Source organism: Dioscorea cayenensis, chromosome 19 (genome assembly GCF_009730915.1).
Source record: "Dioscorea cayenensis subsp. rotundata cultivar TDr96_F1 chromosome 19, TDr96_F1_v2_PseudoChromosome.rev07_lg8_w22 25.fasta, whole genome shotgun sequence".
Lineage (NCBI taxonomy): Eukaryota > Viridiplantae > Streptophyta > Magnoliopsida > Dioscoreales > Dioscoreaceae > Dioscorea > Dioscorea cayenensis.
This window is the reverse complement of record NC_052489.1, coordinates 6,411,708-6,480,942: the sequence shown is the minus strand read 5'-3', so window position 1 is coordinate 6,480,942 and position 69,235 is coordinate 6,411,708. Positions and strand designations below refer to the sequence as shown.

The 69,235-nt window shown below is 37.2% G+C and overlaps 1 non-coding gene and 1 pseudogene across 1 annotated transcript; one reads left to right on the top strand and one right to left on the bottom strand.

Moving 5' to 3' along the window:
* The first annotated feature begins 29,003 nt into the window (after positions 1-29,003).
* Positions 29,004-33,774, top strand: LOC120283498 (annotated as a pseudogene).
* Positions 33,775-68,843: 35,069 nt separating this feature from the next.
* Positions 68,844-68,950, bottom strand: LOC120250912. The gene has a single exon (XR_005533242.1). It is a non-coding gene; the product is annotated as a small nucleolar RNA R71 (small nucleolar RNA).
* Between the last annotated feature and the right edge of the window lie 285 nt (positions 68,951-69,235).

Sequence of the window (69,235 nt, the reverse complement as noted above, 5' to 3'; positions counted from 1 at the left end):
CAACCACATGATCAAACCACGAGGTGTCTTTCCCCGATGCTGAGTGGGAGACGCGACATGTGGAGGGCAGAGGCAGAGAGGGTGGGGCACATGGAGGCTTCAGGTCACGTGGTTGTAGTCGTGGTGGCTTGTCTCGTCATGCTTCTGACCGTTCGATTACCCCTGTTGCTTCCAATGTTCCGCCAGCTGCTTTTGATACTAACGAGGCACCTTTTCTGCAGGAGTGCGAGGAGGTCTCTCCATTGGAATCTCTTTATATCCCTGGCACTTCAAAGTAAGACAATAAAGGCAAAAAAGTATTATTACAAGCCTCGGGTTCGGTTGCAGGTCATATACTCTCCACTGTTCAGTCTTCGAAAAAAAAGAGTGCACGGGGCTCGGTGCTCCACTCAATTGTTCCCGAGTCATCTCCTATTCTTCTCCTTGCATTGAGGAGCAGTTGGATGAGACTGCGGGCGAATGTGACAAACACCGAAGGGCAGTGGAGATTCTAGAAGCTATTTTATTAGACAATGAGGAAATTTCTGAGGATTCTGGTGATTCAATGGCAGATTCGGAAGATTTTGATGAGGATATTGAAATGAATGATGAAATTGAGGATTCCACTACTCTTGGGCAGTTTCAAAAGGGTTTAAGGAAGGAAAACTTCGTTAAAAAAGCAAGTTCTTCGCAGACAATTTCTCCTAAGAAAGGAAGACACGGGGACAGCAATGATGGATACCCTATTCAGATCTCTCGCAATGTTTCCCCTACTTCTTAATCACTGTTCTTAGCTTCTGTGGTTTTTCTTGTTCCCCTTTTCTTGATTATAGTTTGAGTTTTTCTTTTGAAATCTTTTGTTTCTAATAACTGGGAAACTTAATATTATGGGTTGGAATTGTAGAGGCTCTACGGGTAAAGACAAGATCAACAGGATTCGAAGGATCATGAAAGAGATTCATGCGGATATTTTTGCACTTGTGGAAACAAGGGATAATGAAAATCTTATCTACCACCTTTATAACCAGTTTGTTAAACTTTGGAATTGGGTTGCAATTCTAGCTTTCAGTTACTCTGGCGGGATTATTATCTTCTGGCGGAAACCCCTTGGCAGGATGGATCTCTCCTGTAGCTCATTCTCATCGTGCTCTTCATTTAATCTATTCTTCTTCTGCAAATCATCCTTGGATTATCTCGGTGGTGTATAATGCTCAGCAAGCTGTGATCTAGCAAAAACTTTGGAAGGAACTTTTGATGATCTCGAAACTTGATCTCCCTTGGATTGTTCTTGGAGATTTCAATGCTATTTCCTCACCGTCTGAGCATAAGGGGAGTAACTTTAATTACTATGCTAGAAAGGTTTTTTTCTTCTCTAAATTTATCTCTGATAATGCCCTTCTTGATGTTAGCTTCTCGGGTGCTTCTTTTTCTTGGTGTAATGGGCAACAAGGTCTTGTGAGGCGGTGGGCTCGTCTTGACAGATGCTTGGTTAATGATCTTTGGTTAGCTTGTTCTAACTCTATCCATGTTAAATATCTGCCAAAGATTTTTTCTAATCACTCGCCTATGCTCATTGCTATTTCAAATGCTATTCATATTCCTTGTGGTATTTTTCATTTCGAGAACTATTAGTTGGAGCATGCTAATTATATTTTTGAAATCCGTAAAGCTTTATCCAACAATGCCCATTCGAACCCAATGCATGCTTTTTATCATATCTTGGCCCAGGTTAGACGTAGTGTCTGTGCGATTAGGCATTTAGGTTTGGGTGCTCTTGATATGAAGATTAAGAATATTGAGGGTCAACTCCAAGCTCTAGAGGCTGATGATAGGTTAAGCTCCAATTTTGACCCGATTTCATTCAAGGGTTTACAGAACAGATACAGAGCTTTGTTGAGATAGTATCACAGCAGATGGGCTCAAAAATCTAGGTTAAATTGGGTTATGAGTGGGGATATGAACTCGTCTTTCTTCCACAGAAATTTTAGGGTTCGTAGACACCATAATGCAATTTTAACTATTTCTGATATCAATGGCAAGTACCTTAATGATTCTCATCAAATTGAAACTGCGTTTATGGATCATTTTTCCAATCTTTGGAACTCTTCTGATTCCAGGTCTATTGATTTGGTTTTGGAAGCAATTCCTCCAAATTTGCCTACTCTCTCTAATGATTAGATGATATCTTTAACTAGGACTGTTTCTAAAGATGAAATTTATACTACCCTCCTTTCACTTCCTGATGGTAAATCCCCTGGTCCTGATGGCATGAATGTTGAATTTTATAAATTTTTCTGGACAGATATTGAGAAGCATCTGGTTCCTGCCATTGATTATTTTTTTTCAGAAAGCTGTGATGCCTAGAGCTTGGGGTAGGACCTACATTACATTAATCCCTAAGAAAGAGCTAAATTTACTTTTGATTATCGCCTGATCTCATTGTGCAATGTTGCTTATAAGATTGTTACTAATATTCTTGCCAATCGTATTAAAACTGTTATTGCATGCCTGGTTGGTAAAGAGCAATGTGGTTTTGTGCCTGGTCGTTCTCCTGTTGAAAACATTATTGCGGTTTAGGAAATAATTCATTTTATTAACCAGGAGAGAAGCTTCTCCCCTAGGATGATTATCAAGGTGGACATCGAAAAGGCCTATGATACCTTAAATTGGAATATCATTCTGGCTACTTTAATTAAAATGAATTTTCCTAGCATCTGGGTTTCTTATATTAGGACTTGTCTTGAAGCTACTTCCTATTCTATTCTTGTGAATGGGAAACCTTCATTTTGGTTGCTCAAAACCTTACGCCTATTTTGAATCATGCCCAATCTCTTGGTCTCATCCCCGGATACTCCAATCTTTTGACTCACAATTTCAACCATTTTATATATGCTGATGATCTTCTTTTGGTCACAACTAGCTCTAGAAAGACTGCTAGAAACATTGTTTTTTGTTTAAGTCTTTACGCCCAACTTTCTGGCCAGGTTCCTAATTAGAATAAATCTGAGGTTTTTCTTCCTTACTAGCTTAATAAATGGGTGTCGAACCGTATCTGTAGTATCCTCAATATTAAATCAGGTAAACACCTTTCACTTATTTGGGTGTGCTCATTTCCCCTAAACACCTTGCTACTGCTCACTTTGATTTCATGGTTAACAGACTTAATGCTGCTATGGCCAACTGGGGTAAGACCAAACTTTCTAAGGCTGGTAAGTCAGTTTTGATTAACAGCATTCTTATGGCTATCCCTATTTATTATCTTGCGGTCTATCTCATTCCTAACACGGTCCTTACTAAGTTATTTAAGATTGCTAGGAGATTCCTATGGGCTAATTATGATCATGGTCATGGTATGCCCATGGTGAATTGGGATACTATTACTTTGAGTAAATCTGAGGGGGATTAGGTATTCGCAATCTACTCAAGGTTAAACACTCTCTTATGGCTAAGAATCTTCTTAACTTTCTCAATAAGAATGATGCTCTCTGGGTTGAAATCTTATATTTAAAATATGGGGATCATAATTTTTGGACCATGAAACCTCCTCCAAACTGTTCGGCTTTCTTCAGAGGCCTTTGCTGTAATGCTAGTGTTATTAAACCTTTCATTTGGATTAACTGTCTCAATCCAACTGTTACTTCTCTTTTATACCATCCTTGGATTTTTCACATACCTATTGCCTTCAAACCTGTGTTCTTTAATATGGATATTAATGTTGAGGATTTTAGAATCTGTGACTTGTTAAATAACTGTAATTGTAATGTGGCAGCTCTTGATCTTGTTTTTGGCTTTAACTGGAACTCTCTAATCATTCCGCATGGTAAAGTTAGTTTTGATGATGACAATCACTGGGCATGGTTTCCAGAATCGCAAGGTATTAAGCTCTCCTATAACATTTATAAGTTTCTTAGCAAGAATTCATTAACTGATCAGCAATGGTTTGGTTGGTCTAATACCTGGAAACTTAAAGTTGCTCTTAAAACCAAAACTTTCATCTGGATGCTGTTGCATGATAAAATTAAAACTTATGAATATATGTATCATTTAAATCTTGGTCCCCTTGACCCATGTGTGTTTTGTTGTTTGGTTTTGGAAAACTCGGATCATCTTTTTAAATCTTGCTATGTCAGTATCCGGGTTTGGAAGACAGTGGAAATCCTTACTGATATTAAAGTCAACCTTCTTAATTTGGTTACTAGTGGTGATTGGCTTGACTTCAGTTCTAATGTTAACTCTTTATTTGTGGCCTCTATTATTCCTGCTACTTTATGGCAAATATGGAAATGCAGATGTAACAGAATTTTCAAGCATGACAACTCGGATATTTCTAAAATTGCTAATCTGGTAATACTGCATTTTAAGGATTTTTCTATCAGCTCTACCAACCACTTGATGAGGTATTATTTTATGAACAACAGACCTCGCCCTGGTTTTTTAGGTGTTTTCTCTGCTGCGGCTTGGAATATTGCTACAGGTAAGGGTGGTTTGGGTTTTATGATAATAAATTCTAATGCTATTGTGTGTTGTGCAGGTCTCTGCTCAATTAGTTTGGCTGGCAATCTAGAAATGAATATGAAGGCACTTTGTTGGGCTCTTGGTTACCTCATTGATTCAAAGGAGTGCTGCTCCAACATTTATATTAGCTCAGAGGAACTTTGGAGGAAGATTAACTGTGGCGAGGACTTGGTTTCTTGGCGTCAGTGTGCTTCAATGGATTGCCTGGTTCGGTTCTTACAACGCTTGAATCAACCTCAGATCGAATTCATACCTCGTCACTGGAATCGGGTTGCTGCTGCTTTGGCTGGCCATGGGATGCATGCCTCCCAACTCTCTCTTTCATATGGGCATGGAGAAGCCAAAGTGGTTGATGAAGTTGATTTATCAATCTGGTTTCTCAACTTGATTTCTTTTTTAAGTCCGGGTTTTTGTTTTTTTGTTTTTGTTTTCTTGAGTTTCTTTGTATGTTGGTGGTCTGTTCTTGTCTGTTTGTTTGAACCTTTTAGCTTATCAATAAATTAGCTACTCTCGTAGCTCTTTCCCCCAAAAAAAAATTCCAATTTGTTACATTTCACCCTAATCATCACTAATCCTGCTAGTGAATAGTCAATATAACCAAATACCCAACCTTGAAAGAAATGACTAGGCTGATGGCATAACAGCCTCAGCCTTGGTAGGTGCTTGGAGAGCCATGCATGATCTCTAAATACCCTCTTGCCTCAACTGTCACATTGGAGCCTGGACATTTCTATGCCACCAAAAAGAAGCACTTATACAAGCACAAAGAAGGCTAATTTATATTAGATATAAACCAAACATATTATTTGAAAATTCCCTAGGACAAGACTATTAATAAATAATAACTCTGATACGCACCTTGATGCATGCTACTCTATTTTAACAAGCGACATTTCAAACAAACCAAAAAAAAGAACAAATTTAACCTAGCACTATTGCCACATTAGATTCAAACCACGCATATTATCTAGTGTCCAATTCAACCCAAAAGCTTAACCTGATAAGATGAAAGATCTGGGGGATATATATTCATAATTACCGTTATCGGATTCTAGACTATTAGTTACTCTAATAATTTGATCCCATATCTTCCTCTGCAATTAGGTAGCCAGAGAAAGCCTCAATGTCATGACATCATCAATAGACACAGAAGCCTCCTTGGTCCTAGATGTTGGTATCTTTATAACACCATCAATATTGTTCAAGTCATGCTACAAATTTCTAAATCACCTTCTTAGAGTTTATTTTTCACTTTAGTTGTTTAGATGTCATTCTTTCTATCCATTGATTTGTTACGTATCCGTTTAGATTTTGTTTTTGTTCACTTATTGATGTAGCTATCTACCCCTTTGACAATTGTACAAAAATGGTGAAGAAATCTACTGATTTGATCAATGAGTATTTCTATTTGGCTCTTGATGTAATGATTTTTGCAATCGAAACTCCTTAAGCAAATACCTTTCATGCACTTCATTCAGTTCCCTCTGATTTTCCCGAGGTGGGAATTGCTTGATGAACTAACGTGTTCAACGAACAGACAAACACTTTCAGAATTAGTAAGTAACTATGTAAAATATGCCTCCTTGATCCTTGCCTTGTGTAGACATAGAAATGGGATTATCTTCATAGTAGCAAAGGTAAGAAATCCAGATTCATAGAACATTATGTTGAAGAAGCATTTGATCTTAATAGGATTAGGTAAAGAAAAGTCATAGACACCATTCAATTTACAAAAACGTCTTCCAGACACCTTGATGGATAACTTGTTACAGCAAAAAAAATCTAAAATCACATGGAGAGTATATGGGGGCTCATGAAGTTCATGCATAAATAATGAAGGAGATCCTAAACACAGTTGTCAGGATAAAAGATCAGTGCATCAGTTAATGGATGAAAATAGGGTATGCATATATTTGTTCTTGCATTGAACTTAGGGTTCTCTAAGGTCACTAAAGTAGTGAAGAGCACGGGATCTTGGCCATCATTTGCACATCGTACACTACACTGAGCACAGATTCAGTAGGGCCAACATGGTTGAGACATTTATGAAGCACTTACATGAAAAGATACAAGTTTAGACAATTGTATGTCATCTTTTGCGAATATTCTGAACTACGTTGCTTGCATGCATTTCTTGTTAATATGTATTTTTCCCTGTTATACTAGCTAGTTTTTTATTTCTGTTAATTGATGTTTATTCCCTTCTCTAGTGGTTCATTTTACCCCAGTAATTGATTATGTTCTTCTTTGTCTGTTTATTTTCAAGGGCAACCCCAATTAAGTGTTGAATTGTGTATATGTCTTATCAAGTGTTTCTTTAACAATAGTTCAAACACCTCGTACCTAAAACATCAATGGAATAGGCTCTCGTCATGATCTTGTCATTCGATTAACTAATCAGCTCGTCATCTACTTATCCTTATGTTGTTTAAGTTACCAGGAATGGATTTTCTATGATAGACAATAATACCTCAAACAAGGCCATGGTCATAAAGCACTAAAAAGGGTGTGTGCCTATGAATTCTACCACAATACTACTGAATCAAGATCAGAAAAAATGAATACATACTTAGATATATTCAATTTGGTTTGAGATGTCATTATATAGTCACAGTAAAATTTAAAAATCATTCAAAAAAATGTCTCCATTGGTATAGCAAAATCCCTCATTTCAGTGTTCAAATCCCACAAGCAAGGTTTTTATTTTCTATATACCGTTGTACTCCACACTGTACCCATAAAATCATTTGATCAGATCAAAGTGAACCAAAATAATAAAAATATTCTTTATGAACTATAATTACGTTTAATTGATCAATTTTTTATAAATCTCAAACCAACCAAAACCAAACATATGTTCAGTTTATTCATAATTTACGAAACCTGAACTGAAACTTAAGAAAGATGAACCTAAGAGAATCCATCAATTAGGTTTGCACTATGGTTTGAGTGAACACCCGTTGCCCACTCAACCAAATAAATTTAAGAAGGCCTCTCATGGCTAATGTTATCATTAAACCTTCATAGTAAATTAAAATAATTTGTTTTCGCAATATAGTTCTAAAGTTGCCACTTGCCATATGTGGAAATTTTACATAACGTATGTAACTAAACAAGTCCCCACAAAATGCACCAACCATTAAGTATGATCTAATCTAGCTGATTCAAGATGCTTGACTATAAACCATGACAACTTTTAGATCTCTATGAATTTCAGACTTAGTTTGCATTTTAGACATCAATAAGAATTAATTGAATTATTTTTCCTGTTAATTTTTTTACATTTTTATATTTGGGGGAAATGGCACCCTGAAGGAAAACAACAAGGAGCTTAATATAGGAAAATAGGTTAAAAATAAAAAATAAAAAATAATAACTGTATCAGTACGAGAAAATAGTTCATGCCTTTTGGTTGAGAACTAACCTTACGAAGTAGATATAATACATATGTAGAAACAAAAGATAGGCAAACAAAGTGAACCCAAAGCTTGCAGAATTAAGTAAATAAATCAAGACTACATGTCAATAAAAATTGAAAGGTAAGTAGTGCCTTGATAACCGTAAACACTTGAACTTATGAACAAAAAGGTTTGAGCAACTTTGGAGTAGATGGCATTAATTGTTTGTAGTGATATAGATTGGACTGCCAGGATACCGACCAAATTGAAGTTCCAAGTTAGGATTGAAAGCAGGTAGGACCAAGCTCATTTCATGCCAGGTTCAGCCTGAGACTGGTCAAACAAATAATTCTATTGAAGGTTTAAAAGTTTAAACAGACAACGACAGGCTAAAAATAGCCTCAAGCTAAGACTGGCTCATAGTTAACGCATAGACTCATCCTAAGCCTGAATTTATTAATTAAAATTTTCTGATCAAATTCAGAATTCAAGTGAGGGAAGGCAACTTTCTTTTTTTTTCCCCTTGAACAACCAATGGCCTATCAGGCCAATAGTTGATAAAATTGAAAGGTGAAGTCGTGAAGGCCTGGTGTTTTCAGAGCAGGCTTGAGCCAACCAGCCTATTGACAACCCTTATTATCTTTCCATTAGTTGTAGCACTACCAGCTCAGTAGTAAGAATTGTTGGGGTTGTTAGGGTTTTGCCGGCTATGCAACAGTGAAAAAACATGTGGAAGCACTATAGCAATGGTACTGTTCACTAAATTGTAGGACTGTTATTATTTATGTGTGGTCCGTCTGCGGGCTCACACTTGCCCTCATACCCTTCTGTCAACCTTGTGCAGCTTGTATACGGCCCGCACGCTCTTCAGCCAACAAAGATCCTACAGCAAATTCACTGTTCAAGGTACTATTCACCACATTGTAGCAAATCACTGTTCATGTGCTGCCTTATACGGCCTAGAATTACCCGCACATGTCACTACCAACCCTGTGTGGCCCATATGCGCCCCGTATGTGACTCGCACACCTCACAGCCAAGCTTGTAGAGGTTCCTTGAGGCTTCTATTGTCTTCCCAAGCATTTTACAACCCTTCAAAGCTTCAAAAAAAAGCTTAGAACACTACAAAACCCCTCAATTCTTGTTAGAATGAGATGATCAAACATACAACAATACAAGATAATGATTTTAGCATGGAAAACCCTTCGAATCGAGGGAAAAATCATGGGACTTCTTAGAGCCTCTTACAAAGCTTCCACTATGTCAATTAGTGGAGATACAAGGGGTTCTCTCTAGCTAACTAGAGGTTTACAAGAGGAATGAGAGCAAAACTAGTTAAGAGCTCACTCTCAACAACACGTACATCATCACTAGGATGGATCTACACATTAAAGACATCAAGAAGAGATTAAGGAAAGATCAAACCCGGTAGGTTAGGAGAGCCACCCGCAAGGATTCTCTACCCTAGATTTGGGCAACATCCGGCACCGATTTACCGTCCGATCGTCTTGCTTGCTCAAGCCTTAACCCCCTTTTTTCTTCCTCTTCTTCTTGGCTTCTTACCTCTCTCTTTCTTTCATCCTCTCCCCTTTCTCTATGTCTTCAATGAATGAAAGAATTCATCAAATAGGGTTTCATGTGAAAACCCAACTTTGCCCTTGCCCCTTCCATCAATTGACATAGCTTCATTTTTTATCTTTTTTCAATTTTATATTGGGCCAAAGGCTAACTTATTTTTCTAGCGCAAATGGGATGAAACCCAACAAGAATAAATTACTCACCTTGATGATCCGCTTCTAACATTGGAAACTGAAAAGGAATCCATGGAATGTGACACATCACTGGTAGAATCTTGCTTGCCAGTATAATTCACAAGTGCAAGAATCAACAATCCCATAACAGAGCAAACTGTGAAAATTTTGATCCTATAAAATAATTAGAATAGCATGAGATGAATACCTTTGTACTCAAAGAAACTATGCATTTTAGAGGGAGAGTGAAAAGAGCATTGTGACAAAGGTGAAAGGTAAAATGATACAATTACAGGCGTGATATGAAGGAACAAATATATCTAAAAATTCAGCCAACTAAAAATGATTTCCAATGTTTGTCCCAATTTTCTATGGGTAATAAGACAATTAAATTACCATTTTCTTTTGAATTTTCATTCATTCTTCTTAAATATCAAGATATAAATGGATAATAAACCAAAATGCTAAAGCTACCTTTGTTATATTCATAAATCTCTTAATATTCATAATTCTCCTAAAATTCGTGCTATATAGCACAAAAAAGGTTCTTTATTTTTATGATACACAATGACCTTAAAAAGTGAAATACTACCCTCAATGACTTAGACGATGAAATTGCATGATTTGACAAAAAAAAAAGAAAGGGTTCTTCACAAACACATCAATAAATACTGAAAATGGAAATAATACTCTCAACAATGGCTTAGATAATGAAATTCCTCACGCATTCCAAAGAAGATTTGAGCTCATGTATCGTCAGCCATCAAATGTTCATATACCATAAGAGCTTGTTCCATGAAATACTATTAGCGAATATTGGGTTGAGTCATATAATCAGGAATTGATGTATCCTTAATTATAGGACTTAGTTGTTGAGCTACAGCTGTATATCCTTTTATGTTGTATACTATAAATGGTCAAGAGTTGTAAATATAAGCTGAGGGAGAAAGGAATAAAGATTGTGAGGTATTCTTCCATTTTTCTCTTTTCTTAGAAACTTTGATGGTATCAGAGCTTGAAAGTTTCTAGGTTACCCTCATTTCTTCCGTTGATAATTCAAGGCCGGTATTCATGGAGCTGCTTTCTCTGACATTGAGTCCGATTATTTCTAGCCGAACCCTACTGGCCTTTCATCACCTTCTCCGATCGATTCTTCCTCTATCAATCTGTCCATTCCTTCTTTCAAACTCACCGGTCATAACTTTATACTTTGGTCCCAATCCGTTCATATGTTGATTCGGGGGAAGGGAAAAATTAGTTATCTTGATGATTTGCTGCCTAAACCTCCGAACAATGATCCCTCATTCAGTTCGTGGGATATGAATAACTCGTTGGTCATGCCTTAGTTGATCCATTCGATGGATACTCGAATTGGTGAATTATACCTTCTTTATCCCACCGCATAAAGCGATTTGGGATGCCGTTACCTTAGCTTACTTCGACCTTGAAGATTTATCTCAGATGTTCTTCCTTCGTACCCAGATTCGGAATCTCCGCCAAGATTTGAGTTCAGTGACTACTTACTTTCACCAATTAACTCGGCTTTGGCAGGAGCTGGATTTATTTCAGCACCAACAGTGGAAGGATCCCCTCGATGCCGATCTCTATCATCGCATGTTTGATAAGGAGAGGATTTATGATTTCTTGGTAGGTTTGAACGCTACACTTGACGAGGTTCGGGGTCGTATTCTCGGCTCTAAACCTCTCCCTTCTCTTGTCGAGATTTTTGCCGAGGTTCGTCGATAGGAGCATCGAAAGAGCATTATGTTAGGCCAGCCCTCGTCGCCTTCGTCTCCCGTGGTTGAGGCCTTTGCCTTGGTTGCCCGCCATGATGATGGTAGAATGAAGAAACCGACCTCCTGGTGTGACTATTGTAACAAACCATACCATACTTATGCTAAGTGTTGGAAACTCCATGGGAAACCAGCAGATTGGTAGCCGAAATCCTCTCGTGGTGCAAATAGTAGTGCTGCTGCTGCTGCCCAAGACGTCGGATATACCTCTGCTGCTGCCCCATTCAACAAAGCTCAACTCTAACATCTCTCAAAACTAATATCAACGCCGTCTCTTTCATCATCTTCCTCCCATATGGAAAAATCAGGTTCTTCTTTAGTGATTGATCTTCCCGGTGAGCCCTGGATTGTTGATTTCGGAGTGTCCGACCATATGACTGGTAGTGTTCATTTACTCTCTAATTTTTTGCCTTGCCCTCGCACTCGTATGGTTCAGATTGCGAATGGTACTATCCTTTGGGTCCTTCTTTAACATTGACCAAAGTCCTTTATATTCCCCACTTCACATGCAATCTGATTTCTATTAGCAAACTCGCAACTGCTCAACACCTCACTACCGTTTTTGGCTCTCATGTTTATGTGTTGCAGGACCAGATTTCGGGCCGTCAGATTGGGAATGCTAAGCTGTCTTCTAGGCCTCTATTATTTTTACCGTGAACCGTTCTCTTTGAATAAGCATCATGCGGCTGTTGGAGTTACTACTACTCCCTCGCGTCGTAAGAAAATTTTTCTTCTTCATCGTCGTCTTGGCCATCCAAATTTTTTGTATTTGCGTAATTTATTTTCTGATTTATTCCGCAATAATGAGAATTTTCATTGTACAATTTGTCAAATTATCAAACATCAAAGAATCCCTTTTATTCCTTACCCTTATCGCCCATCTCATCCTTTTGCATTAGTCCACAGTGATGTCTGGGGTCCATCTCGTACCCCGACTCTTACTCATAAATGCTGGTTTGTTACATTACTGATGATCATACTCGTGTGTATTGGGTTTACCTTTTAAAAGATAAATCTGATGTACCAAATATTTTTGAACAATTCTTTCATTTGGTTAAAACTCAATTTAATCAATCAATTCAGGTTATTCGAACCGATAATGGTACCGAATTTTTTAACTCAACCTTTAACTCTTTTGTTTCAAAACACGGGATCGTTCATTAAAGTACTTGTGTTGGTTCCCCTCAACAAAATGGTGTTCCCGAGCAAAAAAATCGTCACTTGTTAGAGGTAGCCCATTTCTTAATGTTTCAAGCCAATGTTCCGAGAGTTTTTTGAGGTGATGCAATTTTAATGGCCTGTTTTTTAATCAATCTCCAGCCTTCTATAGTCCTTGCCTATAAAACACCTCTCTCTTTCCTTCAATCTCATTTTGATGATTCTCGGATTTTTTTGGACTTCTCAGTACGTGTTTTTGGGTGCAAAGTTTTTGTCCATAACCTCATGCCTTTCTGTACCAAATTAGGGCCTCGCTAATTTGAGAGTGTCTTTCTTGGTTATTCTTCTACTCAGAAGGGATATAGGTGTTATTGTCTTTCGAAGAAAAAATATTTTGTTTCCCACGATGTAACATTCTTTGAACACCAAATTTTTTAATCCCAAAATTCGTTCCAGGGGGGAATAATTTGACTGATCCGAATTTTGACTTAAATTGTGGGTCCCATCATTCAAATTTAAATTTAGCAAAACCAATTAATCCTGTACAGCTTGATATTATTACACACAATTCTTTAGAAGAAGGAAATTGCACCCATACCTGATTTTTATCCCCAAAATATCTTTTCTGTTGATTCTCCTAAATTAAATACCAATAACCCCACAAATTCTCCTCCACTGAACCCCTTGAATATCTCCCCAAATTCCTCAAAACAAACAAAAAATCTATTTCCAATAAATCAGCCACATTCAATTCTATCAACCGAGTCAACGCCACATGTTTCAAATCAGCATTGTACAAATCCTAGTCCTAAGCCAAACTCCACGTCATCTTCAAAATCTGGTCAAGTTTTTTTCCCACCAGTAAGCAATTCCATTCAGCAATTTACGCACACTTATTCAAGGAGGAATGCTTCAAAAAATGTAGTACAGACAGAAACGCTTTACGACCATGAGGACGAGCCTGAGTCTAGAACTAAGCCAGCCCATTTAGATCTTCCTATTGCTGTAATGAAGGGCATGAGGTCGTGTACAAGGTACTCCATCTCAGACTTTCTGGGTTATGCTCACCTTTCTCCATCTATGAAAGCCTTGTTGACACAAATCACCAAGGAAAAAATACCAGAAAATTTTTAGCAAGCATGGCATGATACCAATTGGAAGAAAGCAGTTTTAGAAGAGATGAACGCTTTAGAAAAGACCGGAACTTGGGATATTATTGATCGACCGAAAGGTAAGAAAACAGTGGGGTGTAAGTGGGTATTCACATTGAAGTATAAGTCGGATGGTTCAATAGAGCGCTACAAAGCAAGACTAGTAGCAAGGGGATACTCATAGACATATGGAGTAGACTATCAAGAAACCTTCGCACTCGTGGCCAAAATGAATTCTATTCGAGTTCTTCTCTCATTGGCAGCTAATCTTGATTGGCCTCTCTTTCAATTGGACGTGAAAAATGCATTTCTAAACAGCGAGTTAGAAGAGGAGGTGTACATGGATTTGCCACCAGGATTCAAGATTACTGAGGGAAGCAACAAAGTTTGTCTCTTGAAGAGAGCACTTTACCGCTTGAAGCAGTCACCTAGAGCTTGGTTTGGCCGATTTACCAAAGCGGTTCTTCACTTTGGGTACACACAGGCGTACTCAGATCATACTTTGTTCTACAAAAGGATATCAATCGGTATTTCTATGTTAATAGTCTATGTTGATGATATTGTCCTCACCGGGGATGACAAGGCAGAAATTCAATCAATTAAGGAGAAGTTGGCTACCGAATTTGAGCTTAAGGATTTGGGAGTTCTTAGGAATTTCTTGGGCATGGAAATAGCAAGAAATCCAACGGGTATTTCAGTTTCTCAACGAAAATACATTTTAGATCTCTTAAAGGAAACCGGATTGATGGGCTGCAAACAGGTAGATACTCCTATGGATCCTAACGTAAAGCTTCAAGTTAAAGAAGGAGACCCTCCAGTTGATAAAGGAATGTATCAAAGACTCATGGGAAAACTTATTTATTTGTCACATACTAGACCAGATATCGCCTTTCTAGTGAGTTGTGTCAGTCAATTTACGCAATCTCCAGTCGAGTCCCACTTACAAGCAATCTTCCGAATTATCAAGTACTTGAAAGGTACTCCTGGCTTAGGATTATTCTTTAAGAAAAGCTCAAAGAGGGATGTGGAACTCTATACAGATGCAAATTGGGCAGGTTCTGCTCAAGATCGGAGATCTACATCCGGATATTGTTCGTTTATCTGGGGTAATTTGGTTATGTGGCATAGTAAAAAGCAAAATGTAGTAGCTCATAGTAGTGCGGAGGCAGAATTGCGATCTTTGGTTTTGGGTATATGCGAAGGGCTTTGGTTGAGGAAGCTTCTTGAAGAACTTGGAGTGGAAATCAAGGGTCCGGTTAATACTTATTGTGACAACAAAGCCACCATCTCTATCTCACACAACCCAGTTCATCATGATAGGGTGAAACATGTTGAAGTTGACAGACATTTCATAAAATAAAAAGTGGATGGCGGCATTCTCAAGATCAAATAGCAGATGTTCTTACTAAGGCGCTTTTCAGACGAGGGTTCAAGAAGTTCATCAATAAGTTAGGAATGTTCAATCTGTATTATACTAATTGAGGGGGGAGGGGTGTTAGTGAATATTGGGCTGAGTCGTATAATCAGGAACTGATTTATCCTTGATTATAGGACTTAGTTGTTGAGCTACAACTATATATCCTTTTATGTTGTATACTATAAATGGTCAAGAGTTATAAATATAAACTGAGGGAGAAAGGAATAAAGATTGTGAGGTATTCTTCCATTTTTCTCTTTTCTTAGAAACTTTGAAATACCCATAATGTGTCAACTTTATGCACTCATCTTGAATCTCTATTGCAAAGCTCACTGATCGACTAGATCTGACTGAAGCAAATACATCTTTGATAATGGTGAATAATTCATTGATTGCATCATTGTGATCATTTGCTTTACGCTGGCTTTTCTCTTTCTTTCTCTATAACTGGTTTATAGTTAACATGAGATCAAAAATATTGCCCTAACTAAATGGAAAGGCATTACTGTACTCATCTGCCTCCCCAAAAGACATATCATCAAAATGCTGGACTTGAGGGAATGCTTCTAGTTCAATGTTGTAATCCATTTGTGTTCTAATACAACTTTCAGATGAGATGGCATGGTGACCACTAGCTTGATCATTACCATATATAGTCTCAATAGGCTTATTCATAGAAGGCTCATCTAGCATGTGGATTTGCATTTCAACTAATAAATTTTAAAATGATTTGTTAAAAACACAATGTCACTACTCTAAAAACGGTTTTTGAGACGGTTTTCAAAGTCTATAGAGGCGGTTATAACCGCCTTTAGAAGTGGTTTTTTTTCACCCGTCTCTAAATCGCCTCATATAAAACTGGCTCTAGAGTTTAGAGCAGGTTTAAAGCAACCGTTAGGGTAAGCTTTAACTATGGAAGTGGTTTTCTATTTATTAATTTGGAGGCGGTTATAACTGCCTCTATATTAGTATTGTTTAAATAGCAATAATAATTTTAGAGGCGGTTTTAACCATCTCTACATTAGTAATGTTTAAATAACAATAATACTTTTAGAGGCGGTTATAATCATCTCTAAAATGAGAATATAAGTGGTATTTAAACATTACTAGAGCCGGTTATAACTGCCACTACATTAGTATTATTTAAATAGTAATAATACTTTTGGAGGCAGTTTTAACCACCTCTACATTAACCTTCTCAAAAAACTATCAATTAAATAGATTTAATTTAATATATTCCTTTTGAGCTGCAATATACAATTATATTTTATTTTTGACCTACAAATGTACAAGAAAAATCTTACAAAATAATAATAACTATTCTAACTTTGTTTTTAAAGATTTTCATTGAGTATAGCAAAAAAAGAACTTAACACATCTTAAAAAAAAAAAAAAAACCTTAGCATCATCTTATCTATATCTATTATAATTATTTATATACACAATGTTGTCATACAATGTTTTCATTAAGCACGTGTTATATCAAGGTACATTCACCAAAAAAATATTTTCGGAGTAATAGTTCTTTAGATTGTCTCCAGAAAAAGAAGCATTGGGTTTTATGCAAACAATAACCTTGGCAGCTATGAAAGTATTAAGACTTAGAAAAAACAATAGCTTTAGTGTGTGTATATATACTCAAGTTGACAACTGAAATATCATTGCAGCCTTGGCAATTGTTGGAAGAAGACATAGGTCTCCAGCTTCTCGACAACAAATTAGGAAGCTCATTGTGTGCTTATGAAGTGATGAGATGCATTCAAATTGGATTGTTGTGCGTTCAAGAAAATTCTACAAATAGCCTAGCAATGTCTGCAATTATTTCAATGTTGACCAATGATAACATTACACTTCTTTCACCCAAACAACCTGCATTTGCAGTTGAGAGGCATCCAGATCTAGAAAGTGTGAATTCAGCTTCAATTGCATAAGTAGAATCTGTAAATGAGTTAAGTTTGAGTGTCGTTGATGCGTGGTGATTTTTATAGTTTTAATTTGTTGGAATTCTACAAAAACATGAATTTCAATGTGATTCCTTAGATGTTAATATGTGATTATGAAGCCCTGGAATATAAATGCAGTTAAGAATATGTAATTAGGTTGAACCAGAATATTTTTCCCATACAAACTATATCAATGGACATTTTATACAATGGCACAAACTGATAATTAGGTAGTTAAAAGAACCAGAATCATGATAGGAGGGAAAAAATAACATTCAACTCTCTGCCCAAAATTTATATAGTCTGAAGATAGCACTAGCACCAGTCAGTTTATCAGATCATATCATCCTGCCACATAGATAAAGCACTAATTATTTTGAACATGCACCATAACAACTTTTTCAAACATACCATGGCATACGGCTCTTACAATGCAAGGTCTAAGGAGGGTTCCAAGCATAGGCTAAATCCTGCATACTTCCTATCTTTCAAAACAACCAATGTGCCAAGTTTGATGTTTCAAGTAATTAAAATGTTTAGATACCATTTATCATCAGATCCATAACAATCAGCATACATATGTAAATTAGAAAAATAACATACCGCAGAAAGAAGTTGCCGTGTTTTTGTATCCCAGAAACACAAATAACCATCAAGGCCTATAAAAGACAAAAAGATGTTGAGACTCATGTAAAAATAACCATTTTACCAGTTTTTTCAAGACTTCTTTGCATATGATAGTTTTATCAAAAGGATTAAGAATAGTTCTACACATACAATGCACACGGGAAGTGCCCAACATAAGAAAAATGGAATTCACATACATAAAAAGCAGAAAAATTTAGATAATGATGGTTAATCATTTATAAGAGGAAAAAAAGTTAAATAGTTTAAGTTTGGTTGTATAAATAAGAATTGGAGCCCAGCCCAATTACATCGATGGACTAGGCAAACCCAGTTCTAACATAAATTATGGAAAGGAGATAATTTTACTCTTATCTTAGCCAAGCCAAGCATAGGTTTGCATTCATAAAGATCTCGGTTGAGACTTGAGAGCATTGAGGCAAAAGAATATTTTTATCACATTTCATTTTTTTTTAATGAAAAAATCATTTAGCTGAATGACAAAACAAACCCATATAAAAGAATGGACATGTATCATTGTACAACAGTAACACAATCAAGTTCAAGCTTTCGGCTACAAAAATATCTGAGTAATTACTGAACTACTGATGATCTTGATATTAATGTTGAATCAAACTCTCAAAAACCAAATGCTCACAAAAACGGAAGCACTCTACAATTCACCAACAAAAAAGGCATAAGATAGTAGTGAAGAAATGGCTACTAACCTCTACGGCCATCTTGTACATTCTTCCTATCATTTCCATAAATGATGATTCTTTTGCCTGGTTCTCAAGGATTTAAAACCCAATATGCCCCATGGAGCTGCTCAAAGGACAAAAACAATTCTGAACAAGTCATGTCCATAAGACCGATGCATCAACAAGTTGGATCCTCAAATATTCCTTGAGCTTATAAGAATAAATTTGTAACCACCCAATACACTAATAATGGCAGGGCCAACTGAAGTCATTGTATCAGTGGTAGCTGCAAAAATACAACAAAAGAAAATGCAACAGCACACACAAGTACAGAGATTGAAGGATGAAAAACATCTCCACAGCAATTTTAAATCATGCAGCATAACAACAAACTTTAGAATGAAGAAACAACACAAACAACAACGAAGAAGGGCTTTGGATAACACAACATATACATCACAAAGGAATATACATCAATAATTTAAAACATGGATCAAACCAAACCGAAAAGTACCAGAGCACCAATGAACAAAATCTGAATTTTCAAATCAGACATGTTTCTTGCTGTGTTCATCTTTGAAAAGAATTACTTTCAATGCTCTATCATAGAATGCAAGCAAATCATAAGTTAATTGCTATACCAAAACTCCTAAATGAATTCATCCAGGTTTGTACTAACCTGGATGAAATTTATCTAGGAAGAAATGGCTACTAACTTTTGCAGTCTGGCTTCTTTCAGATTATGGGATTCATTGATCGACTTTGATTTATGGGTAAACTATCTAAATAGTCACTCAACTTTTCGGGTATTCCTATTTAAGTCACCAAACTTTTAAAAATTTCAATCAGATACCCAAACTTTAAAATCACGCCTATTTGAGTCACCGGCGCTCACGTCGTTAACGGCAATCCGACGTGTCATGAAACATCATCACGCCATGTGGCACATCATCACGCGACGTGGTAGAGCATATATATATATATATATTTTTAATCTTCATGGCAATGTACCATTTTCCCCTTCTTTTCCCCCTCGTGAACTCCGAGACCCTTCCACAAACCCTAATCGGCCGAGAACCTATCCATTGTTTCAATTTCCCATCTCTGCCTGCAAGAAACCTAATCTCTCAAAGAATCTTGCTTTTGTGAATGAGTTGCTTCCTTGTCCCAAGCCATGGCAACAAATGAGCAAGATCAGGTTAGTGCCCCTTTTCCTCTCTATCCATTTCCTTTTCCCCTCATGTAGTAGTTACATATTACCATGTTTAAATTTCTAAATTTCTTTCCTTTATTTTGTGGTTGAGCTTGGGTTGTGATTTCGGTTTTGTCTATGGTTTTTGGAAAGGTTGGAATTTAGAAGTGTTTGGGGGTGAGAAAGATGGATTTAGTTATGGTTTACTCTCCCAATGTGTAGCTTTATTTTGTAGTTATCAGGTCTTGATTATGTGAATCTTTTAATTTGGGTATTATTGACAGTGTTGATTTTGATTTTATTTTATTTTATTTTTTGCGTCACTGTTCTTGAGGAATGGTGTAGTGGTCTGGGTTTTTGAATTTTCATGGGTTTTAGTGATTATGAGCGTTAGTGTTATAGTGTGTTGATTAATGAGAGTCATATTCTTAGGGCATTAATCAAGAGAGCCTTATTTTTCTTTATTCTGATAGTGGGTTGGTTTGGCTGATATTTTTGTTCTTGGGTTTTGGCTATATGCTCTGGGGTTTTTGATTTCTCTTGAATTTTAGTCTTCTTTAAGTGTTGTGGTTGTGGTTGTGGTTGTGGTTGTGTTGTGTTGAATTTTAGTCTGATTCTTTGGGCATTGCTTCATAGGGTTCTGTTTTGTCTCAACTCTCATCACTGTGTTCTTGTTTTTTTTTCTTTGTTATGACTTAGGTTCTTGAAGTGGTTTGCTTTTTTAAACTTTTTTGGGTTTTATTCTTCCTGGATGTTGTAGTTCTGTTCTTGAAATTTCATGGATTCATAACTTTGGGGTCTTATTTGCATTGAATGGTTTATAGAAGCATGAAATAATTTGAATGTGTTCATACCTTTTACTACATAAAGGTGTGTAATTCTACAATTAAATAGTAGTTAGACAAGATAAATCATGTTTAAGCCAACAAACTACTGTTGAATTATATCGATTATGAAGTTCTACTTGACTTGGGGAAGGAGCATATTATTCAAATCTTGGCCTGTTATAGACTATGAAATTTTGATAATTTCTGTATCTGTTGTTTCACTCACAAATATAAAATAGGCATTGATATTTTCTTTTGATTATAATTAGTTACTAATTGTTCAACCTAAGTTTGTGTCTGCCTTGTTCTCTGTATTACATTTCAACTCAAGAGAAAATGAGGACTTCTAAAAATTATACTGCAGTAGTTATTTAATTTAGCAAAATATTGTATGTAATATGCAATATACATTGATTTGGTTTTTTTCATGTATATCTTTATTAAACTTTCTGGTTTATTACACAATTTGTTGTTAGTTTGTATAATATTACTCAAGTTCTAAATTCTTGCAGGTTGACTTTAATGCTTTAGACCAACAACTGTCTGTTGATTCAATGTCTAGCATCGAAGTAGATAAGGTGGATATAGGGTTTAATATAGAATCTGATAATAGTTCAGACTCTGATTTTCATGAGAGTGATTATGATATGGAGGATGATGATGACCAAGTATTTCAAATTAGTGTTGATCTAGGAATAGAGAGGGATATGAGTGGTGTGAACCATAATTTAGGTTATGGGTTCAGAACTACAGTACATACTGAAGATGTATATGGTGTGGAAATCAATGAAGAGTCGGACTATGATAATTCAAATTCTTTGCACAGTGTTGATGATTCTGATGATGCATCTAAGAAAAGGTTTTCAGAGTTTAACACCCAAACAGATATGAAAAACCCTAAGTTAGAGAAAGGCATGCTTTTTCCTAGTAGAGAATCACTTAAGGAAGCCGTGAAACAATATGGGAGGAAGAATAGGTATAACTTGAAGTTTGTAAGGAATGACAAAAGAAAAGTTAAAGCTATATGCAAGAAAGAATGTCCATGGGTGTTGTGGGGTCTCCATTTAATCAAAAAGATAAAATGGATAGCACATGGCAGATTAAAACATATATTGGTGAACATACTTTCCTAAAAGAGATGAAGAATAGGAATGTCACTTCTAGGTGGATGGCTTCTCATTACTTGCATAAGTTTTCCAATGACCATCACTATTCCATCACTTCCTTGCAACAAGATGTCAGAACAAATTTTAATTTACTAGTGCCACTCAGCAAGTGTTATAGGGCTAAAACACTAGCTCTAGAAGTGGTTTTCGGGAATGCAAAGGAGCAATATGCACGGATCTATGACTATTTACAAGAGCTTCGGCAAACTAATGAAGGAACTACAACAATCTGTTTATTGGAGGCCAGATTATTCTTGCGCATGTATGTTTGTCTACAAGCATGTAAGAGTGGCTTCAAAGATGGGTGCATGCCTATTATTAGCTTGGATGCATGTTTTTTAAAGGGGTACTATGGAGGTCATCTAATGGTGGCAGTAGGGATTGATGTAAATGATTGCATGTACCCCATTGCCTTTGCCGCGGTTGAGAGTGAAAACTTTGATTCATGGTATTGGTTTATCAATTTGTTGATACATGATTTAAAGATTGTCAATTCATATCATTGGTCTTTTATGTCAGATAAACAGAAGGTAATTGCTTACTTTGGCTTACTGAATTTTATTATTTTTTATCTGCATTGGTTATGACACAGTCATTACTTGGATATTTTCTTCATAGGGACTAGTTGATGCCTTGATGGAGTTGGTGCCAAATGCTGAACACAGGAATTGTGTGAGGCATTTATACACCAACTTTAAATCTCAACCCAACACCAAAGGAAAGGCATTAAAAGATTGTTTGTGGAGAGCTGCGAGGGCAACCTACATGAAGGAGTTTGAGGATGCAATGTCGGAAATGAAATGTTTATCTGAGGCTGCACATAAATGGATGGAAGGTAAGGACCCAAGACATTGGTCTAAGGCTCATTTCTCCACATTAAGTAGGTGTGACATGTTACTCAATAACCTCTGTGAATGCTTCAACAAATACGTTTTGGAGGCAAGAGGGAAGCCTATATTAGCAATGATGGAGATTATAAGGACAAAATTGATGCAGAGAATTGCAATAAAAAATGAAGTAGCCCAGAAATATACAGGACTTTTGTGCCCAAAAATACAAAAGAAACTAGACAAAATAATTGATGAGTCAAATAGATGTTGGGCTAGGCATGCTGGAGGCCCAAAGTACCAAGTTTCATGTGGACCGGCAGACCAACATGTGGTAGACTTGGAGCTGAAGACCTGTTCATGCAGGAAATGGGATTTAATTGGGATCCCGTGTAGCCATGCAGTTGTAGTGATGTTCTCTACAGAAGAAAGGCCTGAGCAATATGTCGATGCTTGTTATCATAAAGATACTCAATTGAAAATTTATTCACATTTCATTCAACCAATCAAAGGAGCAAACCAGTGGAGTAATGTACAATATTTGGAACCTATAATCCCGCCCATGATGAGAAGACCTCCAGGTAGACCACACAAGAGTAGAAGAAGGGAAGCTGATGAACCATCTGCAAGTCATTCTAGGGTTGGGAGAAAAGGAGTACAAATGACTTGTCACAAATGTGCAAAATTAGGGCACAACATTAGAACATGTAGAGGAGAGGTTGGGAGTAACAAGAGGTTGCCCAAATATGCTGTAAGTAATGTAAATTTATTTGTAGGGCAATTTACAGATACTAACAATATTGTTTGCATTTTGCATTTCAGGTTAGAAGAACTATAGGAGTAAACCCAAGGCAAGATTCAGCAACAAGGGTATGAATATATATGGTCTTTTTATTTTTGATTTTCCATATAACCAACATTTCAAATAAAAAAAAATAAACTTCCTAAAATATAAACTTTATGTTCCTAGGTATCCACACAACAGGGGCAAGCTGAAAATGCTGGTGGAGAAGAGAGGGTGGAAATGGGTGCATCCATAGAGGTGAAAAGATTAATACATGATGTGTGCTTTATACAAAATTTTACTTCTAATTTAAATGTTTACATTACAGGTAAGAAGAGCCAGGGGAAGAAGCCATAGGCAGCTTTCAATACCACAGGTGTGCATGAGGTTCAATGTGTTTTTTCCCTTAAAGGCTTGTAATTTACTTGTGATATCCTAAAAAAAATTGCAATGTATGTTTTGTAATTTACTTGTTAGGAATCCACCCAACAAAGACAAAATGAAATTGCAAGTGGAGGACAAAGAGAGGATGCAATTGCATTAGTGAGAATCTTTTTCAAATGTATCTAAGAAAAGTAATTATTATTTTTGTAACTCTTGCAACTAACTTTAGGATGGAACAAAGCTAAGTTCTAATACACTAAATTTTTCTTAAACAGGGACCTAGACCAAATCCAACTGCTTCAAATGAGACAACAACCCATCCACCTAGATTTATTCTTAGGTGGATGCTTGATGTGAGTCAGTTGGCCTTGAACCTATGTTTTCCTCTTAATAAAATGCCTATATGGTTTGTGAATGCTTTCCAGGGTTCCATTCAAGTTATTTACTCACAACAGAGCTCTATCACAAGAGTTGCAAATGCTAACCCACATGAGGTGTCAAGGAGACAACCAAACAGGCAAGTGCAATCAAGGTACATGGGAGGAAGACCCCAAGCTGCAAATGTAGCACAAAAAAAAAAGAAAACTGCCTCAAAATGAAGGTAAAAGGTGCTTGGGGAGAGGATCCAAATGCTATTGGGGAGGTTGCGCAAACTGTAAAAATATTTGGTAGTTGGATGAATTTTTGTTGACATGTAATTTTTGTTCAAAGTGGAGAAGTTGTACCTTCAGTTGTTTTGAATATGGAACTTTTTTGTGCAAGTGTTTAACTTGTCATATAGTTTTAAAACTTTCAGTATTTTCAATCAAATATGTAAGTCTGATAAGTGCAGATGATTTTTTTTTTTTTTTGTTCAGTATGAAGATGTGCTTACAACAGATTTTCTTGTTAAGAACATAGCAAAATTTGTTCTGCAATGTTCATAATTTATAAATGAATCTATTGAATATACAATGGTGCTGGGTTTCACAAATTCTGGAAATTCAATTACTAGCCTTTACAGCAGTTTGAAGATGTGATTTTCTGCAATGTTAATATATTTTTTTTCTCAATATGAAGATGAGATTTGCAACAACCTGCATTCTTAACCAAGATCTTGTCTACTAGGAATGTAACAAATTATACCCGAAAAAAAATCATTGGAATGTAAAATATTATATTTTAATATGAGAAAAAAATCAAACAACAAGCTTGTCCCATTGAAAACAAACTGGGTTAATAAGGGTAATTAAACTTGCTGAAAAAACCAAAAGTCTCCTACAACGAAATTACAAAGTTCAATAGCCTTGAAAACAAGTTTCTTAACTTTCACTTCCAAAAAAGAAAAAAAAACTGAAACCCAATTAACAGCCAAGGAGAGAATCACGGATAAGCCAGACCTATGCTAGGACCTCTTCAGTTTAATGGTATCATCATGAGGATGTCTGTCATCAATTGATTAAAAAACAGGCTTCATCCTCTTTGACGATTAGGGTTCTTGAAAGGGCCTCAGAGTTCACGGGGGTGAAGGAAGAAGGGGAAGAAGGTACTTGGCGCGAAGATTAAAAAAAAAAAAGATGCTCTGCCACGTGGCGTGATGATGTGTCATGACACGTCGGATTGGCGTTATCGACGTGAGCGTCGGTGACTCAAATAGGCGTGATTTTAAAGTTTGGGTATCTGATTGAAATTTTTAAAAGTTTGGTGACTTAAATAGGAATACCCGAAAAGTTGAGTGACTATTTAGATAATTTACCCTTGATTTATTTAGGATCGACCACATAACGTGAACATCCTCATAAGCGCATGCCATCATCTCACAACTGAGCTTCATCCCCTGATGATCATGCCCTGCTTCACATTAACATGCACTTATATATATATAATACATATAATACAATTTGAGTATATGTATACAGCTAACATGAATGAGTGCTAGAAATTGATATATCTATCTGAGAATTCTCTCTTGGTGCGTTGAAGAGATTGCAAGTCTTTCTAAAAGGAGAGGTGATGGTCATTACCCAAGAACTTGATTAAATTCTTGAAAAGATTGATTTGTTGATGTGATGAGACTCGTCTTAAAGATCACTTAATTCATTGTGTGTGAATTTATATGTGCTACTTCATAATTAATATAAGTTGAGTGAGGAGTTACTTTTTTAACCTTTACTGTAATATCAAAGAATAAACTCATAATTCTAAACTCAATCTAAAATTCTAAATCACTTCACAAGGTTGGCAATGAAGACAACCAACAAGGCATTTGCTCTACCAAAATCACAAACTTTTGTTTTCACACGAAACTTTATTTATGCAAAATAAACAACTTTTAGATTTTGATTTTCAATGTGTTTTATATATCATTTGGCACCAACATAGCAAGAAGATATATACAAACTATTCCATGAAGTAATGCAAGTTGCTAATATATCACACAATAACCGTGGCAATTATTTCCTAAACATGGTCCTCATGATCTCACCTTTTAAAGCATGTGGTGATGGAACAAACATATCTCAATCTTTTTAATTAAATTAAATGAAATTCTAAATACATTGGTGAATTGAGTTATAAGCCATACTCTTAGCAGCATCTAGAAACAGGTTGAACTCCATCAAGGGCTCGTAACTCATCCTAAGTAGAACAAAAATAAACAGCAAGTGTTTGTCAATGGAAGGCATACCAACCTGATTATAATAATCAAACAAGGCAGATTATGATGCAAGGTTAAAAGATTTACATGGTCAATGGTTTACAATGATCATACTGTCAATTACTTGTTCTAGTAAGCAAATATGGAACAACACATTACTTTAAAATCAGATTAGCATTAAAACATTTGAGTATGATCATACTGTCAATGAATAAATAAATCCCTACCTCAAGTAAATATCTATAAACCCCCACTAAAACACCAATATTAACACAAATATGCCTATGTGATGAAGGGAAAAATGGAAGTTTTGTTTTAATAATTTTTTAGGAGGACATATATGAATATTATTATTATTTTTATTAAAACATATTTTTTTTTATACAATTATGAGAGTATATGAGCATAGATGAGGAGAAGAACAGTGAACCTTGAAGGTGTTGCTCACCAGCGATGGTGCCCAAAAAGAGAGCATCCTAAATCTCAGAGAAGGCAGAGATGATGGCACGGTGGTGATGGCGAGAGTTGAGAAAGAGAGAGAAGGCAATGCAAGAGCTCTTCATGATTGCAGGGCTCGTACAGCTCCTTCTCCACAATCATCTCCGCCATCGATCACCAGAAATTGGAGCACGGGTCATTGGATCTTTTCACCACTGCGAAGCTCTCCTTGACTGTCAATTTCTCCACCTCCTTCCTAAGATTGATGGCGTCTGATGAGCCGGTGAAGGAGGAAATTACGGTTTCGGTCTCATCATCGTCATTGTCTTCATCATCACAATGGTTAAAGGTGAGAGAGAAGAGGTTTGGTTGAAGAGATCGCTGTAAATCTCTTCATCGCTGGAGAATCAGCTACTATCGCCGGAGGAGGAGCTGGGTCGGGGATTAGGTTTAAAAAACACTTATACTATTTGAGGATTTGAAAAATAAAATATATTTGTATCTAATAGAGCAATTCCTAGAAGCTATGTGATATATTTTTTTATAAAGAAAATCCCCTTGAGAACAAAAGACTTCCAATTAGACCAGACCACGGTTCGGTTCCGGTTCGGATTCGGTTCAAAACTGTTGGTTCCGGTTTTATAAACTATAGAACCGGAACCGAATCGTAGTCATAAGGTTCCGGTTCTCGGTTCGATTCAAATACAATTCCGGTTCCGGTTCGGTTCTAAATAATTTAATTCTAATTAATTAAAAAATAAAAAAAAATTATATTATATATATATATATATATTATTTAAAAAAATAAAAATAGAACCGGAACCGGTGGTTCGGTTCCGGTTCGGTTCAGATTCTGGTTTTCAACTCATAAGAACCTTAAAGTTCCGGTTCAAGGTTCCGGTTTAGAATTGAAACCTTTTTTACGGTTTTGGTTCGGTTCCAATAGTGGCAGTTCCGGTTTGGTTCTACGGTTCGAACCGAACCGCGGTCAGGCCTACTCCCAATGCATTTTTTTTAAAGTTTTTTTTTATCAAACTCCTTCTTTGAACAATAATCATGGGACACATCCCAATGGATATTTTGTTCGTTACCTATTTATTTAATTTGCGTCAACCAAATGCATTCTTTTTCGCACCAACAAACTACTTGGACTCATTGATCGAAGTCGAAACAAAAACCAAATGAGCTTTAATCAAAAAAAAAAAAAAAAAATTGCGGAGAAGTCCCACCTTTCTGTCACCAATTATCAAATCGACACTCTGACTTCCTGACATTAAGGGTGCATTTGGATGCACTCAATCATTACCCTGGGGAAGGAAATCATTGATTCCATATTCCCTTCCCCTTGTTTGGATATTATTTTACGCAGGTAATCATTGAGGGTTGGTGGTATTCATTATTTCCACCAAAGGAGTAAATCATTCTCCCTACATTGGGGGGAATACCCATTACCAATAGTTGAATTTACATTTTTGCCTAAATTAGGTTAATTAACTTAATTAATTAAGTTAATAAAGTAATTAAATGTATTAACTTAATTAATAAAATGATTAATTAACTTAATTAATTCATTTAATAAAATAATTGATTAACTTAATTAATAAATAATTAATAAACTTAATTAGCTCAATTAATTAAGTGAATAAAATAATTAATTATGTTAACTTAACTAATTAACTTAATTAATTCAGTTAATAAAATAATTGATTAAATTAATTAATAAAATAATTATTTAAATTAGTTAAATTAATTAATTATGTTAGTAAAATAATTAATTATGTTAACTTAATTAATTTAATTAAGTTAATAAAATAATTGATTAACTTAATTAATAAGATAATTAATTAATTTAATTAATTAAGTTAATAAAATAATTAATTGTGTTAACTTGATTAATAAAATAATTAATAAAGTTAATTAATTAAGTTAACAAAATAATTGATTAACTTAATTAATTAAGTTAATAAAATAATTATTATTATTAAATATATATATAATTGTTTTATTAAGAAGGGTATAAAGGTAATTGTCTCACATATTCTACACTTATTTTTTACATTCCCAATGCGTAACCCTCCCTAACCAAACAAAGTTTTTATTCTTATACATTTTTCTCATCTTTATTCATATTCATTATTTTCATTCCTATTCCCATTTTTATTCCGTCATCCAAACACATCCTAACTTATTTACGGATCGGCTATCATCGCCAAGAAATGTCTTTTACCGACATTCACCAACGTACCTTGTCTATTTCCTTGTCTATTTCCTTCCTGCCAACGTACCTAGTCTGTTTCCTTCCTGCTTTTACGGTCCCTTTTCAATAGAGACGCACATTGTCTTGCATTATAGACACTTATTACAGATCTGCTTTTATTTTATTTTAATTTATTTTTATTTTAGAGATGGGATTTGTTAGTTCTGTCCTGGGTTTCTTTGGATTTGGTATTGGGGTGTCAGCAGGGATCTTGATTGGCTACTTTTTGTTGATCTACTTTCATCCCTCTGATGTGAAGGTATGCTGTTTTCTTGGTATCTCTATGTTCTCTGTGGATCCATTTGCTACTTTCGATTTGGTTTTGCATTCATTGAAATGATTTTGTAGTTTGCTTTACCTGAAAAGTTGTTTTACTTGGGAGGCATTTGTATGTGTACGTGCTCTTATTCTTTGGAAGATGAGTTGCTCTGACGGAAAAGTTTCTTTGGGGGCCTTTGCATGTGTTGTGGCTGGAGACTAGGTGGTTCTCCTATAGGCAGCCATTCCTAAGTTGACTAATCTCTGCACCACTAGTTTGAAATGTTGTAGTGGTAGAAATAGATGTCTAGCAAAAGAATTTCTTGTTGAAACAGCAATAGGAAATGTTGGAAAAAGATAGAGGTCATTGAAGGAGGATAAGGTCCTTGATTTGGACACAACATTGAAAATTGTAATGTTCTGAAGTGAAGGAAGGGTTCCCAAGTGCAGGTTTATTGAAGAATTTGATCATGTTTCTTGCTACTTAAAACTGTTACTCTTGATGCTGTAGTTAACAACCTGCGCATTATCCAGCAGTAAATGGAAACACAGTGAGGCGGATTATGGTTATTGTTTGGTATATTGCATTCGACTTGAGATATTTATGGGGTGTCAATGATTTTGAGATTTGCAAGGGTTGTGGCATTACTGAACTTGGAAGGATCAAGATATCCCTTAAGGATGTACAAATCCCAATCTCCAATTATTATCATTATGTATGGTAGGGAAGGGATTGAATTTAATGCACAAGCAGATTACTGGTTTGTAACTTGGAGCAGTAATAAAAATATATTTTGTTCGAAAATTGATTGAAAAATGTGTTTTGCATGGATATAAATAAAAAAACAAAAGTAGGATTTTGTAATGCATCATGAAAATGGAAAGAGCCAAAGCTTCAATGAATAATCGATTGAAGGCGAATACTAAGAATCCATCACTATTGATGATAGCCTTTAAAGCATTGTAAAGACTAGAAATAGGCTTTCAGAATCTGGGTGATGGCAGCTGCTGTATGATATAAACTCTTTCACTCCTTTTTGTTTCTCAAATCTATTTAATATCCTATCAATGTCAATATTTTAATGTTTTTTGATTGTTATGAAAGAAATTTCATGTCCATTATGAACAATAATTCCTCATTTTCATGCCATTTTTCTAAATAGGAATGCCATTTGATCTTGGCATTCTATCTATGATCATTATAGTGATGCACTTTTTCTAATTTTCATTTGACTTGACCAGGACCCAACAATTTGACCACTTGTTGAACATGATCCTGCATCATTGGAGAACATGTTTCCTGAGATTTCCCTATGGGTTAAAAATCCAGATTTTGATTGAGTATGTACATAAGGTCGCGAGATAGTTTTGCAAAATGTTCAACTTCTTTTAATGATTCTGCATCATTGGAGAGCTTAATGATTGTTCAACTTCTTTTAATGGTTTTAGTTGTACTTTTCTTGAAGGTTGATTGGCTTAACAAGTTTTTGGAAACCTTGTGGCCTTTTCTTGATAAGGTCAGTATCCTTAGACAAGTTAATGTACTCATAGCTTGTAAAGGTCTCCCTTCATCTCTTAAAATTTTAAATTTTTTATTTTAGGCTGTCTGTAATATTGCAAAGGAAGTCACAAAGCCAATCATTGCAGAGAATACTGCAAAATATAAGATTGATTCAGTTGAATTTGAAACACTGACATTGGGTTCGCTACCACTTACCTTTCAAGGTGAGTTTGTTGTTGTAACTCGGCCAAATCCTTTTTTTATTTAAAATTTTTTCATATTTGAAATCTAATTATATCACATTATACAAGGTTTCTGCGATTTACTTTTTCAAGAATAATTTGTTTTTCCAGTCACGCTCTTTACACTGAGGCACAATCATTTTACTTCATTTTTGTTTGAGTACACAGATTAAATGTGATCATTGTACTTGTTCACTTTCTATGAATTTATATCAGGGGAAAAAAATCTTCTCTATTTATAAAAATATAAGTTGTGGATTAACAAATAAATTTGATTAGTTGAAAGCAAAGACCCTCTTTCTAAGTAGGAGCTTGATGTCAATTACAAGTTAAGTTATCATTATAGATTAGTAAATTTTTCAGGGTATTGAATTGCATATGTCATCCTCAGATTTTTCAGGGTAGTAAATTTTTCACTGTTCTCAACCTCAGATTTTACTGTACCTCACTCGTATGAAAATTTTTCAAGCATATTATTTAGTCCATGTTATGTTTAGCTTTAAATCTCTCCTGATTAACTTGGTTTCAATATTTTTTCTTCAGGAATAAAAGCTTACATTACGGATGAGAAGGAGTTGATTCTGGAACCTTTTCTGAAATGGGGCAGCAATCCTAATGTAACTGTTGCGGTTAAAGCCTACGGATTGAAAGCAACCTTGCAGGTAAAAATTTGTGCCTGTTTCAACTTGTTAGAAATCTTGCTTTGCTGATCAAGAGTTTAATGAAGTGTTTTCTAGAATTTTGTTAATGGTTGAAATTATTTTTGAAATTTAACATTTTCAGGTTGTTGATCTGCAAGTTTTTGCTGCACCGCGCATTACATTGAAGCCATTGGTCCCTAGCTTTCCTTGTTTTGCAAAGATTCTTGTTTCTCTCATGGAGAAGGTGTGTTCTAGCAAACATTATGCTTGGTTTTGAGTTTTTTTCTGGTGAAAGTTTCTTTGCATGCAGTTGAAGAAATTTAAACATATTTTTTGCTGCAGCCTCATGTTGATTTTGGACTAAAACTTCTTGGAGCAGATGTCATGTCAATTCCTGGTCTCTATAGATTTGTGCAAGTAATCCTCCTTTTTATTACACTTCTTATTCATACTGAAACTTCATTGTTTACATAATAATTCCAGTTGATATGTCGAGCAAAAGCCTAACATCCATATTTCAGTTAATTTTGTGTCAACTTCAACTGGCACTGAATTGTAGTTTCATATGCAGGAGACAATTAAGACTCAAGTGGCAAACATGTATCTTTGGCCTAAAGCTCTAGAAATTTCTATAATTGATCCTTCAAGGTAAGTTTCAATTTTCATTGCTACAATTTTAATTACTTTGACTAGCTGTTTTTTTTTTCTTGAATCTTACAGTGCTCTTAAGAAGCCTGTGGGAATTCTACTTGTGAAAGTGATCAGGGCACAAAATCTTATGGGAAAATCAGATCCATATGTGAAGCTAAAATTGACAGAAGATAATTTTCCAGTGAAGCAAACATCAGTAAAACATAGTAATTTAATCCAGAGTGGAATGAGGAATTCAAGTTGGTGGTCAAGGATCCCGAGTCTCAAGCTTTGGAACTCAGTGTTTATGACTGGGAACAGGCATGCCTTGCACTCTCGTTATAAATTATGCTCGTAATCTGTGTTTTAAGGCACTTAAACTTGTTTTACACTTTTTTGGTAGGTTGGTAAACATGATAGAATGGGGATAAATGTTATTCCATTGAACAGCATTACACCTGAAGTGCCAAAAACTTTGATGGTTAATTTACTTAGAAACATGGATCCTAATGATGTTCAAAACGACAAATCAAGGGGACAGGTCATTCTAGAAGTTACCTATAAACCTTTTAAAGGAGTTGATATCGAAAAGGATGTCACTGATAATTCTGGTATGTTGGAAAAGGCTCCCGAGGGAACTCCATCAGGTGGTGGTCTGCCTCTTGTTATTATTCATGAAGCTCAAGATCTTGAAGGTAAACACCACACAAATACGTATGTGCGTCTCTTATTCAAAGCCGAGAAAAGGAAAACCAAGGTACATTCCTTTACATGTTGAAACAGGGGTCAGCCTTATTTAATTAGTTCTTAATATCTTATACTTTCTTAATAATTTTTTCGCCCTAATTGATTAAATGAGTTTCTTTTTGTAAAAATTCAGCGCAAAAAGAAAATCGGTTTTTTTTTTTAGAAGAAGAACCCCAAAGGGGCTAATTTATTAAGAAAGAACAACGAAAAACAAAAACAGCAGCCCGAAAAAAGAAAAAGAAAATGATACAACTAAAATTTGAATACATGTGTGAAGAGCTCAATACATGTGTGAACAGCCACCTACTAATGGCAGAATACATCTCGAAGTCCTAAGCAGGTGTCCAAGCCTTGGCATACATTCTAAGGTAAGTACTAGATGATGAATTTGGGACTAAAGGAATGTTTGAACTTTGAACCGACACTTTCGGAATGTAAATTATCAATATTTGCATCAAGATTGCTTGGCATTACATGGTTTTTACTTGGATATTTTTCAAATTCAGGAAAGTCTGGGTTATATTGATATTAACCTGGCGGATGTTGTCGACAACAAAAGAATCAATGAGAAATTTCATCTCATTGATTCCAAGAATGGTCAAATTCAGATTGAGTTGCAGTGGAGGACTTCTTAGACCAGTCTATCACATAATAATCCAATTACTGACACACTTCGTTAGCAAATGGGATCTCTGTGAATAGATTTGCGATCATCCAAATAAAATCATGTAAATATTCAGCTAATTTGTTTTGCTTTCTGATTCAATTTTGAGGAGAAATTGCATTTTAAAATAAATTACAACTCTTTTATTTTATACTGATGTCTCTGTTTCTCTAATACATTCGTAGGTTAGCCATGTATGGTAATTTGTCTTTACAGTCAATGATACAATCTTGAGGAACGGTTGAAACTAATTTTTTGTTAATTATAATTGGTTATAAGAATTGGTTACATCTCTCTTGCTGGTTTTGTGCAAGTATCTGCTCCTTGTAAGCTCTCTGAACCAATCTGTTTCTTCTTATAGTATTGTATTTTTGCTTTTGTTTTAATGATCATAGTTTATTCATTTTTTTTTAAAGGGTTACTTCAGGTGTCTGCAAATTTGTATGAAGTCGTTATAAAATAATGAATAAAACATATTACACTACTTTCAACATAAATTACCCGAAGTCAAGCTCAAGCTCTAGTTAGGTTTGAGCGTGGGTATTGAGCTCAAGCTCGAGCTAGGTTTGAGCGTGGGAATTGAGCTCAAGCTCTAGTTTAACAATCCGAACTAGGTTCCCTTATACCTCAAGATTTTTGTATACAAGTGTTTGTAATAATTTTATTCCGTAATTATATATTATTTAATATTTGAAAATATTATAATTATAATTACGTTATTATAATTTTTTTTTACACAATCTAGGTTCTTTTTATTACGAATTTATTCTTATTTGAACAAAACTTTATTTTTTATATTTTTTTTTATAATGATCAATATTGTTTTTCAATGGCAACTATCTATGGATCTATTAGCACCAGATCTTTTTGTGTAGGGTGTTCGTTTCGAAGAAAACCTAAAATCGAACCTTAAAGCCCATGCAAAGTGAGGTTATATGTGCTTATTGAACTTGCGATTGAGCTCCACGCTTAGTATGTCCCACACTTCCCTTAAATAAGGTGCACATGTCACCCATTTGTCAATATATATATATATATGTTCTTTTATTATCAACATAACTAGTCTAAGTGATATAGATTTTGGCCTTTGTTTAAACAAGTAGCTTTAAGTTCAAATCTTTGTGATAAACAAAAATTATAAAAAAGAGGTCTACCTCTTATGCTCTTATAAGTCTCTGCAATACCTCATCTTTTAGACAAAACAGTGGATAAAAAAACAAATGTGTATATATGTATATATAAATATATATTTTTTAAATTATACAGGTAGAGCCTATGACTTAGATGTCCTTGAGAGCCGTTGGATCAACATCCAAGGGCCCCTCTTCTCCTAACCTTATACACCGTGCTATTGAATTTCTCTCCCATCCCCAACTGGGCAACCCCACTTGTTCTTTTTTTTTTTTACTTTTTTGTCATTTCTATGGCCGGAGCCTTGGATAAACATCCAAGGCCCCCTCTTCTCCCACCCCACCCAACGTGTTAGAGAATCTCTCTCCAAATCCCAACTCCACCTATCCTCTCTCTTATTTTTTTTTCTGTTTCTACGGCCATCCTACAAACTTCTGCGGATAACGTACTTAATATATATATATATATATATATATCAAATATATTATAATCCATCAATTAAAAGTTCCAAATTTTTTTAAAAAAATATTTGTTTCTTTTAATCTATGAGGTTCACTGTCTAATTCATCTCCCAATCTCATAATTCCAAACTCAATTTTTATTTTCATTTACTTCCATCTTAAATCTCTCCATCTTCGTTTTAAATTCCACCTCATTAGATGTGCATATCCCAAAGAAGCCTCCTACATGGTAACAATTTTTTTATTTTTTATTTTTTATTTTTTATTTTATTTTTTAGTTTTAGAATAATATATTTTTAATGTATAACATGATATTTATGTCGCAAAATGTGTAATTTGTTATCCATATTTTTATAAACTTATATATTTATATTTATGAAAATGTAGACGTTTTCTTAAATATATAGAATTTTTAAAATGGGTTTAAAAAATTTAAAACAAAAGGGAAAAAGAGTTTCTAATTTTAAGAAACATAATACCAAAATGGAAAACATTACCAAATGCCCTGTGTTAAAAAAAAAATTATCCATTTATAAAATAAATTTTGACAAACACTTTTATTAAAACAATTTTTTAATTTTTTTTGGTGCATTTTTTTTTACAATTTCATTAATGATGGTGGGTTGCATTGCAATCAATCGCATATCAGTGATTGCCCATGTAAAACCACTTTGTTTAATTGGTTAGCTTGGGATGATAAAATTCTTACACTAGAAATTTTGACCAAAAAACGATGTAACAACCTTCAAAATGCTACATGTGTGCTTTGCCACATAGTGATAGAATTAGTAGACCACTTATAGATTTTATACCGTTTTGTTGAGTGTATCTGGAATCACTTTCACCACTTGCTTAGGTAAATACCAAGCCCAAGTTTCCTTAATGATCTTTGGGGACCGTGGAGATCCAACATTAATCCACCACTTAGGTTAATTTGGGATCTACATGCTAGAGCAATAATGTGGAATACGTGGTTGAGAGAAATGTGGGTATTTTTTAATTTAAAATTTTTTGCCCAATTTTGATTATTTTTAAAATTGGTCACTTGCTTTTTTTGTGGTTAATTACATCTCCAAATTAAAAAAAAAAACAAAGTTGAAAGATGTTGTTGGAACGGTTAGACGTAGCCTAGAGTTCTTGAATTCTGGAGCAGAAGAGATGGCCCCAGGAGAGCAAGCAATTTTTCTAGGCACTAGCTAATCACTGAATTTCTTCCTATAGCTTCATCGTAGGGAGAGCCTCCTTCCTTCCCTCTAGGGAGCCATCTTTGCATCTTTTGTTGTCAGTGTCCATGTTTTCCTTTCTTTTTCGGTGTGGGCAGTTCATGGGTCTGTTTTAGTTGCTAATTTTATTTAAGGACTTGGCCCTTGTAAGCTTGCTGCGCTAGTTTGTTTCTTCTCTGTGTGGTACCATTTTTTTTTAATGATTATGCTTTATTCACTTTTTTAAATATACATATATATATATATATATTATATATATATATATACTAAAAAAATAATTTAGCCTTATTAAATAAGCTCAAGTATCTCTAAGCTCATTCACTATTTTGTTGAGCTTGAAATCTTGAGTCAAACATGAGTCATGCCATTTACAACCAAACGAGCTTAAGTGAGGCAAACTTGTGTCAAACAAGAATCACTCAGGTTTTAGAAAGCTTCTTTTATGATTAATGCTTGCCAAAGGAATTCTTGCACATGCAAGCTGCAATTCTTGGTTGCCTCTAAATGCTTCATCATCTTGTCCTTCAGCTGATCCCAGCCAATAATTTCACTCTAAAATAAAATCTTCATAAGCAATTCTTGTCATGCAACAAAGTCGAGGTTTAGATCTCTCTGCGGTACACTAGATAATCAGAAGTAAAGAAATCTGGTACAAGAAAGTAATCAAAGTTGGAAAAAAAAACAAAAAAAATATCTAAATTGTTAGATTTTCAATAACAACCAATAAGTATTTAATGTAGCGGATATAAAGGTCCTAAATAAAATAAATATATAAATAAAAAATGCTATAAAAGCAAAAAATCTTTGATATCCCAAAACTGCTAGTAAATGTGATATAAACCATGCATAAATTTAAATGGCTAACTCAATCTGCATCACCAATGATGAAAAACTAAGCCATTGATTAATGAAATAACATCTATAGTATATGAAGTATATTGTTAATTAATAGAGATGAAAGATGTTACCTCTCAAAGCTAGTGGAATTTGGATGCCAACAATGAGAGATCATGTCTTTGTCATTGAGATGTCAAGCTCAGAAAAAGAAATGAGGCTGCACTTATTCGAATCCTTTCTCTCCAACTATCTTACATACAATTCTTAAAACACATTAGAAGACATATATCAATAAGTAGGTGAGGCTCAAGCCCAATGGACTAAGTTGATTAAGTTTAGAGAGCGGATCCAGAGGCCTAAGCATGGTTAATATGAAAAAATATCCATCTCATAGGTGGCCCAAAATGTCACATGCATACAATTAGAATGCTAATTGTCTTTAGATTACGTTAGTCCACAAAATGATTTAACATTCTCTCTTTTAGAATATCATAATCAAGCTATAAATGTTTTCTCAGCAATATACATAACCAAACACATAGTATCAAGATGCATAGATCATACATAATCAAGTATTACTATTCTGAAATCATGACATAAAACATAGATAAGGATTCAACACAATTAATATCATCATTACGTCATAATCCAAACAATCCTCACAAAATATAAAAAAGAACAATAAATTTTTAGTAAAACAAAGAAATTAAGCTCCTAACAATCCTATGCAGGAAATATGTTCCTGAACATACAAATAGGTAAGCTTGTAGTTAGTGGATTTGTTAACATGTTGCTTGTAAGCATGTGCTCAATATTAATGAGAGATTCTACTACTTTCTCTTTGACAAAATAGAACTTGATATAAATATATTTGGAGTAAAAAGTGCTCCTAGTGTTCAGAAAGAAAGATACAATTGATGAGTTATCATAATTCAATTTTAGGGCCTTAAAATGGAATCCATAATTTCCAATATTGAAATGAAATTCTGCAACTATATTGCATGACATGTTGCCTCATAACACACCATATTCTAAGAAACAACTTCTTCCTCTATGATAAATATATTCATCTAGATGTGAATTTCTTATCATCCACATAGATGGCATAATCAAAGTCACAAAAATCAATACTTAGGGCCCTCCTATTGACTTGAGGGTGTCCACAATGATTGGGAAGGACCCTCCAACGACTCATATCTCACTAGTCCCCTATAGGAGCCCCATGCAGCGAGCTAATCTAGTAACATATGGACCAACAAAAATAATGCCTATCTTGAACATCACCTGATGATGTAAAAACTGGGTGATTGAGTATCCCAGGTGGAGTAGGAACTTGGCTATACTGAGCAAATAAAGGAAGGGCATTCGATCTCCATGGGTTGTAGATGTTGGGACGTAGTGGCTCAGGTCCATAGTCCGACATCGCTTGTGAGACCAATTCTTTCTAGCTTCATATACACTCACCAAACCTTCCCCATAACTTAAGTTATAGAGAAGTTAGGATGGTGGGTCCCTATGTAACAAGGTATCAGAGCTACTGTTCCGATCGGCCGTGACTAGGATCTTGTTGGGTCCCACATCTGCTATGGGCCCAATGGGGTGTTGGGACATAGTGGCTCAGGTCCATAGTCCCACATTGCCTGTGAGACCAATTCTTTCTAGCTTCATATACCTTCACCAAACCTTCCCTGTAACTCGAGTTATGGAGAAGTTAGGGTGGTGAGTCCCTATGTAACATGGTATCAGAGCTAGGTCCCACATCGATACCGGGTTGTGCCTTGGATGAGCTAGAATCTTGGGTCCCACATCCACTCTAGGCCCAGGGGGTGTTGGGACGTAGTGGCTCAGGTCCATAGTCCCACATCGCCTGTGAGACCAATTCTCTCTAGCTTCATATACTCTCACTAAACTTTCCCCATAACTCGAGTTATAGAGAAGTTAGGGTGGTGGTCCCTATGTAATAGTAGACAAGGTTGGTGCTTATCCCGCTCTAATATATATATCCCGGGGAGTGCCGCATAGCCAAGGTAAATCCAAGTTTGCATAGTCTTGGGTCTTGGTGAAGTCCTTATCATATAGGCTTAGGTGTAATGCAAACTCAGTGTAGCTCAAGTAGTAGTGCAAGCTATGTAGGTAGAACTGTATCTGATTGGTTTTGCTCCAAATCAAAGCTCTCCTCGCCAATGTAAAAGTGAATAAGAACTTGAGGGTGAGCTCCTTGTAGATGATCCTGTCTATCAAAAAGAGACGGTGCCAATGCTTCCACACTAAGTAGCCAATATACTACCTCGGTGAGACCCATCTCCTTAAGTGTATCCCAGTTGATCGTACGTCTCACCGAATCTCAGACACCTTATTCACTCAAACAACTCATGGCGAGAGGAAATAGAAAAATAAAGCTCTTAAAAGGCTTGCCTAGAGCTTCATTCACCTTTTTGTATCTTCTGAGGTAGCTCAAGTTGTGCTAGTATCTGTCTCGGCATAATGTCCTATAAATAACATAGGAAAGATGATAAATAAAGCAAGATAGGAAAGAGCATTACCATGCTTTGGGCACTATGACTATGCTAAAAATCAATCACAACCTTGATCGAAGTATTGTAAGCATGTTGTTTCAAAAGCATGATTGTGCTATGAAGAAACACGCTTGTCCTTATTCCAATTTTGCATTGTCTTTTTCCTAAAGCATGAAGTCCATCGTTCAAGTTTTAATATGGAGGGTTTTCATACTAAAGCTCAAATCTAACATATAAACAAGAATTTTCTATTATTTAGAACTAGAATAAGAAAAGATAGTCAAAGAAACTTATACCTTGCCCTAGAGAGACGGATAGAGGGAAAAATTTGACACCCTAAAGTGCATACTACAAATGTGAGATAAAAATTGTGATAATAAGCATGAAAATCACTCAAGCACACTAACAAATGGATGGAGATGTAGGATAGATTGGAAAAAAGGGAAGCGCCAGTATGAAGAAAGTAAGAAAAAAACCCTCAAGTGGAGGGTTTTGCTAAGTCAAGCCAAACAGGCCTTAAGCAAAGGCATGCTTAGGCCATGCTCTTCCGAAGTCAATGATACTTACTTAGAAGATGAACAGTCACCATTCAAACTTTGGATCCCATCTTGAAGAGCACAAGTGTGCTTACCTAGGATTGATGTTTGTGCTAATTTCTTGAAGTCTAGTGATAAGTGCTAGATTGTATATATTCCAATGTTATATTTTGTACTTTAAGTTGTCCTCAAAAGTATTTTTAAGCTTGATTTGGTACTTAGTTTGTTCCATGTATACTTTTAGGCTAACATAAAGACAACCTGAGCCAAAGAATGAAATTAGGAGTGAAAACAGAGCTGAAAACAACATTTAGAAGACTACATGGGCAAAGTACATGCCGGTGTACATGGCCAAGCATTGACAAGATGAAATTATAGAGAAATATATGGACCAAGAACATGGCCATGTACACGATCGCGTACTACCAGCTCAAGTGAAATTTAGAAAACTTCACGGCATTATATCCATGTACATGATAAACGCCTAAATGTACGTATTTTATACGTATTGATCTTGTATTATTTGTGTATATCTTGATGAATTGATGCCCGTTTGAGTATAAATTTGTTCTTTTGGTGTTACAGATCATGAATGTGCCGAATGTAGCTCAAAAATGCAAATTGGATGAATTCGACACCGAAAACGGCATTTTTGGGGTCCCAGCACTGTAGCGTTACTGTAGCTGATCACTATTTATGCTGCGGACATTTGGCTGTGAGCTTCACGGGCTCCATGCGCCCGCATGGGTGCCCGTGAGGTTTGCTGGAATTTCACAACCCTCGGTTACTGCAGCAAAAACACTGTAGCATAAACACTGCAGTTAAAATACTGTAGATGAGTACTGTAGCACCGGCATGTTTTCTGGGCATTTGGCTGTGACCTTCATGGGCTCCATGCGCCCGCATGGATGCCCGCATGGACTGACGGGATATAAATGAAACCGATTTTTCTAGGGCAAGGGGGGGAGTTTTTGGGAGAGTTCTTTTAGCCGATTTTCACCAGTCTTTAGGAGGCAAGATCACACGTTTTGGAGAAGGGAAATCAAAGGGAGAAGCTCGGTTTTGGCTAGGTCTTCATCGATCTCTTCTTTGGGAGTTTGTAGACGACGAGGGAAGCCGCCCCCATCGCGGCGTCCGTGGAAGCATTTCCACCTAGCTTGGCTTGTCTTCCTACTTCTATTGTTTGAAGGAGTTTTCTTATGCCATTTGTAGTTGTTTTTCATGGACTTGTTGCTTGTATTTGTTTGCATGGACTGAGTAGACCCCAAGGTCACCGGATGCCGGTGAACCTTGGGGTGAACTTGTGTATTTGGATGATTTAATTTTTGTCTATTGCAATTGTTGTGTATTTGTGATTCATTCTTGGTGCATTTGATGTGTTGCTTACATGAGAACTCCGTAAAACCAAGCTGCTAGGTTGTACTTGGTAGCGTGACCATCGCCCTTGTACTAGACACACCAAGTTTGGAAGGGATTCATGTACGAATACGCCGTGACCATCGGGTATTTTTGTACCCCTCCACCATTAGGGGCTAGACCAAGTTGTGTTCCGGCCCTAATTAGGGATTTCCCCACTTGTTAATGCAATCGTATGAGGATTTGATCAGAAGAAATTCTGTGTCAATACTTATACCGGATTAGGGGTCAATTGCCGTGACCATCGGGTTGATCTAATTTAGGAAATCTCTAGGTCCAAACCTTCAATTGCATAACATTCTTAGCATCCTTTGCACTTTAGTAGCCCCTAGGGAATCCGCATCCGTGACCATTTCTTTCTCCTGATTTTATACCCCTACCTTATCATAGACTCCATTTGTAGTTCTTTTATTTCAAGTAATAGATTAGAGAAACCCTTCGAATCATTCGGCTAGACAATACGCAAAGAGGAAGTAAGAGTAGATTCTTGGGCCCAGGGAATACGACCCTCTCGTGCTCGCATGAGGGGTATTACTTGACGACTCCGTGCACTTGCTGATCGCTCATCAGTACACATCCTTGTACATCCAAGAATCAAGAGCATGAGTCCTAGAGAAGTACACAAGCTGCCACTAAAATACATGCCCATGTACATGGGTGTGTAATCCCAAAACTAATATTATGAAGTTTTCTAGAGAGTTACAAGGGCAAAGAGCACGTCCATGTACTTGCCTGTGTACTTACCCGATTTCTAGGGTATAAAAAGCAAGCTTAAAAAGGTATTTGGGTGGCTAACTTTTGGGGAGACCTTTTAGGAGACGATGGCTAGGGTTTTGAGCGAGGCCAAGGAAGAGGAGGGAGTTCGAGGAAGTCACCAGAGTGATGATCCTTGGCTATAATATCAGTTCACATCGATTCCATTGTTGAAGACATTGAGAAGGGATCTTTCTTTCTTTCGTGGAGTTTATTCTAGGGCATTACTTTACTTGTTTTGAGATAAACATCATCCCAATGGAAGGCTAACATCCTTGAGTGTTCGGATTTGATGTAGCTTGGGATATTTTTATTTTTATATTGATTTTAATATAGATTTTCTTTGGATTGTTAGGTTCATCGATGTTTTTATCTTACTGATTTAGCATAGAAAGAGTGGCTATTTCATTTTGATTACATGATTGATGTTGAGAGATTCACTGTGTTAGAATCACCCATAGATAAAGGGAACTAATAGTACACACTAGAAATAGGTTCAGTTAATTAGAATTGTTGTAGAAAGAGCTCCGATTTCTAAGAAGGGGTTTCCTAGATCTTATTTCAATCGCATGAATGTAGAATTATAAGATATTTGATTCTACCATAGTATAGGATTAGGTATTGAGGCGTCTCGAGAAAGCACTAGTCCAACAACACTTAGCTTTAATCTATGTTAATTGCATTTACTCTATTTCATTAATCCTAAGTAAAATCTTATCCGGACACCTCCTTCTCTTGATTGGTCAATTACTCCTTCAAAATCTCGATCTTAGTTCCAAGTGATTTTAAATACTAGCTTAGCAATTCACTCCTTGATAACTTGATTCTTAGTTAGATAAAGAGGATGGAGTTAGTACTAGTGATCTTCAATCCCTATAGATATGGTTGATACACCTTTTGTGTAACAACAAGTGCATGAGTGACAATGCCCTTTTGAGTGTGTACCACAAGTGCACGGGTTTATCGAAGTAATAATACCCCGGTGAGTGGGTAGTTGAATCCATAAGGAATAGTGATTAGAAACACAAAGATTGCCATTTAACTAGAACGAGGATGAATTAAGAGTGATATGAATAAGAATAAATGCAAATAGAAATAAGAAAAGAAGAAGGAGTCGCAAATAAAAGATAGGAGAGGCAATCGACGATAAATGGGGCACCAGGACATTGATCCCTCTAAGACTATTGTTTCATTGTTTCAAGTTCAAGACCAATAATTATGCTTCCTATTTAATGTATAATGAGTCATGGAGATCCTTAAACACATGGTCCCAAAACTTAAGGTCAACCGTGACTAACCTTACACTATGCCCCGGTAGAGAAATCTCTCAGTCTCGACACCTCACACTGTGTTAGGTTGCTTTAGGCTCTAGGGATTCCAAGTGTTAAACCCTATTCCCTAAAATAGATCTAACCTTCTGGTCTAGGGGAAAGACCCCTAGTCACAATTAAGCCCCAAATACTAAGGATTACTTCAACGCTTCACTCTGTCACTTGCGCAACTAAGCCCCAGCGGAGTTCATCTCTTAGCACTTCACTTTATTGTGACCGCAAAGAACTCTTAGAACGTGGAGGTAGGATAAATCACACCAGAGGGAAAATAAGACGTTTCGCTACCTCTCGACTCACCCTCTCAACCCTCTCCAATCTAGCATTGTCTAACCCTCATGGTGTGTCACTCATCCACAAGTATTACCAAAATAGATTCTCAACCCTAGTATCACTCTAAGGGAAAATCAACTCAACAAGCATTCAAGATTGGAACTCAATTAAAATATCAATTAAAGAAAGCATAATAAAAGGTCAAAGAAACAACATTATCCTAGGGTTTACAAGTCCAAGTACCCACTAGGGGTTTAGCTCTCCATGGAGCAAAATACAATCAATAATGAAATCAAAAGTAAAAATATACAATTCATGAATAAAACCTCCTTGGTGTTTGTTCCAATGGTCTTGTGGAGTGGCCGCATTTTCTCCAATGGTCCCCTCGTCAAGCCTATGATACACCTCACCGGATCAGTGCCGACGAAAGCTCCCCCAATAACTCTCTTCTGAAGGAAATGCGATGTCGAAGGCTGTAAACCCCTCCAAAAGCCTAGTAACACGCGTCCGAATATGCGTGTATGTACCGCAAGTGCACGGGTGTCGAAGTAATAATTACCCCGATGAGTGGGTAGTCGAATCCACAGGGAACAGGGCTACTAGTACTAACTTCTTCTCTGCTTTCTAACCTAATGATAAATGAAAAGGTGTGGTGATCTAATGTGCGAAGAAGTGAATACCGGAGACGAATATGCAAGGGTTAAATGGATGGAGATCTCAATCAGTAAAAGTGGGGTATTCGGGCAATGCTCCCCCTAGGATTCAGGTATTAGGTACCGAATAAGCAAAGTGTTTCTATGATGAGTAAGTTAAGTAGTGAAAATCCAAATATAATCAGATCCGGCCTCCCGATCACCGATACTAGTCCCCTACGAGGTCCCGGTGGAGAAATCGCTCAATCTCAACACCTCACACCACATATGACTGCAAAGCACTCTAGGGAATCCAAGAGTTGTATCCGATTCCTAAAGATTGATCCAACCCTAATTCCCGGCGAAGGATCCTAACCCCCTACAAGGTCCCGGCGGAGAAATCTCTCAATCTCACGCCTCACACCAAATATGGTTGCATAGAGCTTAAGGAACGGAGATAGAATACACTCAATCGGAAGGGAGAGGGGACACTCCACTATCTCATGACTCACCCTCTCAACCCTCTTTAACCTTGAAGTTATAACTCTAATGGAGACCTCTCTCACATCAAAGTAACAAATCATGCAAATCCAATCAACCACAAGGATTAATTAAACAAGCAAGCAATGAGAATACAAGATTAAAACTTAATCAAACTCGGATTAAATAGAAACACTAAGCAAATCCACAAAAGATGAGAATCCTAGGGTTCACAAGCCCAAATACCCTCTAGGGTTTTAGCTCTCCATGGAGCAACACACAAAACACACCATCAATGAATGAAAGTACATTAAAACCATAGAAATAAACCCCCTTATATATGAACTGGCCTTGATGGAGAGCTTCGACGTCTTGAAGGACCCACTCCGAAGCTAGGTTCACCGGTGGCTTCCTTGATGCTATGACGGAGGAGGAATCGATCAAAGTTGGTGACGAAGCGCCTCCAAAGCCACAAAGACATCCTCTCCAAACCCTAGCCGTCTCACCCCTCAAGAGCCGCACAAAAGATCCGAAAGAATAGGGCAAAACGGCTATTTATAGGCCTTAGATCGCGTCTGTTACGTGCCCTCATGCGCCCGTGTGGATTTTCCACGCGGCTGCGTGGGCTGCAGAAATTTCCACGCGGCCGCGTGAACAGTAATTTTGCTACAGTACTACTACTGCCTTTGTGCCTCTCCAATTAAATATTTTCTTGAACATAACGGAGGTTGGCATACACTCACATGTCTTTGAGCACAACTTGTGTCTTCATGTTTGTTCACTCTAAGATTTCATCAACTAAGTGCACTCGCAATCTACTTTGGCTTCTTTCTTCTATATTTGTCTCCAAAACCCTACATGCACAAAAGAACACAAATACACATGTATTAGCGATAGAATCTGAGAAAAGTAATGCTTATCGTAAGAAAATAAATACTTCATATTACTAATACACAAGCACTTATCAATGAGTCGTACAAGTAGTAAAGTGTACCCACATATGTCAGGTAGTTGAATTCTCAATTACTGGTATATCACTCGATACTTGCTTAATTTCTAATATCCAACCGACTCAAGAGATTGGTTAAAGTCTAATGTAAAGCAATTAGAGAAATGCTAGAAGAGAAAGAAAAGAAAGGCATGGTTTGGGTTGAAAAGGTAGCAGTGGAAAGGAATTACCCCAGATTAATCCCCTTGATAGATGTATTGGCTAAGCATTGATTACATGTACTTCTCCTTGGACCATACGGAGGGCTTAATAATGTATGGCCTCACCCAAAGCTTGGAGCGGACTCAATCCCTTCCCTAATGTGTGCCCTAGCTAAATGGGTTATTCAGTCACCATCTAGACAATGGATAAGGAACTAAGGTTAACATACTTATTGACTATAATTTCAACTATGGGGAACATGCACTCCAAATCAATACTCATGCAGCTAGCGACAACTCCCACATCAAATTTTACAACATACAAACATCAAGGCAAATAAGACAAAAATGAACAACTAAGACAAACAAAATGGAGACCATAAGGAAACTCAATAATCATAGCAACTAAGTCAATACATCACAAGTTAATTGTTATAATCAGGGCCATCGAAAGACTGTTAGCCCCTCATAGTTCTATAATACATCAAAGAAAAGCAATATGAGAAAGAAATGCTATCCATACGACTCCCTTCTTGCTAGTGTCACTCTAAGGGAGAAAACATTCAACAAGCATTCAAGATTAGAACTCAATTAGAAACATCAATTAAGGAAAGCGTAATAAAAGGTTAATGAAACAAAAAGCACCCTTGGGTTTATAAAATCCAAGTACCCACAAGGGGTTTTAGCTCTCCATGGAGTAAGATACAATCAATAATGAAATCAAAAGTAAAAACATGTAATCCATAGTAAAACCCCCTCAATATTCGTGTTGATGGTCTTGTGGAGTGGCCTCGTCCTCTCCAAAGGTCCCTTGCAAGCTTAAGGTACACCTCGCTAGATCGGTACAGAAGAAATCTCCCCCAATAACTATCTTCCAAGAGAAACACGGTGTTGAAGACATAGAACCACTGCAAAAGCCTTGCCAAAAACTCTTTAAACCCTAGCTTCCAGCCTCTCAAAAGTTGGAGAAAAGATAGGAAAAAGGATGCTGAAATCAGGCTGAAAAACGGCTTTAAATAGACTGGAATCGGGCATCCACACGGGCCTGTGGATGTTCCTTATGCCCCTGTGGAATTTCCACACGGGCGTGTGGATTCTCTGGAATTCTGATTTTCGGCCGGCTGTGAACAATAACTACTACAGTAAATTGCTATAGTGATTTGCTACAGTAGATCACGTCAGTTCTTCAATAAACGGGTTCATTGGTGAAGATCTTGCTATCATTGCACAAGTTGGGATACGCAAATGTGACTGCCTTCGTCCCTCTCCAACTCATTGTAATGGCTTGAATACATGGAGGTTGACACACAATCATATATCTTAGAGCCCCACTTGTGTCTTCGCGTTTGTTGCTTCCAAGATTCCACCAAATAGTGCGTTCACGATCTACTTTTGACTTCTTTTCTTGATACTTAGTTTCACAACCCTACATGCGCAAAAGAACACAAATACACATGTATTAGCGCTTAAACCTGATAAAAGTCATGCTCATTGTAAGGAAAGAATACTTCGCATTCTTATCACACAAACACTTATCAAACTCCCCACACTTAAGCTTTTGCTTGTCCTCAAGCAAACATAAAACATTGAAGCATAGAAGAAGGAAAAATTGAAAGTGCTTGGCCTTAGGTTCACCAAAACATGCAAGGAGAGCATTCTACAAGTAAGGGAGATTTCAACTCTTAATACAAAAAATCAATACTCTAGATAAAAAACTCGAATAAAAAAGGACAACAAACCCGAGATCGTGTAAGTGTGTGTGAACTCACTCAAGTAAACCCAAAGTATACTCCTTAATATTCCAAGTATAAAGGACTTATTTAACTACAAAACATAACAAAACAAAAGGATGGTAGTAGCTTTACACATCCTTTAAGGCAGTTCTTTCCGAAGCGGCCGCTAAGGTGACTTTCATAATTTCGAGGTGGTAGCTCTTTCTACCGGTGTGGTAGCTTTCACTCATCCCATGAGATAGCTCTTTCTCTCATTAGGGCATAAGAGGTATCCGACTTATGAGAGTAGCTTTATACTTCATAGGTGGTAGCTCTTCCCACCCCCAATGCACAACTAAACAATCTATTTTTTTTCTTTCTTTTCGTTTTCCTTTTTTTTAGCACACATGCAAGAATAATAAAAGTAATACAATTTAAAACACATGTGGTAGTGGGTAATTAAAACAATACTCCCCTGACTCCTACTGGTGCATTTGATGGAGCTAAGTCCTTGGGAGTGAAGTTCCAACGGGTTATGAAGCACACACGGCCAAGTGTAAAATACCTTGACCGTGTCCATGACTAGTTCTCAATTCTCATACTGACAAGACCATCTGCACGCATACACAAGGGTGTTCAGTGAAGCTCAATGCAAAAATAAAATATGAAAAATAAGAACAAAGAAGGTAAAGACGCCTCAAGTGTCGGTGTCAATTACTTGTGCTTTGTCGCCGCTACTGGTGAAGATGATGCTGGTGCTATAAAATAAATGAAGATTGGGCGAAGAAAAAGAGAAAGAGAAGCTTACTGACGAAATGAAATTGAAAGAATAGAAAACGACCGGAAAACTCAAGTAACAACTCTCTAAAACGATGGTGAGAGGTCGCGAGAGAGCAAGGATGCGTTCTCAGAATGTTTGGGAGTGAAAAGATAAAAAGGCAAAATAAATTTAGAAAGAGAAAAAGCAGCGTTTTTGAGTTTTATACATCCACACGGGCGTGTGGAAATTACCCACGCCCGTGTGACTCCACAGAAGAGACCCATAGGGGCAAACGGACGCCCTTGTGATTTTTCAGGATGACCCCCTATGCTTTTGAATGCATCCACACGGGCGTGTGGCAATTCCCCACACCCGTGTGCACGACTCACAGGGGTAGACGCATGCCCCTGTGTATTCTCTGTCCAACCCGAGAAATTCTTCTAAGTGTTTCACATACCCGTGCAGAAATTTCCCACTGGTATGGACATTCACAGGGCCACCTCACAGGGGAACCCACACATTCCTGTGTATTCTCAGGATAGAGGAGAGCTCTTCTAGAGAGATCCACATGGGCGTGTGAAAATTATCCAGGCCCGTGTGGTTATCATAGGGTCATCCACAGGGGCGAGTCCACGCCCCTGTGTCTTTTCGGGAAAAATCTCAGTCTCTGCAAGAAGACACACGGCTGTGCAGAAATTACCATGGGCATGTGACAGTCACAAGGTCGTTTACAGGGGCGAGTGCACACCCCTGTGTCCTTTTGGGAAGAGCTCACACTAGAGAACCACGGCCGTTTGGAAATTCCACACGGCCGTGTGTTTTCTCTAGATGACTTAGATAAACTACAGGCTCTGCAGAAAATTCTTGAACATCTGAATACACTCAAAGCCTTCCCTATCATGCAAAATATACCAGGGAAAACACAACAAACTCGCTCAAACGACCAACAACTTCACCATATACATTTAAGCACACGATAACACCAAATGATCCACAAGAAAAATATAGCAATGGCATATAAGAATTAAAACACCAACACTCAAGCTCTTATTCAAGTAAAACTAAACTAAGACCTAGAAAAGCAATAAATGCTTGGGTTGCCTCCAAAGAAGCACTTGTTTTACGTCACTTAGCTTGACGTACCTCTTCCTTACCTTATGGAGGCTTGAAAAGAATATGTTCCTCCAGACTAGACATTGCAAAGCTACTTCCTTTAAACCAAAATCTACTTGCCGGGGTGAAATATTTGTTGGAGAGTCCAACCATCTTACCTTTGACCTCCAAGGAAATAATTTGGGTTGGGAATTGTCCAAGCTTAGCACAGGTGGGTTATTGGATGGCTTTAATCTCCTACCCACATCTTCTTCAAACCCGAAATCTCTTTCTTGCAATTTATGAGTCAATCAATCCCAAAGAGGGGTGCTCGTTCCATTACCTTAGGATTTACTTCTTCTTCTTCCATTTCAACTTGAAACCAATCTATCTTCGCCGACCCTCCTTGCATCATTTCTTGCTCACAAACATACTGTCCATTCAAACAATCCTCACATTGAATGAAAGGTTCTTCTTGCATCCCCTCAATCTCGACAACATCATACTCGTTTCGCCCAACTTCTTCATTGCCGATCACTACCACATCATCTCTATAAGGAACTTGAATTGCTTGCTCAAATGCTTGTTGTTCCTTAGAGAGTGTGTCAAGTATCCATCCTAATTGATGCTCAAAGTTTTATAGGAGGCTTCATGACATCTTAGTGTAGTCTCCATATTTTGGACATAGACATTGGATGCTTCAATAAAGTTAGCTAATACTCTTTGCAACTAAAGTGCATCCTCTCCGAGTATCTCACGCTTTTGACATTCCTCTTGAGGTGCTTCCCAATATTGTCCATCACTATTCGACAAGAAGTTTGGGTACCCCTTTTCAATTGGATGATATGTGTTACAACAAGGAATGTTCTGTTTTTGTGAAGCAATAATTCTATCAACTTTTTCACTCAGAGCTTCAACTCAAGAATACAGAGCAATGAGTGGATCAATCATCATTTAAACTCCTTGCAAGAAAAAGTAAGACATGACAAAAGAAAACAAATGAGAATGACGAAATAATAAGAAAGTGTGAAATAGAATGAATGATAAATAACTAAAATAACAAAGTGCAAAGTTCTTCTAAAACGCCTATTCCCTGGTAATGGCGCCAAAAACTTAACAACGGTCCTTGCGTGTGACCCGCAAGTGCACAAGTTTGTTGAAGTAATAAATCTCAGGTGAGTGGATATCGTATCCACAGGGAATAGTGAATAGAAACACAACGATTGCTATTTAACTAGGATGAGAATAAATCAATGATGGTGTGAATAAGATTGATATGAAAAGACTAAAAGAAATAACAAAGAGAGGCACGATAAAATGAGAGGAAAGCCAATCGATAGAAGTAGGGTACTCGAACAATGCTCCCCTTAGGACTAATGTTTCAAGTGCAAGACCAACTATTAGTTCTCCTAATTGATGCTTAATGAGTCGTGGAAATCCTTAAACACATGATCCCAAACCTAAGGTCAACCGTGACTAACTCTACAATATGTCCCGGCGGAGAAATCGATCAGTCTCAACACCTCACACTATGTAGAGTTTCAAGACACTCTAGGGATTCCAAGTGATAAACCCTATTCCAATGTATAGATCTAACCCTTTGGTCCAGGCAAAAGACCCCTAGTCACAACTTAGCCCTAGGTGCTAAAGTCACTTCAATGCTTCACTTCGTTGCCTGTCCAACTAAGTCCCAGCGGAGGTCATCCCTTAACCCATTCACTCTACTATACCGCAAAGAACTCTAGGAATGTGGAGGTAGGATAAATCACATCAAAGGGGAAAGGGGACGCTCCGCTACCTCTTGACTCACCCTCTCGACCCTCTCCAATCTTGCTTTGTCTAACCCATGATGAATGCGATCCGCAAGTGCACGGAGTCGTCAAGTAATACCTCTCGTGCGAGCACGAGAGGGTCGTATTCCCTGGGCCCAAGGATCTACCCTTACTTCCTCTTCGCTTATTGTCTAGCCGATGCAGTTCGAAAGGTTTCTCTAATCTATTAATTTGAATAAGATAACTACAAGTGGAGACTAAAAATACGGAGAGGGGTATAAAAATCGGGGAAAGGAACGGTCACGGATGCGGATTCCCTAGGGGCTACTAAAGTGCAGGGATGCTAAGAATGTCATGCAATTGAAGGTTTGGACCTAGAGATTTCCTAGATTAGGTCAACCCGATGGTCACGACCATTGACCCCCTAATCCGGTATAAGTATTGACACGAATTTCTTCCGATCAAATCCTCATACGATTGCATTAACAAGTGGGGAAATCCCTAATTAGAGCCGGAACACAACTCGGTCTAGCCCTAATGGTGGAGGGGTGCAGAATACCCGATGGTCACGGCGTATTCGTACATGAATCCCTTCCAAACTTGGTGTGTCTAGTACAAGGGCGATGGTCACGCTACCAAGTACAATCTAACAGCTTGGTTTACTGAGTTCTCATGTAAGCAACACATCAAATGCACCAAGAATGAATCTCAAAAACAAAAACAATTGCAATAAACAAACTTAAATCATCCAAATACACAAGTTCACCCCAAGGTTCACCGGCATCCGGTGACCTTGGGGTCTACTCGTCCATACAAACAAATCCAAGCAACAAATCCATGCAAACAACTACAAAAGGCATAATAAAAACTCCCTCAAACAATGGAAGAAGGAAGACAAGCCAAGCTAGGTGGAAAGGCTTCCACGGACGCCGCAATGGGGGCGGCTTCCCTCGTCGTCTACAAACTCCCAAAGAAGAGATCGATGAAGATCTAGCCAAATCCGAGCTTCTCCCTTAGATTTCCCTTCTCCAAAACATGTAATCTTGCCTCTCAAAGATTGGTGAAAATCGGCTTGAAGAGCCCTCCAAAAACTCTCCCCCTTGCCCTAGAAGAAATCATTTTCTTATATACCCCGTCAGTCCATGCGGGCGCATGGAGCCCGTGAAGCTCACGACCAAATGCCCAAAAACACGCCGGTGTTACGAGTGCTCGACAATGATGTTTTTGCTACGATGATTTTTTTGCTACGATGCACGAGACTTGAGAATTCCCGCAAGAACCTCACGGGCATCCATGCGGGCGCATGGAGCCCGTGAAACTCCCGACCAAATGGCGCGAGCAAGAACAATGACCGCTACTGGTGTCGCTACAGGTCTGCTATCTAGATCGGGACCCCAAAAATGCCGCTTTTTTGATGTCGAATTCATCCGATTTGCATTTTTTTGAGCATTGTTTGACTCATTTAAGACCGCAACACCGAAATAACCAATTTAGACATAAAACGGGCATCAATTCGTTAACATGTTCACAAATAATACACGATTAATACATATAAAATGCATACATTTAGGCGTTTATCAAATACATGGTGTGTCACTCATCCATAAAGGTTACCAAGATGGTCTCTCAACCCTAGTGTCACTCTAAGGGATAAATCATTTAACAAGCATTCTAGGTTAGAACTCAATTAGAAACATCAATTAAGGAAAGCATAATAAAAGGTCAATGAAACAAAAAGCACCCTTGGGTTTACAAAATCCAAGTACCCACTAAGGGTTTTAGCTTTCCATGGAGCAAGATACAATCAATAATGAAATCAAAAGTAAAAACATGCAATCCATAGTAAAACCCCCTCAGTATTCATATTGATGGTTTTGTGGAGTGGCCTCGTCCTCTCCAAAGGTCCCCCCGTCCTCTCCAAAATTTCTCAATGATTTGCTATAGTGACTGCTGCAGTACCCCCGCCAAAAACACTCCCGAATCCATTTTTCATCGAGGCAACATAAATGAACACACTTTTATGCCATAGATCACGTCGCTTCTTCAATAAACGGGTTCTTTGGTGAAGATCTTGCTATCATTGCACAAGTTGGGATACGCAAATGTGATGACTGCCTTCGTCCCCTCCAACTCATTGTAATGGGTTGAATACATGGAGGTTAGCACGCATTCATATATCTTAGAGCCCCACTTGTGTCTTCGCGTTTGTTGCTTCCAAAGTTTCACCAAATAGTGCGTTCATGATCTACTTTTGGCTACTTTCTTAATCCTTCGCTTCACAACCCTACATGTGTAAAAGAACACAAATACACATGTATTAGCGCTTAAACCTGATAAAAGTCATGCTCATCATAAGGAAAGAATACTTCACATTCTTAACACACAAACACTTATTAGCTTGATGAGGGAACCTTTGGAGAAGATGAGGCTACTCCATAAGACCATCAATACGGACTAGAAGGGGTTTTACTTATGGATTATATCTTTTTACTTTCAATTTCATTATTGATTGTATCTTGCTCCATGGAGAGCTAAACCCCTAGTGGGTTCTTGGACTTGTAAACCTTAGGATGATTTTGTTTCATTGACCTTTCATTATGTTTTCTTTAATTGATGTTCTAATTGAGTTCCACTCTTGAATGCTTGTTGAAGCAATTTTCCCTTAGAGTGACACTAGGATTGAGAATCCATCTTGGTAATCCTTGTGGATGAGTGACACACTATGAGGGTTAGACAAAGCTAGATTAAAGAGGGTTGAGAGGGTGAATCGAGAGGTAGAAGAACGTCCTATTTTCCTTCTAGTGTAATTTATCCTATCTCCGTGTTCTAAGAGTTCTTTGCGGTCACAATAGAGTGAAGTGCTAAGAGAGGAACTCCGCTGGGGCTTAGTTGCGCAAGCAACAGAGTGAACGTTGAAGTAATCCTTAGTGCTGAAGCTTAATTATGACTAGGGGTCTTTTGCCTGAACCAAAGGGTTAGATCTAGATTAGGGAAAAGGGTTTATCAGTTGGAGTTCCTAGAGCTTTATGCAACCTTGCACAGTGTGAGGAGTCGAGAGCATTCCTTTCAGCCAGGGCATAGTGTAGGGTTAGTCATGGTTGACCTTAGGTTTGGGACCATGTGTTTAAGGATTTCCGTGACTCATTAAACATCAGTTAAATGATATAATGATCGGTCTTGCACTTGAAGCAATAGTCCTAGGGTGAGCAATGTCCGGGTGCCCCACTTTCTATCGATTGCCTCTCCTATCATTTTATTGTGTCTCTTTTTTGTACTTTTTTTTTATTTCTATTTGCATCGATATTGTTCACACCACTTTGAATCATCTTCACCATAGTTAAATAGCAATTCTTGTGTTTCTAATCACTATTCCTTGTGGATACGACTACCCACTCACTAGGGTACTTTATTACTTCGATAACCCGTGCACTTACGGTACACACACAATGGGTGTATCACTAGGACTATTATTTCAAGTACAAGACTCCTCATTATGCCTCCTAACTGATGTTTAATGAGTCGTGAAAATCCTAAGACACACAGTCCCAAACCTAAGGTCAATCGTGATTAACCTTTATGCTATGCCCTGGTGGAAAGGGATACTCTCGACGCCTTACACTGTGTGGGGTTGCATGAAGATCTGGTTACTCCAATTGATAAACCCTGTTTCCTAATAAAGATCTAACCCTTTAGTCCAGGCGAAAGACCCCTAGTCATAATTAAGCCCCAGCACTAAGGATTACTTCAACGCTTCATTCTGTTGCTTGCGCAACTAAGCCCCAGCGAAGTTTGTCTCTAAGCACTTTACTCTATTATTACCGCAAAGAACTCTTAGAATGTGGAGGTAGGATAAATCACATCGGAAGGGAAAGGGGATGTTCTGCTACCTCTCGACTCACCCTCTTGATCCTCTCTAACCTTGCTTTGTCTAACCCTCATGGTGTGTCACTTATCCACAAGGATTACCAAGATAGATTCTCAACCCTAGTGTCACTCTTAAAGGGAAAATCAATGCAATAAACATTCATGGTTGGAACTCAATTAAAACATCAATTAAAGAAGCAAAACAAGAGTCAAAGAAACAAAATCATCCTAGAGTTTACAAGTCCAAACACCTGCTAGGGGTTTAGCTCTCCATGGAGCAAGATACAATCGACAATGAAATCAAAAGTAAAAGCATGCTATCCATAGATAAAACCCCCTTGTAATCCATATCGATGCTCTTGTGGAGCTGCCTCGTATTCTCCAAGGGTCCCCTCGTCAAGCCTAGGGCACACCTCACTGAATCGATGCTGATGAAAGCTCCCCCAATAACTCTCTTCCGAAGGAACGTGATGTTGAAGGCCATAGAACCACTCCTAAGACCTATCCAAAGCCTCTCTTAGCTCTAGCCGCGAACGCCTCCAAAGACGGGGGAAAGATGAGAAAAGGATAGGAAGAGAATCTCCAAAAAGGCCACAAATAGTGGTATATATAGGGGCTTGAATCGGGCATCCACACGGGCATGTCAAATTTCCACAAGAACGTGTGGATTTGCAGACTTGAGTTTTTCCGTTCGCCGTGAACAGTAACTGCTACACTAATTTGCTACAGTAACTTATACAGTACTTCACCGGAATGCTCCCTAATCCACTCTTTTCATCGAGGCCACATGAATGGGCATAATTCATGCTGTAGATCGCGTCGCATCTTCAATAAAACCACATTGATGAATATCTTGCTAGTATTGCACAAGTCGGAACACATAAGTGTGACTGCCTTTGTGCCCCTCCACTATGTGCATTCGCATGAGTACAATGGAGGTTGGCACACACTCATATGTTTTTGAGCACAACTTGTATCTTCACATTTGTTCGATCCAAGAGCTTCATCACAATCACTTCTTTGATCTACTTTTACTTTCTTTCTTCCACAATTGTCTCGACAACCCTAAATTCACAAAAGAACACAAATACAAATGCATAAGTGATAAAATTTGAGAAAAATAATGCTCAATGTAAGAAAATGATACTTCATATTACTAATACACAAGCACTTATCATTATACAACACAAGGTACACATCTAGAATCTCCTTAAAATATATCTGCATGATCCTTGCTTTAAGTCCCCTAATTGTGCTCTAAGGGAGCAAACCCTATACAATTAGTGTCCCTCCTTCTCCATGCTGGTGGTGACACTTCCATAATTTTATTTTAGCCTATGTCTAATGCTTTTAAAAGTTTCCTTGTTCGGATTGGTCACCTTGATTGCTCCATATGAGAAGTCCTTTATCACAATAAGCAGACCTAAACACCTCAATTTAAGTTTCCTAGGGGGAAAAATTTGAGGTTGGAGTTAAAGATAAACCTGGTCACCTTCTTCAAATTGTTTTCCCTTTTAGATATGTCATTATGAAATCACTTGGTGTGTTACTTGTATTTCTTTAAGTTTACATACACATTGTGGAGCCATTCATCCAATTCGTTGAGCTATAGCTTTCTTTTTCAGCCAACTTCGGCTAGATAAAAATTTATATTTTGTGTTGCCCAGTAGGCCCTATGTTCTTGTTCAACTAGAAGATGGCATGTTTCCCCATAATTCGATTAGTATGTGATGGTACCAATGGAGTTTTGTATTCCGTTCGGGATGGCACATAGCATTGTCTATCTTTTATAGATAGTCAAATTTATGTTGTTGCTTTGACTTCTCCAAAATCGGCTTCAATTCTTGGTTGACTACTTTAACCTAATCATTCATCCATAGATAGCATGAAGTGGCAACCTCGTGAGTCCCTATACTTCTTGAGAATGCATTTAAAGTTTGAGTTGAAGAAGTGTGTTTCCTTATTAATGATAACTGTCCTTAGTGTACCAAATTGAGAAAACAACTTCTCTAGGACCCTAGCATCATTGGTGGGCAAGGCTTGAACCCCTGCCCATTTTGACATATAATCCATTGTGACTAGGATGGACTTATTCCCATTTAGGAAAAGGTCCCATGAAATAGATGCATCATATAGAATTGGAGTGGATTTTGAGACATCTCGTTATGATAAAAATTATTTCTTGGTCATTGACAGCATTCGCATAATTGACTAAATTTTTGGATATCCTAAAACAATGTGGACCAAAAAAAAAAATCCTAAGGTGAGCATGTTCTTAACTGTCCTATTCACACTACAATGACCGCATGTGGGTTTGACATAATAATGTCCTTAAATGTCCCAACCTTCAAATTGTGAAACACATTTCTAACCACTTGATTGGCGTAAATCTTGTATAAAAATTGATTTGCCCATTGTTAGTTATTTAGATCTTAGAAAAACTTTTTTTTATTGATATGACAACCCCTTGGGAAACATATTGCTTGCCAAATAACTCCCAAGGTTTGTAAACTAGAGGGATTTCATCATCCCAAACCCCATCTATATGGTACAATTGTTCTTAAAGGAACATGTCATTAATGGCTTCCTCTCTTAGGTTTCATCAAATTGGTTGCTTTAATTACAAATGGTCTACAGGTAATTCTCGGCCCCTCTTGTCCTCTATTTCCAAATCAAAATTCCTACAAAAGCAATACCCATTTGATAAGTCAAGATTTAGCATATGATTTATTTAATAAATAATGTAATGCATAATGATTAGTGTAAACTACAACTTTATATAGGACTAAGTAAGCTTGAAATTTGTCAGAGATGTAGACAAATGGCAACAACTATTTCTCTATGGTTGTGCAGTTCTTCTAAGCATCTGTAAGTGTTTTGCTGGCATAGTAGATAGCCTGGAAATACTTATCCCTCATTTGTCCAAGAGTTGCACCAACTGCAAAATCATTTGCATAACACATTAGTTCAAAAGGCATGCTCTACGCTAGGGCTACCATGATTGGAACATTCACCAGTTTATCCTTTAGAGTATTGAAAGCATCTAAAAATTTGTTATTGAAATCAAAAGGAGTTCCTTTTCAAGCAACTTGGTTAAAGGCCTCGTTATTTTAGAAAAATCCTTTACAAAGCACCAATAGAAACCAATATGCCCTAAAAACTCCTAACAGCTGTAACTGAAGTGGGAGGAGGTAATTTTTCTATGGTCTTAATTTTTGCTTTGTCTACCTCTATCCCTTTTTGAGAAATTGTATGCCCTAAAACTATGCCCTATTACACCATGAAATGACACTTTCCCAATTAAGGACTAGGTTTTTTTTACTCACAATGCTCTAGGATTTGTATAAGTTACTAAGACACAAATCAAAAAATCACCAAACACAAAAACTTTATCCATGAACACTTCCATAATATCCTCTACTAAATCATAAAAAATGGACATTATATACCTTTGAAAGGTGGTAGGATCATTACACAACCCAAAAGGGATTCGATGATTGGCAAAACTACTGTAATGGCATGTGAACATGGTTTTCTCCAAATCTTCTAGGGCTACTATAATTTGGAAGTACCCTGATATACCATCTAAAAAGGAGTAATACATGTGTCTTGATAAGAGCTTAAGCATCTGGTTAATAAAGGGCAATGGCAAATGATCCTTTCTAGTAGCATCATTGAGCTTTCTGTAGTCAATGCACCTTCTTCAGATTGTGATTGTTCTTGTAGAAATCAACTCATTATTGTTATATCCAGTCCATTACTATAGTTAAACCAGCCCGTTCCTGTAGCTTTTGTAGCTTAGTAATGTAGATGTTGTCTAGTACTATAGTAGTTCTTAGTTACTATAGCAATACTGTAACACATGCAAACCTTGCTTATTTCTCTTGCCTCCTTGGTTTGGAAGGAAGCATAGTTCCATAGAAACTCTTTGAAAGTCCTTGAATCCAAGTTTGAGCCAAACTTAGGCCCTTATAGGGTTGAATTGCACTTATACACCAAGATCTTTCTCAGTGCATTTCTTTGTTCATTATTTAGTTCTTTGACTTATTCTTCTTTGTTGTCCCACTCTCGTACATGTTTTGGGTCAGGTGGGGAGAGCGCCGCTCGAGGGAAAGAGCCAGTGGAGGAATAACACCTTTTGGGAAAAATCCAGTCTTCTTAGTTGTGAATGAGTTAAGTTGAATGGACAGTTCTAATTGAATATATAAATGTTTTTTTCGCATGATGAAATTATTATCTTAAATTTATCATAATTTAAAATGATGTTTGTGGTTAAAATGGATTTAAATTGGTCATTATAGACTACAGTTGTGATAAGAACGGCTATGGGCTTATCGTTTTATTCTCTTTGGAAAATTTATTGTGTTTTGATTGGTGATGATTGATTTTGAACCTGATGGGATTTATATTTTCTCGAATGATGGAAAATAGTCAAGTATCACCACAAATGCATTGAGTTTAATTGACATACATGAAATTGATTATCTATGTTGTGATTTGGGGAATATTGTTATGTCATTAAGTCAATATATGGCTAGGAATTGTGAAATTAATAATTAAAGAGTAATGGATTTAAATGATGCATGTTTTTTTATGGGTAATCTTTATGTGATTGATGTTAAAACTTACCTAGGGTCATGTGTGAACTATGTATGATCTAATTACTCTAGTATCTTTAAAGTTTTGGGGTATGATATTATAATAGAGGTATATGGAATTTGAATATAGTTTGATTTTATAAGTATATTAATAGGATGTATGTTAACGGCTATAACTATTGTCGAACTGTAATTCATAAGTTTGATATGCTTATTTTGATACAAGTAAGGAATTCGTTGGAAGAATAATGACGGATAACATGTGTTGTATATGCCAAAAGTTGTAATGAATTTTGAATGTCAACTTGAAGGTTTTTGTGAATGTCCATAAATTGTTCAGTATAACGCCAATAAGAAACGGAAGTTAAATCTCAATAGCTTTGACAATGAAATTGTTAATAGTGAAGTTAATGTTGGTGTTTTGAGAGTAATGACACTTTGTTGAGGAAGTTGCATATGATAAAAAATATAGGGAAAATATGAAGAGTTATAGGCTTGTGTATGTGGCTACTTGAGGATTTGTAAATCTTGCAAACATAGTGAAGATCTTAAATGAAAGACTTGTTTAGATGCCTTGGCACACATAGGTGTATGTGATGACTAGAATACTTTTCCCATGATCAGTGTGGCTTTAGTATGTAAATTTGTTTATTTGGTAATCATTTGTATATGGGTGAATTAAACTTGTATTTAGCAATTAAGGATTGATAATGACTTGTGCGTTGTTGAGGGTCTCGAAGGAATTCTTTTATTAATTGTGAAAGGTTGTAAAGACGATAAAGAGTTTGAGAGGAATGTAAGATGTTATGCTATTCATGCAAACTTTGGTATTATGTTTGGAAGGTTATTGGCTTTGCTATTATATTTTTTTGATATTAATTGAATAATGTGAGAGATAAAGCTAGTTCAATAACAAGTAATGTGTGAGTTTTATTTGGACCAAAAGCTAGGATTTGGTATGATTGACTATCATTATAGGTTTTTAAGATATTCCAAAGGTATATCAATACTTTCTGTTGATACTATTGATATTTATATTGAAAAGTGGTTGGTGAAATCTTTGTTTATAAAAATTATACTATTGTCATTAGTCTAAATCTGAAATGATTTTCATGGCCTTATCTTATTAAACTTGTGAATTGATCGATTTGAAAGATGTTCGATGTCTTTGGTTTTATTTTTGAAATTCATGATGTTTGATGAAATTGTTTATGTTATGTTGACTTAATGGGTTTGAAATGAATTTTGGTACCCTACGCATATTGGTATGCTTTGAGCATTGGTTTATATGGAAATGTTTTCTTTTCCGCTATGTAAATATTTGAATCATCTTTGAAATCAGATATTTGTCTGGAATGGGGACATGTGAATTATTTTGGATATGAATATCCTGGATATTATTGTGACACGTGGTGTTGTTTCTATTCCATGTTTATGATGTGGGCTTCGGCCATGTTTTATGTTATAATTGATGGTGATGGAGTTGTAACCCGCCTGCTACAGTAGGGGATCTCCACGAGCTAGCCTTTATAGGTGGCGTGGAGGACCCGGTTTGATTATCCTTTTCAGGTGGCACAGAGAAACCTGATTGGATGGTACATCCGGATTCCAAAGTCACCATACGGAACTGGCGGGTCAACGTCAAGGACGTGAGAACCTTGACGGCTCTGAACTTAGCCGCGGCCACAGTTATTGTTTGGAGGGTTTTCTAGACTGCAATTTATCGAGATGCAAGTTAATGTTGAGAAATTATATAACTTATGTGGAATTACTCTTGCATTGATTCCACTTATGGATTTGAAAAGAAAAGAATGAGTTTTATGATGAGTTTTATGGTTTGATGTTTTAAAACTTATATTATGCCAAATTTGGGTATTTGTGAAAGCTGGAAACATAATTTGATCAAATTGATGTTTACACTCATTATGTTTATGGGGCTTATATGCATGCATTTGTTTTACTCATGATGAAAAGCTTTGAGCCTTTGATTACCCCTATGGAAACCTCTATTTTTTGGGTTTTTGAATACGGCGGTATTATAACTTGCAATTATATGTGTTATAAATATTGGAATGTTTTATTACTAGTTGTATTCTTGCAAAATCTTGGTTATTGAAATTTATTGACTGGTTTATGATATTATTTTGGAAATGTGCTGACCCACTCACTGAGTGACATAGGTTACTCACCCCTTCTCCCTCCATTTCAGGTTTTAGTAGCTAACAACGTCGCAGCAAGGCGAAGTGCTTGTTAAATCCATGGTATTTTATTGACATCTTGATTTCTATTGTAAGTTGCTTTTGGCAGGTTGCATTGTATAAGAAAAGTGGATCCACTATCGTCCTAAATTTTGTTAATTGTGATTTATTGGTCTTGTGCAACTTCATTGATTTTCTGAGTGAAACTCTGGCTTTCTTGTGCTCTAGTTCAGTTATTGTTCAGCTCATGGTTATATACAGGAGTTGTCAGCCTTGCGGTAACTCGATGGTTGAGTGGTGCGTGTATCCTTCCTTGGGTTCTCGCAGCGATTGTTTCGTCCCTGGACTCGCCTTGGCATCCAAAAGTTTCATAACTCCAACATTCAGAACTTCCTTTATATTAGGATTGAGCTTGCGCTGACGTTATACCACAGGTTTGAAGTTATCCTCAGTAAGAATCTTATGAATGCAAAATGTTGGGCTAATCCCTCTGATGTAACAAATTTTCCATGCAATTGCTCCATTGTGGTTCTGGAGCATCTCTAGAAGCTTCTTTTTCATTTCATCTAGGTTTGATGCTATTATCATGGACAATTTTGATTATTTCTCTAAGAATGCATATTACAAGTAATTGGTTAAATTTTTTAGATCTTATTTTTAATGGATGGTCTTAATACCTTGCAAACCTACTCATCAATTCCTTGTACTAGCTGAGCTCCAAGTAGGTCTCCTCTTGTTTATTTATCTCTTTGAATCGGTAAAATTCTGTTAGATTATGTTGTTTATTAATCCCTATATTTCTCAATTACTTTTGTTCCATCTCCTCTCCCTTCCTCTCAGTTATTAAGACTCAACCAATTGAAATAGACATGACTCGTTTAGCTTTCGAACCCTTATGCCATTCGCATGACAAAACATCCTCCTGAACATTCATGTTGCGCTCAGATTTTGTTCAAAACTTCTCACCACTTCTTTGAAAGCACAATCTCTAGTGGTGTCCACTTCATTAAGCCTATCCTTATTCACATAGGTGAAATTTGTGAGAAAGTCCTCCAAACTTGGGTTCCAAATTAATTTATGCACATTGTAGCCAAAGGTCAGAAGTCTACTATCCGTAATTGTGTTTCCCTTGCCAAGAGACAATGTATAACAAGGTTGTGAGATAAAATAAGACAAACTGGGAAGAGTAGTTGATAAGTGATTGAAAGTGCATGATTTCCATATCATTTACACTACATTTAGCATAAGAATTTACATGTTTAGCACCTAGTTAGTATGCAATTTTATTCTTTTGTTCACCACGGCCTTTTATTTTATTTTAGGGAAAAGGAAGCAAATTCGGGGGTGTTTCAAACTAAAATATACTAAGTTGCTAAATTAGAGCTTCACAACTGTCATGGTGATATTCACCATGATTGTTGTCTACTCTTAACACTGCTATTATCAAGCCGTGGTAGTGTGGACTCACTAGAAACAACACAGAAGCTACAACTATCTTCCTACAGCTGTTGTGATCCATCACAGCCATAATCCATCCACACAATGCCTAGACAAGTCATGCCAGGATGTGCCTTAGAGCCCACAAAATAACTTACTCACCACATGCATCACAACGCTCGTGGTGAGGCTGTGCCAGACCAGACACTATATAAACCCTAGGATTTTCTAATCAAGGAGAAGTTTTTTTGCCAAATAAGGTAGGATGGCTACAGTTTTGGAGATCTGAGTGACTGGAGATGACTTCCATCTCTATTTCAGCAGATTCTGGTAAGTTTTCCAATGAATATTCAATGTACATCATTAGAGAGGGGGGGGGGGCGAAAAGATTCGACTCCATCTTATCAATATTAGGATTTTCTCGACCTCATCCTTCGGAGATCTATTGGAGGGAGTTAGTTTTTAGAATTCTTTATACATTATTCTTTGTTCTTGTGGATCTATTTTTATTCATATCTTTATTCTTGATCTATAGGACCCCAATTCGAGGGGAATTGTATATCTAGGTATTTTGATGATTGCTTATGAATGTTGATTTATTATTCAATAAATCTATCTAGTATTTTGTAATTCATTGCATGTTTCTTGAATGATTATCTTGTTAATGTGGTGAGGAAGATATGCCCCTATATTAGAACACACATGCTATGTTAGATCTATGCATGCGCTAAGATATAAGGCAAAGCTAGTTTTTTGGATTAGGTATTGATTGGCCCTTAGGCTTAGGGTTCGATTTGTCCCTTCTAGAGGAATTCTTGTACTTAAGGCAAACATAGGAGGCTGGGTAGGAAGAGATTCCATCTTAAGTTCTTAGTGATTTAGACTTGATTGCCAAGAGATTTGAACCAATAGACCTTTGAATTTCTTCAGTCTAATACTAGAATACAATTATCATACTCAACTCATACTGACACGTGATAAGTATATAAATGTATGTATTTAAGTATATGTATTTTGTACTTCTAGCATGCATTTTTATAAGAGTAGACGCCCGTTTTGTGCTTAATCGTGTATTATTTGCTTCGCAGGGCATGAAAACGCCATGGAAGACATGGAGATACGATTTGGATGGGAAAAGAGAAGAAAACTAGGTCTCGGTATTGTAGTATATTCACTGCAGCAAATCACTGTAGCTGGAGTACTGTAGCAGTGACACTATAGCATCCACTGTAACACCTGGAGAATTTTTGAGCCAAGAATTGATTGAAGGCATACTGCCTCAATGAGGAGCTCATTGACCCAGTATGGACACTATTATAAGAGAAGAATGGGTTTTTGCTTGGTTCATACTACCTCAATGACCCCCTCATTGACCCAGTATGGACCCCATCATTGACCCAGTATAGACCCAGTATAGAAGGCTTTTGGGGGAGTTTTTGAGTCTCATTTTATGCCTCATATGGCCTCCATTGGGGGAGTATGCTTGGGGGGTATAAGAGAGGATTTGGAGGATTTCTTGAGGGACTTTGGCAGCCAACACTTGGGGAAAGAGGAAAGGAGAACGAAGACATCTTTAGAGAGCTTGGCTTGAGGCTTGGAGGTGATCAAGAGCTTGAACTTCATGGAGAGAGCTTCATCATCTAAAGAGGAGGAGCAATCGGCATTCATTGAGCTAGAGGAAGCATCATTCGGCCGGCATTGTTCTTCTTCATCATCATTCGGACTAGGGAGTGCCTCTTATGCATTTGTTTTGTGTTTTTCTTGAGTTTGTTCTACTTTTATGTATGATGGCACACTAGACCCCCAAGGCCAGCGGATGTAGGTGAACCTTGAGGGGGGGGGGGGTTCATCATGTATTTTGGATGCCAAACCTTTAATTGAAATGCATTTGGGTTGATTTATGTCTTAGCTCATTGTGCTTCATGTCTAGGACTATAAAATGAAGAGATCCTTAGTTCTTTGTTGAGTTGTACATGTAAATGTGACCTACTCGCATGTACTAGATCATTAGTGAGCTAGAAGGGGTATTCTTGGATCGATATACTGAGAAATTGGATGTCGGTAGCCCCTCGAATCTTAAGGATAGACTTAGGGTAAGTGTGTCCTTATTGCGGTATTTCCCTACACTTAATGCGATTGTAGGAATGTGATTAGGGAGAGATCTTTATTGACATTCTTATGGGATTAGGGTTCAATCGCAGAGAAATTAGGATTGGACTAATCTTGAGATCTTTCGGTATAAATCACCCCTGTCTCGCTTTTACTGTGCATCCATTTATCATGATGACCCTTCAAGGGGATCCTCATCCCTAGGCCTATGTTTCTCATTGTTGCTCCTGTGACCTCCTGTGTTGACTACACTGTTTATTCTTGCAAGTTGTTTATATTATTGCACTTGTTAGAGTAGTAAAAGATGCTTAAATTATAAGGTTAGATAATAGGTGATGGAGGAGTTGATAAGTGCTTGTGTGATAAGAATGCGAAGTGTTCTTTCCTTATGATGAGCATTACTTTTATCAGGTTTTAGTGCTAATACTTGTGCATTTGTGTTACTTTCATGCATATATGGTTGTGAAGCCGAATGTTAAAGAAGGAAGCCAATGTAGATCGTGAACCACGATTTGGAGGAAATCTTGAGAAGGGTCGAACGCGAAGACATAAGTCAGGTTCAAGATGCGAGAATGAGAGCCAACCTCCTTGTATTTAAGCTAGCACAATGGTTTGGAGGAGCACAAAGGTAGTCACATTCGAGTATCCTGGCTTGTGCATTGATAGCAAGATCTTCACCAATGAGGCCGATTATTGGAAAAAACAAAGCGGTCTATGACGTGAACGTGTGCCCGTTGACGTTACCTAGATGAAAACATGGATTCGGGAGTGTTCCGAGCCTCTACTGTAGCAAACACTATAGCTATTTATTATAGTAGATACTGTTTATAGCCGGCTTAAAAAGAGAATTCCAGAGAAACAAGACGAGCGTGTGGAAATTATCTATGCCCGTGCGGAAATTCCACAGGCCCGTGTGGCAAATCCACAGGGGCATCCGGATGCCCGTTTCCAGCCCTATTTAAGCCGTGATTCAGCCCCAATTTCATCATTCTTTTCTCTATTCTTTCCCAAACTTGAGAGGGGGCTGCGGCTTGGGTTTTGAGAGGTATTGGCAGAGTTTTTGGAGAGGTTTTTTGGCTTCGACATTGCGCTCTACTTGGAAGAAGGTTTTTTGGACATTGCGCTCTACTTGGAAGAAGGTTTATTGGCACTGATCCGGCGAGGTGTGTCCTAGGTCGGACAAAGGGACCTTTGGAGGAGACGAGGCTTCTCTACAAGACCATCGTCATGACTATCGAGGGGGTTTTCTATGGATTACTTGTTTTTACATTCAATTTCATTGTTGATTGTAACTAGCTCAATGGAGAGCTAAACCCCCTGGTAGGTACTTGGATTTGTGAATCACAGGATGTATTTGTTTCATTAAACCTTCTATTATGCTTTCATTAATTGATGTTTTATTTGAATTCCAATCTTGAATGCTTGATTGATTGAATCCTCCCTTAGAGTGACACTAGGGTTGAGAGTTCATATTGGTAAGCCTTGTGAGTGAGTAACACACCACGAGGGTTAGACAAAGCTAGTTTAGAGAGGGTCAAGAGGGTGAGTCAAGAGGTAGCGGAGAGGGTTGAGAGGGTGAGTCGAGAAGTAGCGGAGTGTCCCATTTCCCCTCCGATGTGATTTATCCTACCTCCATTTCCTTGATCTCTTTGTGGTAATAGTAGAGTGAATGGGTTAAGGGATGATCTTCTGCTGGGGCTTAGCTGTAGAGGCAACGAAGTGAAGCGTTGAAGTGATTTTAGCACCTAGGGCTTAATTGTGACTAGGGACCTCTCACCTGGACCAAAGGGTTAAGTCTATTTCTAGGAAGAGGGTTTATCACATAGAATCCCTAGAACTCCATGCGATTCTATCCGAGTGCGAGATGTTGAGATTGTTCGATTTTTCCTCCGGGATATGGTATAGAGTTAGTCACAGTTGGCCTTAGATTTTGGACTGTGTATTGAAGGATTTCCATAACTCATTAATGCATTAGTTGGGAGGCATAATAGTTGGTTTTGCACTTGAAACGATTATCCTATGCGGAACAATATCCGAGTACCCCATTTATATCGATTGCCTTATCTCTCACTTACTTGTGTTTTTCTCTTGTCTTTCTTTTATTCTTGTTTATATTAAATCTTGTCAACACAATCATTATTTATCTTCACTTGGTCAAGAAATAGTTTAAGTATTTTTACTCCCTACTCCCTGTGGATATGATACCCACTCACCTAGGATTTTATTACTCGACAAACCTGTGCACATGCTGGACATATGCAAGGGCGTTGTCAAGTTTTTGGCACCGTTGCCAGGGACTAGACGTTTAGAGATACTTTCCACTTTGTTATCTTAGCTATTCGTTCATTCATTCTATTTTAAATTTTCCTATTCTATCATCATTCTGATTTTTCTTTTCTTTTTTTGTTGCAGCTCCATGTTATGACCTGAGGGAACCTTTTGATATTAATTGAAGGAGATCCCGAACTTGAACTAATACTCCGAAGAAAAGGGAAAGAACCTATGCAAGAACCGTCAAATTTAGCAAAAGTGGAAGTTGACAGATTTGACAACATGGCTGAGCAGAATGAACAATAGAGAACATTATCTAATTATGCCAGACCATCAATACTAGGGACACAATATAGCATTGTATGACCTCCGATTACAGCTCCGAACTTTGAGCTGAAACCAGCATTCATCCAGATGATTCAGCAGTCAGCGCAATTCAATGGTTTGGCTGATGAGGATCCAAACAACTACATAGAGAACTTCTTGGAAGTTTGTGATATGCTGAAGATTAATGGTGTATCGGATGATGCTATTAGATTGAGGGCTTTCCCATTTTCTCTCAAGGGAAGAGCCAAGCAGTGGCTTCATTCCTTGGTAAAAGCATCCATCAGGACTTGGAATGAGATGGTCAAAGCTTTTCTTGCTAGATACTTCCCTCCGCGGAAGTCGGCCAAGCTTCGCAATGAGATATCGTCATTTGTGCAGATGGAATTGGAATCATTGTTTGAGACATGGGAGCGCTTCAAGGATCTTTTGCGGAGGTGCTCACAACACGGATTTCCCAAATGGATGATTATTCAGACTTTCTGTAATGGGTTGAATCTGAGTACAAGGCAATTTTTAGATGCCACCGTGGGAGGTAAAATGGGGAGTAAAACCCCGGAAGAAGGCCAACAGTTAGTAGAAGACATGGCCATGAACAGTTATCAGTGGAATGCGCGGGAAAGAAAGAAGGTGGCTGGGTTTCATGAAATAGATGCAGTCACTTCTTTAGCAGCCCAAGTGGAATCATTGAGTAAGAGGTTAGGCCTTCTAACTTCGAATAAAGTGGCGCCCGTGACTAC